At 41.7% G+C, this 71,265-nt stretch overlaps 2 protein-coding genes and 1 pseudogene across 6 annotated transcripts; 1 reads left to right on the plus strand and 2 right to left on the minus strand.

Annotated features, from left to right (window-relative positions):
- Positions 1 to 2,257: 2,257 nt before the first annotated feature.
- NDUFB1 (NADH:ubiquinone oxidoreductase subunit B1) lies at positions 2,258 to 9,073 on the minus strand. 4 transcript variants are annotated; one of them, XM_047861964.1, is made up of 4 exons: positions 8,902 to 8,996; positions 6,089 to 6,150; positions 3,298 to 3,442; positions 2,258 to 2,367 (listed from the first exon to the last, which is right to left on the minus strand). In XM_047861964.1, exons 3-4 carry the CDS (start codon positions 3,435 to 3,437, stop codon positions 2,331 to 2,333), a joined length of 177 nt encoding a protein of 58 aa, XP_047717920.1. In that variant the 5' UTR covers positions 3,438 to 3,442; positions 6,089 to 6,150; positions 8,902 to 8,996; the 3' UTR covers positions 2,258 to 2,330. The 4 variants fall into 4 exon arrangements, with proteins under 4 accessions (XP_047717920.1, XP_047717921.1, XP_047717919.1 ...); XM_047861965.1 differs by having other exon boundaries at positions 8,821 to 8,956; XM_047861963.1 differs by lacking the exon at positions 6,089 to 6,150 and having other exon boundaries at positions 8,902 to 9,073.
- On the minus strand, positions 4,330 to 4,459 carry LOC125169123 (uncharacterized; annotated as a pseudogene).
- A 172-nt stretch (positions 9,074 to 9,245) lies between the features above and the next one.
- CPSF2 (cleavage and polyadenylation specific factor 2) lies at positions 9,246 to 42,258 on the plus strand. 2 transcript variants are annotated; one of them, XM_047863574.1, is made up of 16 exons: positions 9,246 to 9,389; positions 13,547 to 13,608; positions 17,563 to 17,742; positions 18,948 to 19,107; positions 19,187 to 19,292; positions 20,577 to 20,706; positions 22,391 to 22,506; positions 24,170 to 24,357; positions 25,030 to 25,320; positions 30,906 to 31,006; positions 32,426 to 32,626; positions 34,771 to 34,923; positions 36,329 to 36,554; positions 37,698 to 37,997; positions 39,400 to 39,534; positions 39,924 to 42,258. In XM_047863574.1, exons 3-16 carry the CDS (start codon positions 17,594 to 17,596, stop codon positions 40,014 to 40,016), a joined length of 2,349 nt encoding a protein of 782 aa, XP_047719530.1. In that variant the 5' UTR covers positions 9,246 to 9,389; positions 13,547 to 13,608; positions 17,563 to 17,593; the 3' UTR covers positions 40,017 to 42,258. The 2 variants fall into 2 exon arrangements, with proteins under 2 accessions (XP_047719530.1, XP_047719529.1); XM_047863573.1 differs by lacking the exon at positions 9,246 to 9,389 and adding an exon at positions 10,106 to 10,157.
- Positions 42,259 to 71,265: the final 29,007 nt, after the last annotated feature.

Below are 71,265 nucleotides of genomic sequence, written 5' to 3' on the forward strand. Positions count from 1 at the left end.
GTCTTAGTCTTTGTATCAAGGGTTGGTACAGAGCAGTGAATAAATGCATGAATTCTTTTTGACTGATTGGCACAGGAAAGTATTACGATAATTCAGTGGGAGAGAGAAGTTACTGAGCTAATCAGGAGGATTGCTGGTGTGACAGCAGACCAGACTCACTACTAGTAGACTTCTTATGCCACCTTGGGCCACTCAGATTTTCTCTAATCTACTTTATTGGAGTTTTATGTCAACAAGTGAGATTGCACAGATATTTCTATCTTCTTGAACACCGTATATTCTAAATTTAATCTGGTGTTCATTTTGTTGTTACTGAAGTCCAAATAGCTTAACGGAATTTTAACCATTTCACATTTTAAAATTGAAGGTGTGTCAGATTCACTGTCCAGAGTCATTGATAATTAGGGAGTATCATTTCATTGTAATATTACTTCTCCTAAATCCAGTATTATCTAAAACAAAATGTTTTCTGAGAAGAGGTAGTTGAATACAACAGATGACATGTATACATCCATGGAACCATCCGAAGCAAAGTTTCCTCAAAGTTTCCTTGTGCCCCCTTGTAATTCATATTATTTTTTTTTAATGTTTATTTTTTGAAGGAGATGGAGAGAGCAGGGCAAGGGCAGAGAGAGGAGACAGAGAATCCCAAGCAGGCTTCATATCATCAGCACAGGGCCCGACACACAGGGCTTGAACTCACGAATTGTGAGATCATGACCTGAGCCAAAACCAAGAGTCAGACACTCAATGGACCAAGCCACTCAGGTGCTGCCCCTCCCTGGTCATTCTTACCTCTAACCCTTTTCTGGACTTTGTGCCTCCAGGCAATCAGTGATCTGCTTTGTTACTATAGTTTACAGTTTCTAACATTTCATATAAGTGGAACCGTAAAGCGTATGCTTTTTGTCTGGCTTCTTTCATCCTGGATAATTAATTTGAAATTCATTAATGTTGAAGCATTAGATCATTCCTTTTTAAAAATTATTTATTTATTAATGTTTATTTACCTTAGAGCATGAGTGGGGTAGGGTCGGGGGGCGGGGAGGCAGTGGGGCAGAGGCAGAGAGGGAGACACAGAATCCGAGGCAGGCTCCAGGGTCTGAGCTGTCAGTACAGAGCCCAACATGGGGCTTGAACTCATGAGCCGTGAGTTCAGGACCTGAGCCGAAGTCAGTGGCCCAACCAACTTAAGCCACCGAGGCACTCTAGATCATTCCTTTTTTTAATGCCAAGTAGTGTTCCATTGTATGGGTTTAACACAGCGTATTGACTTGATTGACATTTGGGTTATCTTTAATATTGGACTATGCATATTCATGGAAGTCTTTGTGTGAAAGTAGGCTCTCCTTTATGGAGGAGTATCTCAGAGCAGAATGGCTGGGGCATATGGTAGGTGTTTTTCTCATTTGAAACCACACAACTGGATTTCCAAAGTGCTACAACTGGCAACTCCAGGTTACGCTCCTGCCAGCAGTGTGTGAGGTCCAGTTCCTTGCCAACACTGGTAAATACATCAATCTTTTAACTTGAACCATTCAAATAGGTGTGTCACGGTACCATTGTGGCTTAAATTTGCATTTCCCTAATGACTGCTGATGTTGGGAGTCTTTTCATGTACTTTGCCATCCTCTTATCTTTTTTGGTAAAGTGTCTATTAAAAATCTTTTGCTCATTTAAAAAAATTGGGCTGGGAGTGTCTGGCTGGCTCAGTTAGTGGGGCGTGCAACTCTTGATCTGGGGGTCGTTGAGTTTGAGCTTCACACTGGGTGTAGAGAACTTAAAAAAAATAAGTGAATTGTTTTAAAAAACTGGGTTGTCTTATTATTAAGGTAGAAGGGTTCTTTACATATTCTAGATAATAAGTTGTTGTACATTACGTTTCTCCCAATTTATGGCTGCTTTTCATTTTTGGAACAGTATTTTTTGAAGAGCAAAAGTTTTTAAAACTAGTTCATGCTTTATGTGTTGTATTTAAGAAGTCTTTGCCGAACTCAAGGTCACCAAAATTTTCAGCTAGTGTCATCCTTCTAAAGCACATAATTTGAAAACATTTTGCTGAAAAATACCTGAGGAAAAAATTGCTATACGTTTTAATAGTGCTATGGTCTAAAATGGAGAAAAGAAAATGAGACGCTGATTGTAAATTTAACATCAATGTGCATAATCAAGTGCTCAATAATTATTTTTAAGCTATGTGTGCCTATTACTTGAAATGTGGAAGATTACTCCAACATAAAAAGAATCACACTTTAAATTAAATAATGAATGTGTTTTTATTTCTCTCCCAATTTTTAAAATGTGAACATTCTGTATTTCAGTCACAGCCTTTACTTCCAGGTGACTTCTTCATTGGGTCTCAATTCCCTGTGTGGAAATTAGGAAGGAAAGGAAAAGGTATAAATTAAACTTTCATGGGGGAGAAAAAGAAGAGTGTGAGTTCAATATCTTATATTCTATTAAATTGACCCATTAAAGTTTTTATGTAGACTCAACAGAGCCATTCTGTTCTCTCATGATTTTAAACTTTTACCAGCCCTTCAATTTCATTTTTGTAGATTTAGGAACCGTAATTTCTTAGTCTGTATGAAAGCTTTTATCCTCTGTTCACTTGAGGTTTTCTAAACCCTTTCTAATTCATGTATGTGATCGTTCTTGAAATCCCTAACCACAGACCCCCTCTACATAGGGACTGTGAATGCTGCTCAAGCCTCTGGTCCCCGGAGCTTCTTCCCACCTAGGTGACACCCAGTGGCAGGCACCCTGCCTTGCTAACTACCTCTCTGCTGCCAAAAAAGCCATCTCCAGAGACACAACGGGACCAGGCAGCAGTCAGTTGCCTTCTGATCACTTGGCCACCGTGTCTAGAGCTCTCCAGCAGTGTTGCTGCAAACACAGCACCGAGCCACTATTGGTGTCATATATTTCAGCTACATTCTGGTTTATGTAAAATGCTGTCTGATAATGTATGTGAAAGCCACATTAAAGTAGGCTTTGGTGAGCTAGTTTAAAACTTCGTTTCTATATTACAAATGTACCCTGAATGCCAAAAAAAAAAAAAAAAATTCAAACATTGGAAATACCCTGTTCATAAACTGAAGATCTGTTATTCGAAAGGTAATCACTCAGTTTTATCCAAAGATTAAACGACAAATAATACTACAAAATGATAGCATTTGAATATAAGTTCTTGGGGGAAAATTTACCCTTTCTGCTTATTTTTGGCACACACGGTATTAAAAAGAGTATTACCAAAAGCTGGCCAATTGTTGGTTTAAAACAAACGTACAAACTAACCTTTTAAACAACAAACTCTTGTTCCGGAAGGCAGTTAGCTTTTCATCGTTCTTTTTGTCTAGATAACATCCAAGGACAAATCCCACAGGCACAAGTATATGTACCCAGTGGTCACGAACAATCTGAATTACGTTCATCATGAATGCTAAAAAAAACCAAACAACAACAAAAAAGAAGAATGAGCAGAAATATAACTGCCTTTGAAATATCTTGAAAAATTGCATTTTGGGGCACATGGGTGGCTCAGCCGGTTAAGCTTCTGACTCCATTTCAGCTCAGGTCATGATCTCACTGTTGGTGTGGTCGAGCCCCATTTTGGGCTCTGTGCGGACAGCTCAGGGCCTGCTTGCATCCTCTCCCTCTCTCTCTGCCCCTCTCCCACTCGTGCACACAACCTCTGTCTCTCTCCCAAAATAAATACATTAAAAAAAATTTTTTTTAATTGCATCTGAAACAGAGAGCTAATCCTGAATTTAGTAAATGTTAAAAGCATAATAAGCCTCTTCAAATTTGCTCAGCATCAGAATGCAGTATACAACTTAAAATCTACTCGACGATTATATAGGTGACAATGGTTAATATAAAAATTGCATTGCACTATGCGGTGCCTGGGTGGTTCAGTCGGTTAAAGGTCCGACTTCGGCTCAGGTCATAATCTCACAGTTCATGAATTCAAGTCCTGAGTCGGGGTCTGTGGGGACAGCTCAGAGCCTGGAACCTGCTTTGGATTCTCTGTCTCCCTCTCTCTTTCTACCCCTTGCCCGCTCACACTCTGTCTCTCTCTCTCAAAAATAAACTTAAAAAAAAAAGTTTAAAAATTGCATTGCACTAAAATCAACTTATTAACTTTTTTTCTAGTTCCACTAGTGATCTGATATGGTACCGTGCAGAGAAATGGAGAGTATAAAAAATTCCACCTGTAAAAGCTGAGTATTTGCATCCTCCTACTGTTAACTTAAAACTTTTACACATGTGTAAAATCTTTTTAAGACCAAAAAAAATCTTTTAGGACCTCTTACAATACTAAAATATAATTATACTATTATGCCAAAAACCAAATTCTTTAGATAAAGCTATAAATATTGAAGACTAATTTTTGACTTAGCAGTAATTGTGACTCGGATAAACCCCATTAGCTGCGATACTGCTACAGCACAAAGCTGAAACTAATTTTTGAAGGTAAATGAAGATATGAGAGAAATTAAAAAAAATAACCACATTCAACAATGCCATGCTAGGGGCGCCTGGGTGGTTCAGCTGGTTGTGTGTCCAACTGCGGCTTGGATCATGATCTTGCCATTCCTAAATTTGAGCCCTGCATCGGGCTCTATGCTGACAGCTCAGAGCCTGGAGCCTGCTTTGGATTCTGTCTCCCTCTGTCTCTGCCGCTCCCCCACTCTCTCTAAAATGAATAAACATTTAAAAAAATGTCATGGTAGATCTCAATATCAATCAGTGATTTTATAAAAGATATGGGCAGGAGGGAATTTACTTTCAGAGAACGACTACTAGGTACCGGAGCCATCATATAGTCTTATATGTAACATGAAATAACTATTATTATCCTAAGTTTACAGATTAGAAAACACCTTAACCTAAAATTGAGTACAGAGCTGGAATTCAAACTCAGGTTTGCTCCAAAGCTCTGTATTCTATTAGATCACAATGCCTCTCTTCCTGAATTGATATTCCTGATCTCTTCCTGAACTGACATTCATGGCACTTAAAGGATTTTAAGTTCTAAGAGTTCCTAAAAGGTAGAAGAGGAAGAATAGAACTAGAAGCTACTAAATGGAAAATAAATTTGCATTAATTCCATAAAAACATAGTTGCATTGTCAGTTTTCTGTAAAAATGTGTACCTAAAGATGAACTCAAAATACACCTGCCTATATATGAATCTAAAATGAATAAATAGGGGCGCCTGGGTGGCGCAGTCGGTTAAGCGTCCGACTTCAGCCAGGTCACGATCTCGCGGTCCGTGAGTTCGAGCCCCGCGTCGGGCTCTGGGCTGATGGCTCAGAGCCTGGAGCCTGTTTCTGATTCTGTGTCTCCCTCTCTCTCTGCCCCTCCCCCGTTCATGCTCTGTCTCTATCTGTCCCAAAAATAAATAAACGTTGAAAATAAAATTTAAAAAAAAAATAAAATGAATAAATAATATACAATGGCTGAGAAGGCATAGGACAATACCCTAGTAAGAGAACACATTACTGCCAACAAAAGTACTTAGCACGAAACTGCTAGGATTAGGTAGACTGGATCCTGCCTCTCCTCCTAGGACACCGTTTCTCATACTTACACATTCTATTACTATGTTTCTCAAACTTAATCACTATCTAAAGGCACTGGGCTAGAAAATGGCCATGAAGTAAAAAGCTGCACAATTACTATATACTCTATTTAATAAGGTGTAATATTACATATAGCAGGTTCTAGTCTGAATATCACCAATCTGGAAAATTATGTAAAGTAAATGAGGTATTTAAAATATATATAGTTTAGGCATTAAAGTTTTAGTCTATTGTCTACAGCTGTTATTCTCAAACTTGCCTGCACATCAAAAGCACCTGGGGAGCCCTGGGGCTCCTGGGTGGTTCAGTCGGTTAAGTGTCCGACTTTGGTTCCAATCATGATCTCATGGTTTTTGGGTTCGAGCCCTGCGTCGGGGTCTGTGCTGACAGCTCGGAGCCTGGAGCCTGCTTCGGATTCTGTGTCTCCCTCTCTCTCTCTCTGCCTCTCCCCAGCTCATGCTCTCTCAAAAATAAACATTAAAAAAAAAAATTAAAAACCACCTGGAAGTCTTTATCAAAAATAGAGACTCCTTGGTCCTCCTTCTGGGTGGGGTTGGAAAAACCTGTAAAGAATTGATTTAGTTAGCTAATTTGATGCAAATAGTTCTTGGGTAACCTCATCTTATTTTCTAGAAGATGGTGGCTCTCTTAGCATTGTGCCTTAAGTAACATTATTTGCATTTAGATACAAAGAACTTTTTGTGAATCTGACCAAGTGTCCACCAAATTATAGCCCCTTGTTTTATAAACTTGAGCCAATCAAATATGGGAATACATGCCTTAATCAATGTAACTTTGAAAGCAGGAAAATGCAGAATACCAGACAAGATAGGCCTCTGTAGAAATCAAGCTCTCATGTATTGTCACCTGTTGCTACAGATTCCTCAAATTTCTTAATAGGGGTCAAGCCTAACAGCACAGCAGAGTCAGATAGTGTTTGCATTTAATTTTTTTTTTTATTTTTGGGACAGAGAGAGACAGAGCATGAACGGGGGAGGGGCAGAGAGAGAGGGAGACACAGAATCGGAAACAGGCTCCAGGCTCCAGGCTCCGAGCCATCAGCCCAGAGCCCGACGCGGGGCTCGAACTCACGGACCGCGAGATCGTGACCTGGCTGAAGTCGGACGCTTAACCAACTGCGCCACCCAGGCGCCCCTTTAATTTTTTTTTTAATGTTCATTTTATTTTTGAGACGGAGAGAGACAGAGCATGAGTGGGGGAGGGGCATAGAGAGGGAGACACAGCATCTGAAGCAGGCTCCAGGCTCTGAGCTGTCAGCACAGAGCCCAACTGGGGCTCAAACTCGTCAACCGAGAGATCATGACCTGCGTTGAAGTCAGACACTCAACCCACTGAGCCACTCAGGCACCCTGAGATAGTGTTTGCATTTTAAAAAATGCCTGATGACTCAGTCTGAGCCTGTTTTAAATAAGCCCATGGCCACCCGTGGGCTATAAGCCATTATTGTTGGCATTCTTCCAACAGGGCAGGTAGGTATTTTGTCTGGCTCTACTCTGAGAATCTGAGAAGATTCTGAGACAAGCCTCTGAGGCCCTGGCTCCATATAGGCTCTCACATATATTCCACAGGTGAAGACTGGTCGATGGAAGGATTCTGTATGTTCAAAATACAGAACTGGGTCCAGCCACCATGATTCTATTGCTAGGAGGTAAATGACAAATCTTAGTCCCACAAGCATTTCATATTACACTTGTATCATCTATCTAATGGACTTTGGGAGCAGTGGCACTGAACATAATTTGTCCTCTGTATTTCACTGTGAGTGGATGACCAGGGAGGACAAAGATTTATGGACCTAAGAGTGAGCTAGAATGATTCCTGGAAGAATGGCTAGAAGGTGGAGTATAGACGGGCTCTGGTCATGGCCCCAAGACCACAGAGGGCTTTCAGTGATGGACAAACAGCAGTGAGGTCCTGGGACAGACTCCAATGAAACAAGCCTAGGTTTGGATGAAGAGTGACATCCACATGGGTGACCAAGAGAACACTGCACTTAGTACTGTCTTCTTTCCACGGAAGACTCATGAAAAATTCTGCTTTTACTTTAGAACTGGGACTTGCTATGGTATTCCTAAGAAAAACGAATTGTTTTTTCTCTTACAGACTCAAGGAACCATTAACTTATCACCTGTCCTCTGTTACCAATGTTCCAAATTTTTTACCCTACCTCTAGAAAGAGCAGACTCATATAGCACTGTCAGATACGGTTCTTACTGCTTTTCACCATCACTAACCTCATGTAATCTTCACAACACTATGCGTGTCTGCACTAATGTCCCCGATGTAGGAGGCACATTTTTTTCATGAGGAAATCCAGGGACAATCAACTTGTATAATGTGACAAATGCAGTTAAGTGGTAGAGCTGGGATTAATACTCAGGCAGCGTGGCTCCTTGGTTCAAGCTACTTGTGCTTTATTGTCCGTTAAGGTAACTCTAGAGGTAAACATTTAGACCGACCTCACTCAGGATTATCTTATTTTTCTTAACATTACTTTTTCTTCAACCCAATTTTTCTCGCGTAACTTCCAAAAAGAAAACTGAATCTGGTATGCATTTTTGTAAGCCAATTTACGTTGTAAAAACATAAATGAATAGATATTTCAAAAATGAAATCCTAATCTCTAATAGGTCCCCACAGCACTTTAGATCGACATTTTTTTGAACCATATATATGATCGATGAAAAGCAGTGCGGGATGCGTGGAGAAACTGAACTGCTTGAGATCTGGAAACGTCTTAATGACATATCCACCCTGGAAACCAAGCACAAATGCAGTATTACATTTTTTAAGTGATATGTGTGTGTGTGTGTGTGTGTGTGTGTGTGTGTGTGTGTGTGTGTACGCGCGCGCAATGGCCGGCTCAAGAAGGTTTGCGATTTGGAAGAGAACGAGGTTTCCAATCTAGAGCAACGAGGAGACAGAACGCTGAAACCTGGACGAATATGTGATGCTGGCAGAGAAGCAGCGGCTTCCCTCCTTGAGCGTGGAGTGCGACCCCGGCCTGTAACCTCTGCGGCCCGGCCAAGGGCGGTCACCGGGTTATCCCTTAAAGACGTTTCCCAATAATGACAGCCTCCCACTACCCTTTCCAAAAGCCGCCAGGCGCAAAACGGAAGCCCAGCCGTCCCCGGGAAGAAACCCCCATTTCCCTTCCCCGTCTCCACCGCTCGCAAGCCCCGAGCCCCCTCCCCCCCCCCGCCTACACGTACCGCCGCCGAGGGCTTTCCTAGAGGTGGACCTTCCCTGCCTACACAACGGGGCACCTCGGCGCTCCTGGACCCGTGACCCACCTGCGGCCTTGGTGCCAAAAAGGACCCCACGACCCAGGGCAGAGGCGAGCCCAGCCTCCGGCGCCGGCGGAAGCTGCGGCCTTGGGACCTGCCATCCGCCACGCCCGCTCGAAGAGAGGGGTGGCGGTGGGAAACCAAACCGCTTCTTCCTTTTCATGTTTGACTCTTCTTGTATTTATTTTAGCTTTTCACACATTATAAATTTTCTAAAACTACAACTTCGGTGCAAGATGGCGGGACTTGTTGGGGTAAAGCGCCATCTCCTTCCCACAGCTTCGTCTCTACCCCTCGAAGATGGTATCGCCCTGGGCCTTCCCCGCCTCAGCGGCTCGCCTCCAGTTTCAAAATGGCGGCCGCCATCGGGGGGCCTTCTGCTGGCTGATCGTCACGGGTGCTGCTGAGCGAGCATCAGCTTTTCTCGCTCTTGAACCTGGATTCGACTAGGGGTTGGGAAGGGCAGTGGACGGCGTTGGGGGAGGACTGACGAGGCAAGTGAGGGCGGAGGAAAGGAGTGAGCCCTTTGGTGGGGGAGGGGGCGCCCTCGGCCCTCAGGGGAGACCCTGGCTCCAACTCCGGCCGGGTCTCTGCTGGGGACGTGCTCCTGGGGTTTCGGTTGCGACTGTCCTGGCCGGACCTGGCAGAAGTGCTCAGCGAGGGAAAGAGAAGTGATTTCTCCGGGGGTCTAGAGCTCCCGGTCTTTGTGGCAGTCCGTACGATTCACTCCTATTTGCCCCCCCCTTTTTTTTTTTTTTGCTGTTTTCCTCTGCCCTGTTTCTCGGCGTTGGAGGAGTTAATCTGACGCCAGCTTTGGCCTCGTGGTTACCGTGTTCTTGGACTCCTCGCTGGGGGTCTTCCCGTGGCCTCGGGTTCAAAGGCCACGAGACTGCTAAGCACTGGGCACGAAGTAGGCGTCCTTTTTAGTTAATCGACTCCGGGGACCTTTTAAGATGTTAACCATGCTTTATTAAAATTGTCTTGGCCTTCCGCGCCTCGCGCCCCCCAGCCTCCCCACCCTCCCAGCCCTCGCTTTGCCCTCGAGCGCTTCCACCGTCACTGTTTTACTAGCTCTTAAGTAACTGGAGGTCACACCGGCCTTAACACTGGCAAGTGTGGCCTCCTGCCACCTGCCGAACCTGAGTTATCAATTACCCATCCCCAATTTTTTTATTTTGCAACCCTTGTGATTTTTTTTTTTTTTTTTTTTAGGAAGGCGCTTCTCTTTCTGAACTAACCAGGAAGAGGCTTTTTTGTACCACGTGAGTTCAAAGGCCAACCCAGATTCCTTCGTTTTCCCTTGGATTTTGTGTAGTTCCTTTTGGTTGTCATCAACATGCAAGGTCGTTATTGAGAGAGCAAGTAACTGTAATTGGTAATTGGGATGAATGAGTCCGTCAGACTCAAGGAAGCAATTTATGACCTGGTTAGGGTACTGTGGTTAGGTTAAGATTTGAGTGCTGTGCTTGATACTGGCGATACAAAGATGATCAGTTTTGCTCTTCGCCTATACATTCAACGTCCATTCAACAAACATTCTTAGTGCTGTTTGTGCTAAATGAAAATAAACCGCCCGAGGCCACCAAACAGGCTTCACAAAGGAATAACTATTTGAGCTGGGTCATGAAGGGTCACAAGGAATTTACTAGGCTCCGGAGGAGATCATTCCTGGATGCAGAGATTTGAGAAGTTTTGGCGCGCTGAGGGAGAGTGGGAAGATAAATGTGCCGGAACATGCAGTGCAAGGGTGGTTGGCGAAGGAAGAGCGAGATTGAGAGCCACTTGTGAAGGACCTTGATTTCCAGCTAAGGAGTTCTGGCGTAGTTAGAGGGGAGCCAGTGCACATACTTTGCACAAGGAAAGGGCGTGAGTGTGTGTGTGTGTATACACACACACACACACACACACACAGGGTGGTCTCTGACAGCTGTATAGAGAATCAACTTGGAATAGGAAAACTAGGTAAGAGGAAATTGCAGTCATTCAGGTAAGGTAATGTGTGCCTCAATTGAAGTAGGATAGTAATGCGTGTGAAAGAAACAATTTTTTTTTTAATTTTTTTTTTCAACGTTTATTTATTTTTGGGACAGAGAGAGACAGAGCATGAACGGGGGAGGGGCAGAGAGAGAGGGAGACACAGAATCGGAAACAGGCTCCAGGCTCTGAGCCATCAGCCCAGAGCCCGAGGCGGGGCTTGAACTCACATACCGTGAGATCGTGACCTGGCTGAAGTCGGACGCTTAACCGACTGCGCCACCCAGGCGCCCCATAATTTTTTTTTAACTTTATTTATTTTGAGAGAGGGAGAGAGCTTGTGGGGGGGCGGGGGCAGAGGGAGATAGAATCCCAAGTAGGCTCCATGCTATTTACTCAGAGCCCAATATGGGGCTTGATCTCACGAATTGTGAGATGGTGACCTGAGCCGAAATCAAGAGTTGGACGCTTCACCGACTGAGCCACCTAGGTGCCTGGAGAGACCTTTCTGAATAGGATTCAACTGGTGGCAGCAATTTGGTGGAGGGAGGGTGACTCCAGAGGTTTTGGGCCAAGGGACTAAATGGTTGGTGATACCATTAAAGTCAAGCCTAAGATGGGGCGCCTGGGTGGCTAGGTCGGTTAAGCTCCAACTTCAGCCTAGGTCATGATCTCGCAGTTGGTGAGTTTGAGTCCTGCATCAGGCTCTGTGCTGACGGCTCAGAGCCTGGAGTCTGCCTCAGATTCTCTGTCTCCCTCTTTCTGCCCCTCCCCTGCTTGTGCACTTTCTGTCTCTCTCTCAAAGATAAACAAACATTAAAAAAAAAAAAAAAGCCTAAGACATGTACATCAGAATAGAATGGTGCCAGCCTGCACCTTAAGGAGTGGCAGAGCACGGTGCTCTACAGACGAAAGCATGGGTTTTAGAGTCTAGACCTAGTGCTGTTACTGCAGCCGCGAGCTACATGTGGCTGTTGAGCACTTGAAATTGTGGTTAGATTGATTTGAAATATGCTGTAAATATAAAATACATACTGAATTTCAAAGACTTGGTAAGAAAAACGATGTAGAATATCTCAATAACTTATTAATAATGATTACCTGCTGAAATGATAATATTTTGAATATATTGGGTTAAATAAAATACATTAAAAGTAATTTCACCCAAAACTTTTCAACGTGGCTGTGAATAAAATTTTTAATTACATTTATGGCTTGCATTATATTTTTATTGGGCAGAGCCGATGCAGTCTAGACTAATGATAGAGGAATTTGTGAGGAGGTGGGATTTGAACTGGGTCTTGACACAGTGGTGAGCTGGCGCCCTCCACTGCCGGTTAAGGCATTCAGGTTTTTGTTTTTTCAAGCAGTAAGAAGCCTTCCAAGGTTTCTGAGCAAAGGGTAATTAACCTGGCAGTAATGTTTAGGTTGAGATGAAAGGGAGGAAAGGCTGGAGGCAGAGAAACCGAGAAACCCAAATGTGAGGTAATGAGGCCCTGCTTTAAGGTACTGGTGGTAGGGATGGAAAGGGATTTGAAATACATTTGAAAGCATTTTGAGGCTAAGAAAAATAATCAGGAGTTGGTAACAGACTGTTCAAAAAAAGTAAAGGAAGGAATCAAACATGTAGAATTTCAAGCCTTGGTTACTTAGATAAGAACTAATGAATTCATGTCATATAGTCACAAAGTACATTTGAGACCAAAGGCATTTAGTCTCAAAATAGAACCAGCAAAGTCGAAAGGAGGAAGTAGTTTGCTAAATACTCTTCCTTTTCATCTCCTTGCTCTCTGTAGCTTACCTAATCAATCATCCATACCAACTGATTTTCCTAAAATACAGAATTTCCTGTATTGTGTCCTCTTACTTGATAATGGATCTTAAAATGTTTCTCTGTTGCCTGAAGAACTAGATCCAGAGTCCAAGGCCTTTATCTGGCCCTTTTCTGTTCATTAGAATTTTTCTTTCATTTTTTTGCTTATATGAAAGTGTGCCCAGCTGCTTTTTCCACTAACACTCTGTACATTTTTTGTGCCTTTGGTCATGTTATTCCCCTGTTTGAAATACCTTTTGTTTTTGTCTCTTGGGGCCTGCCCATCCTTAACGAGGAATTTAAGATCTCACCTCTTTTATGATTCTCATTAACATAAGCTAATGTCAGTTTTTAAAATCTTATTTCCTAAACTGCATATTTTAGCCCCTGATTGTGACCGATTTGGTACAATATTTTTGACTTTGATTATCTCTGTTTTATGTAAGCTTCAGCTTCCAAAAATTAGGACAGGTTTTCTTTTTTTTTTTTTTATTAAATTTTTTTTTTCAACGTTTTTATTTATTTTTGGGACAGAGAGACAGAGCATGAACGGGGGAGGGGCAGAGAGAGAGGGAGACACAGAGTCGGAAACAGGCTCCAGGCTCCGAGCCATCAGCCCAGAGCCCGACGCGGGGCTCGAACTCCCGGACCGCGAGATCGTGACCTGGCTGAAGTCGGACGCTTAACCGACTGCGCCACCCAGGCGCACTGACAGGTTTTCTTTTTAAAAACAGGATCATTTCTTATGCTACTTGCTGCTGCTCATGTGTTCACCTTAGGGCATGACATAGAAGGTAAACACCATAATTAAAAACAGAAGTAAATCTGTTATACCACATTTAGCAGACTCTCTTTATTTTTTAGATTTATGAAGAACTCTTCCCGTGAATTCATGGTGTTTCATCCTATATACGACTGAGATATCAGTAAGTGATGAATGTCTCTAGTAAAGATCTAGCCACAGTATAAGCAATTGTATTAAAAATACCTTTTCACCTGTTGAAACCTGGGTCTATCTGCAAAAAGCTTTCACATGAACTCATTCACTTCTGTCTGCAAGCTACTTTATTTCCACTTTGTAATCTAAATAAAGTGGAAGTGAAGGTGGATTTGAGTAGAAAAAGAGTTTCTCTTAGGCCACTAATATACTTGTGGTACAGGAAGCTTTTTGGCAGGGAGAACTTTTTTATTTCCTTCCCAAAATTGTATTTATAAATGTTTTTCATCAAATGGAGAATAAATGTCTTTGTACTTCTCATGCCTTACAAATAGGAATATGCTAAGTCCACAGATTTTTAATTTTAACTTGTTTGTTTCATCAGTTCTTTATGGAACAACCGCTATGTGTTTAAGACATGTGCTAATAATATATAGTAAGGACACAAAAAAGGATCGAGCCTCAAAGAGCTCTCCCAAGCAAGGGGAAATGCATAAGAATAGATAACTGTTGATGGTGTAGCCAGTTCACTAAGCTCATTTAACACTAGCCATACTTCATTCATTTAAGCTTTTGTTGACCCCCCACCCCCCATGTGTTAGGCACCGTGGACACATTGGAGGATAACTGTGACCAGAACTGACAAGGTCTGTTTTTTCATGGAATTCACAGTCTAGTGCGGGGATGAAGAGGAAAGACAGGGATGGGCAAAGCAAGTAAATAAGTAACTAGCAGGCATAGAGAGCAGTAAGCATTTTGAGGGAAGTAGAGTGATGTCACAGGGTATAACTGAGTTGGGGAAGGACTTTAGGGGTGTTAAAAAACCATCTCAGAATAAATTTGAGACTGGGAAAACGTACAAACTAGTTAGAGGTCTTAGTGACAGTGGAGACAGAAGGGAAGTTTGAGAAATAGAATGGAGGTAAAAATGCAGCACTTAGTGATAGATCGGATGTGGGATACGAAGTAAAGGAAGGACTCAAGGATGAGGCCATCAGAGATCAGGTGATATTTATGGCTGTGGAACTGGTGAGATTACCTGGAAGAAAAAAAGTCCTGCTGAAGCACACTGCCACATTTGAGGTGGAAGAAAATAAATAGCAAAGGAGATTGGGGAGTGGCCAGTTACATACAAGGAAAACTAGGGTGGAGGTGACACAGAAGCAGAGGGAGGAGAGCATCTCAGGGAGGCTGGAGCACTTATTTTTATCGAATGCTGCTACAGTTTCTGTCAGCGGAAGCCCGAGAAATGCCATTGGCTTAAATTGCGTAGAGGTTTGCCAGTGACCTTGATGAACACACTAGTAGTGGGCTGGTAGACAAAGATGCCAGGTTTGGTAGTCTGAATGGGAGGCAAGAAAGTGGAGACACATGTGGACGAATCCTCTGAGAACTTTTGCGATGAAAGGGGAACCTAGAAATGATGGACTACTTGCGGGGATAGGATTAAGAGAGGGCTCTTTTAAATCGGGAAATTCTAGAGGATCTGCGTGTGCTAATAGGAGTGGCACATCGGTGATACATGGTTTGATGTGGGGAAAAGAGGGAATGGCTGAAGAAGTTCGGTCCTCTAGAAGGTAAACGAGAATGGCAGCCAGACTACTCATAGGGAGCAGGGCTATCGAGTTCATGTAATGGGAGACACAACAGTGTACGTGCAGATACATTAATAGATTTGGTATTGGAAAACGAATTCTTGTCTGATGACTTCTATTTTCTAATTGAAGAATGAAGTGGGATCATGAACTGATAGTAGGGCGGAGGGGGCAGTGCATGATGCTTGAGCAGAGAAGGGGCGATGTCAAATGGCAGTCTCAGAGGTGGTCAGCCAGCTAAGAAAACTCAGGTTGGTGGGTAGTGCTTAGTGCCTCCTTGGGACCTTTGACCATGAATTGAAAGAGCAGGTAGCACAGTTGTGGGATTGACCCCCAACCCCTCCCCTCCCCCCCGGCAACATATAGTTCCTGGAATAGGCAGAGCAAATGATTGGAGTCGGTCGGGGTTGGGGTTTTGCCAGGTTGGTACCAAGAAGGACTAGAGCAGTGAGATACGTGATGGTATTTGCAAGATACTCATGATGGGTCGTGGATTGATGGTAGGGATGTGAATGGAGACTGGAGGGGGTGAAACCATGGTTGGTGGATGATGAGGGATTCGGTGAGGCCGAAGGATTTCTGCAGTGGGATTGCTGAGTGAGCGAAGCAGTAGTGAGAGAGGGAGATGCTGGAAGGTCAGATTTTGGAAATGGTGCAGCTCACGGGTGAAGAGGTCTAGGGCATACCTGTAGTGGTGGGTGGCTGACGTGAAACAGGGTTATGGGAGTGGAGAAAGGCAGGCACCAGATTCAGTAGTGAAGTTACTAAGAAGACCAAGTCAGGAATGAAAGTCGTCCGTGAATGAGGTCAGGTTAACGGATGTCAGCAGCGAGGAGGAGAGAGGGAAGGCTCATAGCCCGCTGGGAGGCGTGAGGCTCCGTGGGACTGGAGTATTTGAAGGAGGAAGGAGGAGACCTGGTTTGAGCTGCAGCGAGGAGCAAGGAACGCATACTTCCTGCTTTCGAGGCACAGCGGGTGCAAGAAGAAGAAGAAAACCCTGTGAGGAGGTGGCAGGAGAACCAGTTTCTGTGAAGATTACCAGGTGAAGAGGACCTTCAGAGAAGAGGTGCGGTTACAGATGAGCGTGAGCGGCATCGTCCCAGAGAACGTACTGGAAGGACCTGGGAGGGATAGAAAGTAGGGGATTGGATCTGACAGGCAGATGTGCACGTCAGTGATCATGGATAGCCCAGGAGTCTTGGATCTTTGGCTGAGACTGACGAGAGGAAAGATGACATGAGGTGGGATTAGCCTCCTGACAGCCTGTCAAGGTGACAGTCAGTTTACCTTAGTGTGTTGATAGGACCTTGGGCAGCTGGTAAGAGGCCATCAGGTATGCGTGACCTCTCCTAACTTGCACAGTTGGCCAGGGAAGACTAACGTAGTGTGAGGAGCTAAGATCTGAAATGTTGCCGTGGAGCTGTACTCTGCTAATCAGTGTTTCTGTCACATGTGTTTAATAGCACGCAGTTCTAGGTCTGAAATCCCAATAGATGTGTTCATGTTACACCTTGAAATTCATACGGTAGGCATCTCGACGTAAATTCCATCGAATATATGTTGAGCACTTACTGTGTGTCAGGTTCTCTCAGGAATTGCAAGCTTAAGATTCTACATCTGTCTTTTGTAGTTGCTTACTCTCCAGTGCAAGTGTTCTTAACATTAAACTCCCTAAAAAGTACGTGGATTTCTTTGAGTATGTGTGCCTTGTTTGTTTGTTCCCTGACGACTGAGGGGAGAAGAAAGAGTGCAAAACTTTTATCAGATCCTCAAGCATGCCTGTTTATTTAAGGACCACTGGTCTAATAGGAGAGAAAGACATGGAAACTAATTGTAATGCAGTGAAATCATTGCCATCACAGAGCAAAATAAAGGAAGCACAAAGTCACCTTGGAGGATGAGTTCGTTAATTCATTATACATTCATTTATTGGGGAACTTGGTGTTCTCTAGTCTGTGTAATTTACACATTATTTGAAATCTTTCAACATCGTTTTTATGTGAATTATTAATACTCATGTTTATAGACTGGCATACATAAGTGAGGAGAGGTTAATTAATTGCTTAGACCCACATAGTAGTAGCTTCAGATCTGAAACTGGTTCTAAAGTTCACTGCTTTTCATTAAGCCACACTGAGGAGCCGCTGAAGGACTCGTTGTCAACAAGAGTGTGTAACGTCATGTTTGTGCTTTCAAATTTAGCAGTGATGGAAGTAGGTCTTTAATGTGTTTGCTTTCTCTCTTTATGGAATTTTTAATCACTTAGAAACTTGATACAATGTTAATTTGTCTATTACGTGTGTTAGACTATGATGTGTATTTAATTATATTTTTATTTCTTTTAAAAGAACTTTTTGGATTGTTGTTTTTGGACCAAAAATGACATCTATTATCAAATTAACTACCCTCTCGGGGGTTCAGGAAGAGTCTGCTCTTTGCTATCTTCTGCAAGTTGACGAGTTTAGGTTTCTCCTGGACTGTGGCTGGGATGAGCACTTTTCTATGGATATTATAGACTCCCTGAGGAAGTAAGTTACTTCTCCTATTTTTAGACTTCAGTTAAATCAGCTTCTCTTTTCTACACCATGATACCATTTTGATGTGACCCAGTGTATGTTCTCTTTGCTCTGATTTAGAGTAAAAGACCTGATTTTGCATGCCAAAGAGCCAAAAAGCGACTGTTTTCATTTTTAAAGTTTTGATTGTATTATGAGCTATGTTTATTGAGATTCAGTAAAATGTTAATTGTTACTTGGCTAATGGGTCCCCGTAGAGATCTTTGCACCCTAATTTTAGAGAAGATTAGGTTTAGAAGAATTTGAAGAGGAAAAAACCTTCCATGTGGAAGGTCTGCCGTCAGATCACATTTGCTTACTTTCTATGTGTTTTGAGGCTCTACACTGAGAATTGGTGCCCAGAATACTGACCATGTGATATAAAACAATATTGATCCATCAAAGAAAAATTCAGTTATGTTTTCAGTTATATTAATTATGGAAGGAAAGGGGACTGAAATATTTGGAAACTAGAACTTGTAGCAAAACATTGTTTTTTCCTAATTTTCTCTGTCAGTGAGAGTGTGTGCTTTATTGATTAATTGAAGTTTCACTGTAGAGAATGTGCTATCAGGCACCATGCTAAAAAGCAGAGGCAAAAATCCATAATAAACGTGTGGCCATTTCTGAATGAACAATTTCTGAAATTTCAAGTTGAGTTCTTCAACCTAAATTAATGGCATATAAGATAACCAATCAAAATCAGCTTCTGTGTGGTGTGTCTACTGGTTCTCTTTTTCCTTTTTAATTTTTTTTTAGTGTTTATTTATTGTTTTTTGAGAGACAGAGAAACAGAGTGTGAACGGGGGAGGGAGAGAGGGAGACACAGAATCCCAAGCAGGCTCCAGGCTCTGAGCTGTCAGCACAGAGCCCGATGCGGGGCTCGAACTCAGGAACCGTGAGATCATGACCTGAGCTGAAGTCGGACACTTAACCGACTGAGCCACCCAGGTGCCCCTCTTTTTCCTTTTTTTGAAAAAGATGTGTATAGACATCACCTGTTTCTGTGCAACATATTCCATACTTGTGATATCTATGCAACATGGGGGTAGTAATAACTGAAATTGATTGGTGTCGTAACTTTAGCTCTTAGTTTTCCTCTTTGACCCCAGCATAGTCTTTACTCTTCAAAACAAGTCTGGAGAAATGGAGAGAGTGTTTTGATCCTGTTCTTGTAGGCATGTTCACCAGATTGATGCAGTGCTGTTGTCCCATCCTGATCCTCTCCATCTTGGTGCCCTCCCGTCTGCTGTCGGGAAGCTGGGGCTGAATTGTGCGATCTATGCGACCATTCCTGTTTATAAAATGGGACAGATGTTCATGTATGATCTTTACCAGGTAAGGGAAGCGGTCAAAAAAAGCTTTTTATACTCCTGCAGTGATCATTTTTAACCTTTTATTTGTGTTTTTCTTTTAGTCTCGACACAACACAGAGGACTTTACGCTCTTTACATTAGATGATGTGGATGCAGCCTTTGATAAAATACAGCAGTTAAAATTCTCTCAGATTGTGAATTTGAAAGGTAAAAGAATGTCTGCAGTAGTAATTGGACTAACAGGGTTTAAGCTGCTGACAAGTCCAGGGAGAATTTGTAGTAAATATCCTAGGGCCTGTGGTCTGAAAAAGCAAAGGTTAGCGTCTGATTAGTTCTGATATGGACGCTGAACTTCTCCCAAGTCGTTTGGATTTTAAAATAGTCCAGGCTAAATAGCAACAAAACGTTAATAGCTCAAGCCTTTTCACATGCAGCCGGGGAAAACTTAGTGTTTCCTGTGTATGGTGCACAAAGGTGATGTGGCCGCATCCTCCTCCTAGGACTTCACAGTGGGGTTGAGGGGCTAAAGCCGCTCTGGTGACTGGAGGTGGTGTTCAGGCCTTTAAGGCGATGCAGTCCCTTGGCGGCATAGTAGCAGATAACTGAATTCTAGAATCGGATATTAAGAAGTTTATTATGTAATTAGGTCAGGAAGTCCTCTCTTAAGTACACATTTCTCCTCTGTGGAGAGATAGGTATTAAAGATTGTCATAAATATGAAGCCTGGCAATGAAATTGAAAAAATGGCATAACAGTGGACTCTGGTGATTTAGTCAAGAAATAACAATGGTCACAACAGTTTTGCTTGTGCTTAATTTTTCTGTAGGATAGATTTTTTTACCATAATGAGATTTGAATGGTTACTCTGTGAGTTTAGAGGTTAGCAGAAGGAGAAACATTTGATGATTGTGTGTACAGTGTAAATATTCAAATGTATTTGGAGTGCCTGGGTGACTTACTTGGTTAAGTGTCTGAATCTTGATTTCGGCTCAGGTCATGATCTCACAGTTCGTGAGATCGAGCCCCTCATTGGGTTCTGCACTGACAGTGCAGAGCCTGTGTGGGAGTCTGTCTCTGTCTCTGTCTCTCTCTCCACCCTCCCTCTCCCCCCCCCCCCCCGCCTCTTCCTCACTCTTAACTTGCTCTCTCTCTCTCAAAATAAATAAGTAAAAACAAAAAATATTCAAATGTATTCATTCATACTAAGTAATAGTGTATTGGCTTTTAAACTTGATTTCTATATACTACTTTTTATAAGCACCAATAGGTCTGCAAGAATTCATAACAATATGACAAGAGCGTTTGTCTATAGTGAAGGAGTGGAGTAGCTGGGGGACAGGAGAGCGAGACTTGCATTTTCATTGTATGCCTTGTTACTTTGGAATGTTGTATCACTGTATATATTAGCTATTAAAAATAGTTTACAAGTAAATAAGCTTTCTTTAGGATTGTAAAAGAAATCTGAGTATTGTCATTATCTTTTTGACACAGGTAAAGGACATGGCTTGTCTATCACACCTCTGCCAGCTGGTCATATGATAGGTGGAACAATATGGAAAATAGTCAAAGATGGAGAAGAAGAAATTGTCTATGCAGTTGACTTTAACCACAAGAGGGAGATGTAGGTATATCAAGACAAAAGCTAATGGAGATACAGTTGGTGGTGTTTCATTCTTTGGGGGGAAACTTAAAAAGTTATTTTTTTTAACCAGAAATCTAGAACTATTTAAAAGCCTCAAGTAGTGAACGTTTTCAAACTTAATTATTTTCACTGTAAGGAAAAACTTTGGTATAAGAGATAAAATATATTTTACAAATTTACACGTAAGTATCCACTCTATAAAACAGGTATCTCCCTGGAGATGTTGGAAAGGAGATTAATTTTTGTACATAAAATTATATCTTATATGCTACTTCACCTGCTATTTAAAGGAACTTTGTGGATGGGTGTTTTTTTTTTTTTAATAAAGTTAGTAATTATCATATAACTACATTTGAAGTCAGACTCCCTTTAAAAGGGAACATAGTAGTTGTAAGTTTAAATATTTCATTTTGTATTCACAACATTACAATAAAATCGTTTTGTAGAGGCTTCTTTTGTAATTTCTGTACATTAAGTTTATAGTTATTTTGTATTAGATTACAAAAGCCTCAAGATCTTCTGGATCTTCTATTTAGACATATATAAGTAATGAATTTTAGGCTTTTGTAGTCACAGATTAATGAGTAAAGGATGGATTTTTGAGTAATGGTATTCAGACATTTTGGGGGGAAGTTTGTGTCTTTTTTTTTTTTTTTTTTACTGCTTATCAAATATATTTTAGATGGATTAGAATTAAATAGAAAATGAAACAATATTCATGAGTCTAATCTCTGATTTGGAAAAGCGTTTGTAAGTGTAAATTTACCAGACCAGGTTACAACAGAAAACTTTGATAAATTTGGTTATATACAGATTCAAAATGTCTGAAATAATTAAGACCAATAAAATAGAGAAAATATTTGCAGCAAGTTGGCTAAAGACATTTATATGTAGAAGACCAGATATTAACCAATCAAAAAGATGCCGGTGACAAAATGGACAAAAGTTATAATGTAAAATTAAAATGATAATTCTTTTTAAAATTACATACCATTAAAATGACTCTTAAATGGTAATATTCTTCCAGGAAATATTGTGTGAGTTGCTCATTCTTTCTGGTTGAACTTTTCTGGAAAAGGGAGAGCTTTCTAGAAAAGGTTAAATCTTTCTGCAAGCCAGTTAGCAAAATTGTATATTGTAGTAAATACATCTCTAGGAATGTGTCCTAAAGAAACCATCAGAAATGCAATTGAAACTTTTTGCCAAAATGTTCTTTGAGATTATTTATAATGACAACAAAAGTAACCTAAATAATAAAGGGAAGTGATCAAATAAAACACACAGTAGGAAGTTCTTACAGTTGTTAGAAAAATAGATTTAGAAACCAACGTCATGGGAGAAAACCAGGGTATAGAACTGAATATATAGACACTTTTAAAAAATACGTTCACACGTATATGCGTAGAAAACTGTGTTTATATGCTTAGAGAAGGATATATGCCAGAATAATGTATCGATTTCTCTGAGTGGTGGTACGCTGGAAGATCTTAATTTTCCTTTTTTAAGAATTTTTTTTAATATATTAGATTTCTTATCAATGAGCATGTGTACTTTTATAGTTAGAGGAAAATCTTATAAAAGAAAGTTGCTTTTTTTTAGGTGAGATAAGCTACTGTTTATTTGAGGTGATATAAAATATTTCTCTTCTTCAACTTTGTTATAGCCATTTAAATGGATGTTCCCTGGAAATGCTAAGCAGACCCTCCCTGCTTATCACAGATTCATTTAATGCTACGTATGTGCAGCCTCGGAGGAAACAGAGAGATGAACAGCTTCTGAGTATGTATTACCTAATGTCCTCTGTGGAAGTGCGTGGTAGTGTGAAATACTGTTTTTTCTATTTTGTTTAACACTTTTCTTGTCATATGAGCTTGGTTAACTCTAGTATTTTTGGAAAAATATTATGTGATCTTATCATTATTTTGTACAAAAAGATGCTTTAGTTCCTTTGAATTTAGCTTTTGTGAGATAGGTATAAAGATTGACCTCTCCCTGCCCTTCAGCACATAGCTAGCTCTATTTGGCACTCACTGGTATGTGTCTGGGGGAATGCCAGAATGTATAAAGAGCTCACAGAAATCATTTAGAAAAACATTTACACTCTAAAAAAATGAACCAAGGAGATACACAAGGGTGGAAATAGTCCACTGATTTTGGTGTTGGGTGTCTTATATTCTAGTAGTCTTGGTTCTAAAGAGGAGCCTCTGGACCATCCCTGGTTGCTTCTGATTTGGCTCTAGCTGCTTTGCCTTTTATTCTTTTTTTATAAGCTGCATGAGATTTCAACAAGAAAAATGGATTCTGCTTTTACACATTTGAAACAACTGTTTTCATCTCTCTATTTAAAAAGCATAACTTGTGGGGGCACCTGGGTGGCTCAGTCGATTGGGCATCTGACTCTTGACCTCTGCTCAGGTCTTGATCTCAGGGTTGTGAGTTCAGGCCCCATGTTGGGCTCCATGCCCTACTTAAAAACATAATCTGTGTCCTATGTTTTAGTCACCTATTCAATTCTTATGTCTTTTTGTTTGTTTTTGCTAGAGTTTGTTTTTACCAAATATCTCAAAGTGGATTTCCATGCTCTAGATTAACGTCTAAACATAAAGTATAAATGTGTGCATGTGTGTGTATACATTTGGGAATCATTTATAACAAAGTTATAAATAATTGACCCTGGTGTAGTGTACGAATGTCATTTTCTTTCTTTTTAAAAAATTTTTTTTAAGTTTATTTATTTTGAGAGAGAGAGAGAGAGAGCACACAAGCATGGGAGAGGCAGAGAGAGAGAATCCCAAGCAGGATCTGTACCACCAGTGCAGAGCCTGACATGGGGCTCGAACTCACGAACCGAGAGATCATGACCTGAGGCAAAGTCTGACTCTTTTTCTTTTTAAATTTTTTTTTTTAAACGTTTATTTAGTTTTGAGACAGAGACAGAGCATGAATGGGGGGAGGATCAGAGAGAGAGGGAGACACAGAATTTGAAACAGGTTCCAGTCTCTGAGCTGTCAGCACAGAGCCCGATGCAGGGCTCGAAGTCACGGACTGCAAGATCATGACCTAAGTCGTATGCTTAACCAACTGAGCCACCCATGCGCCCCCAAAGTCTGACTGTTAACTGACTGAGCCACTCAGGCACCCCTTGAATGTCATTGTTCATGTGTACTCTCGGTGGAGAGGGTTGGGGACCACTGATTTACAGTTTTTTCAGTGAAAAAAAGTAGAGTTAATGGCAATGTCCTTCACTCCTATGAGGATACATTCACAGGATGTACAAAAAAGTAGTTGTAATAACGTGAATGGAATTTTAATTTTGCACTTGGCCTGAGTGCTCATTTATAACTTATAGTCTTTATACTAAAAACGTGGAGATGAAGTCATCTTCAATTTTGTAGCCAGGTATTGTTATGCTTGATACAGAATGTATATTCTTGTTTTCTAGCAAATGTCCTGGAAACGCTTCGAGGTGATGGAAATGTGTTAATAGCAGTGGACACTGCAGGCAGAGTTTTGGAACTTGCTCAACTCCTTGATCAGATCTGGAGAACTAAAGATGCAGGGCTAGGTGTCTACTCACTGGCACTCCTGAATAATGTCAGCTACAATGTGGTGGAGTTTTCGAAGTCCCAGGTTTGTTTCCATCTTGTCCTTCGTAATAAAGAAGGTTGCTACAGAAATTGGGCTTATGGAAAGCAATGTTTTAGTTGTCCTTTGGATTTTATTTTTCTGTGAAAGAGGTTGATGATGATGGTGGTGATAATGGTACTAAAAGCTAAAAAAGAACCACTTGTACTGTGTGTTCATGTGGAATATTTCATGTAATCCTCATGTACCCTGTGAAGTAGCTTCTGTTTTTGTCCCCATCTTACAGATTGGGTAAGTTGTTTCTCCTCTAATGCATGGTATCACATTCTGCGAAATGGGGACACATACCTCCTAGGATATAAATGGTAGAATCCATTTTTCCCTTCTTTCTGAATGAACTCTTTCCCTTGAACTAGAAATTTTGGGTAAGAGATTTATTTAGAACTTGTACTCTGCTTTCTCAGTAAGATTTAAGGTGACGTGTAACTGAGATATAATGCAGAATTGGATTTTTAGGGATGAACTGTGGGGTGGGAGGATGTCGTCGTGGGGGACAGAGCAGAAAATAAGCTGCTCATCAAAATGGTTCAAGTTTAAGCAACCACTAGTGGGAAAGACTTAAAAAAAGGCAGAACGTGAACTCTTCGGCTTTGTAGAAGACACTGAAGTTACAGTCTAGTATTCTCTACTTCTTGTCATCCTTTCCCCCCATACCAGGTAGAATGGATGAGTGACAAATTGATGAGATGTTTTGAAGACAAAAGAAATAATCCATTTCAGTTCCGCCACCTGTCTCTGTGCCACGGTCTTTCTGACCTGGCCCGGGTACCGAGCCCTAAAGTGGTGCTTGCCAGCCAGCCCGACCTGGAATGTGGATTTTCAAGGGATCTCTTTATTCAGTGGTGTCAGGACCCTAAAAACTCAATCATTCTAACCTACAGAACTACTCCTGGGACTTTAGCACGTTTCCTAATTGATAATCCTTCCGAAAAAATTACAGAAATAGAGGTAAGCGTTTGTATGTGAACTTTTGTCGTAAAACCGTTTGGGGGACATGTTATGCACGATGCTTATAAAAATCAGTGACCAGAAATTAAGCTTGAAGTTGTTTCCAGATTTTTATGAGTTGAGAGCCTTTCCCAGCACAAACTTCAGAGCTCCTTAATTGGAAATTGTCATTCTTTAACCCTTCCGTGGTATCCTCTGGAACCATGCCCAGAAGGTAGCACATACGCTGTGTTTTTAAGCTCTCTGTGAAAAAAGTTCCGTCCGCATCCTTTCCCTAATTGAAATTGAACTCTGGCTGTTTCCTAACATGCTCCTTTGCCTGTGGGCCTCCCAAGTAGGTACTGTTTGTTTCTCTTTCACGCCTTATGCGCTTTGGGTGGGGTAGGTGTCCTTTTTCCTCGAAGCTTTCAAGCCATTTCTCTCCCCTCTGGGTTATGCCATCAGACTTGACAGTATACTGACCCCTTCTGATATTTCCTGATCTCTTGGTCATTCTCTGTTACTCATTGGTGGCTTTAACCTGGGCCACAGTCTTCCTGTCCACTCACTCAAGACTGCCTTCTTGATGACTCTAGCTTCCGTATGTGTGATCTGTCCAAGTCCTTGGCCCTCTCAGTTCCTTGATACCTCGTTTCTTAATGATCTTTTCCTCCAATCCACCTTAGCCATCCCTTCCCACAACCATGCTGTCTACTCTTGTGGTCATACCCTTTACCTTGTTACGGGTTATCTTTAAAGATCTCTACCTCAAGCATCCCACTCTGATCTTACAGCTGACTTGCTCTAATACTCCATGCCAGCAATTTTTTGGTCCCATTGGGACTTTCAGTTTGTGAACCTTGCCACTTTGACTATCCAATGCTCCAGCTTCTAGTTAATGGTCCATTGTTACTTTATAAACACCTTTAACTCTGTTAGCCTCCTGTTTATTGTAACCACCTGGCAAAGCTGTGACTCTGGTTAAACCATTTGCTTGACCATGCCTCTACCCAGGCAACCTTATGTTTGTTACTAGTGTTAATGCACCACTGGGTGGATAGGTCTCCCTTCACATTCATGACCTCACATGTCAGACCAACACTTAACCACCAGCCCAACATGTTGCAGGATATTCCTTGTCCTACTCCAGTAAGATAGCTACGCACCTTCTTTCTCCCCAAATATCCCACAGCCCATCTCAGCCCTCACTCATAGCACAGGAACTTGTTTCAAACTTAGCTAAGAAGTAGAAGCAGACAAGAGTCCCTTATCTTCTCCCCACTAAATAGCCTAACTTGTTTCTGTATCTGCACTTGCTGCTTTGTCTCCTGTTATGGGAGCAAGACAATTGGCCGAATGACCAAAGGCTATTTTGCTTCATAACCAACTCATCAAATCTATCAGTTTTCCAAAACTAGTATCATTAGCTATAAAGTTTATAGCAGCTGATACTGAATGGGTTGATAACTGCCAAAGCTGTGCCGTGTTTTAGATGACACTTTATTTTTCCTTCCTAGTAGCCATTTTAAGGAATGTTTAGTTTGATAAAAGCTGAGTGATAAGGGTACCTTAGTCTTTAACTCTACTTAAGAAAGTACAAAAATAGTAACGAAAATCTCATATACATTCACTATCAATATGGAATCGGTGAGGAAGGAGTCAGAACAAGCAAATCAAAGTACACACTGTCCTTTGGGTTATTTAATAGCTTAGAAACACAAAGGTTTTTAAAAAAAAAGTTTAAAAGGGCTCAGAAATACTTGAAATAGTTTCTTCAGATAAGAAATACTGAATCTGAAAATAATAATTACTAGAAATTCAATTAAGGCTGATATGCCATTTGAGGAATTAATAAAAATATTAAAAGCGGTTTGAGTTTGGAAAACGTAGAAGGGGGCATTTGGAGCTGTAACGTGAAATGTTAGGTTTTTGACTTTTTAGTAAGTGGTACTACTGCTCAGGCTTCTTTCGTTTCTCCCCTTGTAGGACTATTTCTTCTCTCTCTGTTTCCTGTTAGTTTTCCCCTCTACTTGGTCATATCCGAAACACTTACTGTTCTTCCTGCCCCCAGTCCCACACTTGGTCTTATCTGAGTCTTCCCCATCTCAGCATAATAGCGGCACTTTCCACATATTGACTCTTGCCAGAAAAGTACAGATTTTTTAAATGTCCATTGGTGTACAACATAATGTTAAGGGTGTACGTGTTCTCTCGCCTGTACCCAGACCAAGAAATATCACCAGTACCCTAGACATTCCCTTCCCGATCCTTCCTGTCCCCTCCCCAGGGTAACCACTATCTTGACTTCTGATGCATAGATGGGTATATTATAAACATTCAGATGTTTTTGAATAATTTAATTCATTTTAGTAACTTCATAATAATGCAGGCGTATATATGTACTGTGATTATTGAATCCAGCGGTTCTCAAAAGTATGGTGTGAGGACTCCTGGGAGGGGGGCCTGAGATCCTTTCAGGGAGTCCCCAAGGTCAAAGCCACTTCTCATAGTAATGGTAAGATGCTATTTGCCTTTTCACTGTACCTACATTTAATGTTGCCGAGTGAAAATGGTGGCGGGAAAGGTGCTGGTACCGTAGCATAAACTCAGGCAGTGGCGCCAGACGGCAGCAGTCACCGCATTTCACATTGCCACACGCCCAAAGTTCCAAAGACGAGTCCGTTTCACTTAAGAATGGCCTCGATGAGGGGCGCCTGGGTGGCTCAGTCGGTTAAGCGGCCAACTTCAGCTCAGGTCATGATCTCGAGGTCTGTGAGGTCGAGCCCCATGTCAGGCTCTGTGCTGACAGCCCAGAGCCTGGAACCTGTTTCAGATTCTGTGTCTCCCTCTCTCTGACCCTCCCCCATTCATGCTCTGTCTCTCTCTGTCTCAAAAATAAATAAATGTTAAAAAAAAAAAATTTAAAAAAAAAAAGAATGGCCTCGATGAAGCAGTAAAAGTAATGAATTTTATTAAATCCTTTCAGTAAAAGGTTTTTAAAACTCTGGGTGGCAGGCTGGGAAGTGTGCATAAAGCAGGTATGCCGCACGCTGATACGTGATGTTTGTCTCGAAGAAAGCCAGTTGGGGAACTGAGTTGTGAGTTACACTGGCCGCTTTCTTCTTGGAACGCCATTTTTTCCTTGAAATAATGACACAGCTCTTCAGACTTGGGTATCCAGCAGAGATGAGCGAGGTGAGCTTGTCACTCTGAGGAAAATAATTGGCAGCATTTGTTGCCTAAATCCAATAAAATTCAAACTTTCAAGTGAAAATTAGAATTTTGGAAAGCTGTGCTCATCACCAGGAGATGGACAATGTAAACTTAGAAGGCTTTGCTGATGGGGTTGGTAGTGATATTTGCAAACGTGATGTTTAAAATATTGTCAAGGTTTATAAGATTCGTGTAACTTGGTGAACCTGTATTTTGCAAATAACCAAAGCTTGTAGGTACAAAATAGCACACAAATAAAAGATCCATTCAAAGTGCAAGATGAATCAATCACTTTTAATATGTAACACTATAAAAAGTTATCGGTATCTTTCAGATTCCACATTACGCCTAATTTTTAAGAAACAACCAGCGTTTTGGGGTGCCTGGGTGGCTCAGTTTGTTAAGCATCTTACTTCAGCTCAGGTCATGATCTCGTGGTTTGTGAGTTCCAGCCCCGATTCAGGCTTTGTGCTGACAGCTCAGAGCCTGGAGCCTGCTTCGGATTCTGTGTCTCCCTCTGTCTCTGCCCCTCCCCTATTAGTGCTCTGTCTTTTTCTCTCAAAAATAAACATTAAAAAAAATTTTTTTAAAACCTTTTTTTAAAAAAAATTTTTATTTATTTTTTGAGAGAGATAGAGGGTGCATGCACGAGTTGGGGAGGGGCAGAGAGAGAGGGAGAGAGAGAATCCCAGGCAGGCTCCATGCTGTCAGTGCAGAGCATGTTGGCATGGGGTTTGATCCCGTGAACCAGGAGATTGTGACTTGAGCCAAAATCAAGAGGCGGATGCTAACCGACTGAGCCACCCAGATGCAGTGTTAGAGTTTTAACGTAACATCAAAGAATACTCATGGAAACACTATTTAAATATATTTCCCTTTTCCAACTATACATCTGTGTGAGGCTGCATTTTCTTCATATGCTTTAACCAAAACAACATATTGCAAGAGAATGAATTCAGCAGATGTGAGCATCCAGCTGTCTTATATTGGGCTACAAAATAGACTTGTAAAAATGTAAAATAATGCCATGCTTTTTACTAATTTTTTAGTGCGGCGGGGGTGGGTGGGGGGTCTTTGGAAAGTGTAATTATCTCTTGTAAAAATATGCTGTTAATGTGTAATGATTTTATTACTTTTTAGTGAAAAGATGAATTTTTAAAAATTTTCTCACTTTTCATTTCTGATTTGGTAGACATTAATAAATGTAATCTACCAAAAACCAAAAAACAACAGCAAAATATCTTTGGGGTTCTCAGTAATTTTTAAGAGTCTGAGGCAAATCCTGAGATCAAAAAGTTTGAGAGACCTATGGATGTAATCATCCTATGCTGATGGATTTTAAAGTTGAGTCTGGTTTTTTACCATTCCAAACATTGCTGCAATGTGCTTTTTTTCTCACGCTTGTGATTGTTTCAGTAAGATAAATTCCTAGAAGTGTTATGTCAAATGACAAACACATTTTTATGTTTAGACATTGGCAGATTGCCTTCTAACATAGTTTATCTAACTTTTCCTGTAATAGTGGGTGAAGGTGCCCTTTTCCCACATAGTAATTAGCACTAATAGATTTAAGGTCTAATAGGTTTAAAAATGGTAGTGTACATTTCTTAAAATTTTGCATTTTTCAGAAATCATTAGTGAAATTAGACATCTTTTCATAGCTATTTTTCTTATTTTGTCAATTGCTTATATATGGATTTGTCCTTTTTTTGACATGTTGATCATCTTAACTGATTTGGAAGAGCTGTTAGGAAAAAGCTTCTGATAGTCATGTAGTGCTGCAAATAATTTTCTCAGTTCCTTATAATTTTATGAGATTTTAAAGTCAGTGAGGTTTTTTTTTTTTCCACGTTGCTGTATTTATTTTTTCCTTTATGGCTATTGGGTTTTATGTCTTGTGTAGGCCTATATCAGAATTATAAAAATATTATCTATATTTTTTTTCCTGATTGGTGATTTAAGAAAATTTTTTTTTTTTTACATTTATTTTTGAGAGACAGAGATAGAGCACAACTAAGGGGGGGCAGAGAGAGAAGGAGACACAGAATCCGAAGCAGGCTCCAGGCTCTGAGCTGTCAGCACAGAGCCTGACGCGGGGCTCGAACCCACAAACCACGAGATCATGACCTGAGCTGAAGTCAGACACTCAACCGACTGAGCCACCCAGGCGTCCCCCCTGATTGGTGATTTTTAACTAGTTTAAATTAAACCCATCCTAGAAATGTAACAGCTCAATTTTAGTACTAATCTGAATAGGATCTGTCATCGCATGTAATGGAAACTTGAATGGTTTCAAATGTAAGGTGATAAATTTACAGATATACTGTGTCTCACACCCCACTGCCTGAACCCCCTGATAACGGTATTTCCTTTTGTTTGCTATTTTTCTTTAGTTAAGGAAGCGTGTGAAGCTTGAAGGGAAAGAACTTGAGGAATACTTGGAAAAAGAGAAACTAAAGAAAGAAGCTGCGAAAAAACTTGAGCAGTCAAAAGAGTGAGTTGTTTTCAAACAGATTAAAAGCTTATGGTTAATTGTATATAACTTAAGAACTTATTTCTAAGATAAATTTTAATTGAAAATATTTAAATTTTATGTCAACTTTGTTACTTTTGTTACATCTTTAAATGGTGCTAGAATGCTGGGTGCTTTCAATGCTAATATTTTGTTTTGTTTTTAAAAAAATCGAGGTACCAGGGTGGCTCTTGATTTCACCTCAGGTCATGATCTCATGGTTGTGAGTTGGAGCCCCGTGTCAGGCTCCACGCTGACCCTGCCAAGCCTGCTTGGGAGTCTCTCTCTTTCCCTCCCTCACCTCACCCCCCCCCCCCACCCCATGCTCGCACCCTCTCTCTCAAAAAACACAGTTAAAAAAGAAAAAATCAGTTTTAGTTTTTAAAGAGCTTTTTTTTTTTTTTAAATTTGAGAAAGAGAGCAAGCATGAGCAGGGGAGGGGCAGAGGAAGAGAGAGAATCTTAAGCAGTGTTCCACACTCAGCCTGGAGCCCAATTCAAGGCTCAGTCTCATGACCCTGGGATCATGACCTGCGCCAAACTCAAGAGTCGGATACTCAACCAACTGAGCTACCCAGGTGCCCCTAAAGAGATTTTTTAAATGACTTATGTTGCTCACATATTTCTTTTTAATTTTTTTTTAATGTTTCTTTTATTTTTGAGAGAAAGAGAGCGTGAGGGGGAGAGGGACAGAGAGAGAGGGAGACACAGAATCAGAAGCAGGCTCCAGGCTCCGAGCCGTCAGCACAGAGCCCGACGCAGGGCCCGAACTCATGAACCGTGAGATCATGATCTGAGCTGAAGTCAGATGCTCAACCGACTGAGCCACACAGGCGCCCCGTATTGCTCACATATTTCTAATTTCTTGTTCCTCCCTTGTATAGACATATTACCCCATGGTACATCTTTCCTTCTCCCTGATTTTTGTTTCATGGACTGCTGCATATCTGCAGGCAATAAGTTCCATCAGATTTTTCTGGGGTTTTTTTTTTTTTTTTTGGTCTGTCAAATTTCTTTTTATTTTATATTTATATTTGAATGATACTTTTACTGGGAATGTGAATTAGCAATTTACAGACTTCATTCCATTGTTTCTGGCAGGCAGTTTCAGACAATGCTGTCATTGTTCCCTTTGTTCCTCTGTATTGTGTGTGTGTGTTTTTCTCCGTTGATTATGATCTACCTTAGTGTGACTATGTTATTTAAAAAAATTTTTTTAATTGCATGTAGTTGATGCTTTCAGTGCTAGTATTAATGAGTATTTATTAACTGGCAGTTAATGTTTTACAAACTATCAATCCAATAATATTATCATTGAATTAATTGAATAATAATTTTCTAAACATTAATTCAAAATCTTTTGGGGACTTTATGACCTTTCTCTGTTCCACAATCCTCTTAGGGCAGACATAGATTCTAGTGATGAGAGTGACGTTGAGGAAGATATTGACCAGCCCTCAGCTCATAAAACCAAGCATGACCTGATGATGAAAGGTGAAGGTAGTCGTAAAGGAAGTTTCTTCAAACAGGCTAAAAAGTCTTATCCTATGTTTCCTGCCCCAGAAGAAAGAATTAAATGGGATGAATATGGAGAAATTATCAAGTACGTGAATAAGTTTTTTTTTCCTTCTAGATTAGACTGTTTGGTGTATAACTCTCTGTATCATTAGAACTCGATAAATTTGGCCTTTCTGGTCATATCATGTGCTTTGATAGTTTCTGAGTACTCCACAGAGGATTTGTATAGTTTGAAACATAAAAATAGAAAGGATGAGGAACATCTAGAGAATAAATATATATGTATTTTAAAGTTTGAGAGAGTGAAAGAGAGCATGCACACGTGAGCATGAGAGTGCATGCAAGTGGGGGAGGGACAGAGAGAGAGAATCCCGAGGGATCTCAGCACAGAGCCCGACAGGGCGCTTGAACTCATGAACTGTGAGATCATGACCTGAGCTGAAATCAAGAGTCAGGTGCTTAACCAACTGAGCTACCCAGTTGCCCCTAGAGAATTAATATTAAAGGCAAACTGTCAGGTTTATTACTTAGGTATGTGAAAGGTTCAAAAAGATGACCAAAATCCCTCCCCCACCCCTTAAAAAGAAAGGGTAAGGGACATGCATTGGAGAAAGACATAGGATAGGGAGAATTTTTGATAGATTGTGATGTGTGAAGTTTGGGAAATGGGTTACATCTCAAGCAGTGTTGTACACATTTTAGTTCCAAGAGGGATGTGAGATAGCATGGGTGGAATCATGGGAAGTCTACCAAATTTACAGCCACTACTGGAAGACAACTGAAATTACGTGTTCAAATCCAAGTTTGAAAACACTGCTATCCTGTGTAAAGGTCCCTCATAGTTCCCATTGCTCTGCAGGCAAATGTCAAATGCCTTAGCATGACGCATGGTGTCTTTCATAATCTGGTTTCTCCCGACTTTTCTGTTATGTTTCTGTATATTTCTGTCATGCCATTGAGCATTCTCTGCTGTCGTGGTACCAGCCTTCTCCGTTTCCTTCTGCTCGGCTTCTCCACGTCGTGCTCCTGCACATGCTCCTCCCTCAGCTTTGTTCCATCTTCCCGTCCCAGGTCTCCAGGCGGTTGAATCTGGCCTTACAAATTTCTGGAAGCCTTTCCTGTTTCTTCCTTGCCACCCCAGTACAGTCTAGGTCCCTCCCTGGTGCCTTCTTTGTACTTCCCGTAATGCTCTCTTAAGCATATAGTGGATTCTAGGTCATTCTTGGACTTACTTAGGAAAATTCCCCTGTCTACTTGGCCCTCTAAAATAGTGGAGAGGAAAAATAACAATCTAAATAACACTGGTGAGTTTGTTTACCATTCTACTTATTCTACTTAATTAGTGTCCAATATTCAGTTTTCAATTTCCTTATCTGAAAAGTGGGGGTAAGAATGAAATGGGATTGTGTTTTTAAGGCATTTAGCGTAGAATCTGACTTGTGACTCATGACTCCTAGTGAGCGTGCTCTAAGTGGTTGCTACTACTATTGTTATTATGTGGATTATAGGTGGAGAAGTTGGACTCCAGGGTCTGAGAAGCTCCTATAATAGTCTAGGTGTTGGGTAACAGGGGCCTGGATTCTCAGGAGTGGGAGCAGATTTGGGGGGTGGGGCGTAGACAATTTCAGGGGGTGAGAGAGAACATTTTTAAGTTTGTTTTTAAATTTTAACATACAACTCTCTCTGATACTGGAAGTAAACATGGGAAGATAGATGCATTCGTGCTTTGTTGAAATAAAGGCAAAGGCTTTTGAGGGAGCTCATGATTTTGTATCTCAGTCTTCTTGGTAATGTGCCAGTGGGGAGTCATCTTTGGGCAGGGATAGAATAACTGGGGCTCTTAAGGAAATCAAAAGAGGCCTGAGATTTAGAAGAAGTGGGACTTGGGAAGAGAAACCACAGAAACAGAAAAAGGATGATCGAAATAAATACAAGGCCAGGTTGTAATAGTACTTTTGATAACCATGAAGCTCTCCTAATGGTCTATCTAGGACTCTTTACTAGCCCAACAGCACGCTCTGAAGAGCATTCCTCAGTGGTCAGGAAAAACACAATAGATGCAGTCATTTGGTAATTGATACTACAAAGTTGCATTAGCTTTGGAATAATTGTGTATTTAAATCTTGAGATATGTGAGGAGCCTAAAACTTAATGCCATTTACTAAGTACATATATTATCTAATATTAGCTTGCTTGTTAGTGCTCTAATTAGAGACTTATATAATTTAGACCAGAGGATTTCTTAGTGCCAGAACTTCAAGCAACTGAAGAAGAGAAAAGCAAATTGGAATCTGGCTTGACAAATGGAGATGAACCCATGGATCAGGATCTATCTGATGTTCCCACTAAGTGTATTTCTACAACAGAGTCTATTGAAATAAAGTAAGTGCTTTTTGTCGCGTTTTGAAACTAGGTTACAAGATAAAATTTCAAGAACTTGAATTATATAATTTATGTTGTTTCAAATGTGAAATTTCTGAATATCCTCTTGTAAGTTGTTGCTTTTAAAATTTAATTTCTTTTTCCCTGCAAAGGTCTGTGAAGCATGGTGGCATTTTGTTTTCATTAATGGTATTTGAAAGCCAATGCAATTGAATTGGTATTGAGGTAGGGGTTTAACATTAAACTCTACATTTATATGAAGAAACATTCTGAACTTTTTAGTAAGTCTAGTAGCACATGTTTAATTTTTCTAAGTGTTTGTTTTGTAAAATATACTCCTTGACTTAAACATTTCTAGTGTCCTAATGTCTGAAAAATGTTATTATAATCTGAAGTGGTTAATATACCTTTTTCCTTTTCTATTTGGTACAGTTAGTAACACCAGTAATTCATCATTTTGGATTTTTCTTTAAGTCTTTAGATAGCAAAGCAGTTTATTTGTCCAGTGATATTTAGCATATATTATGGGCTATGGTTGTTATCTAAATAATGCATGTTAACAGTGTCACAAAATTCTCTGCAGAATGGCTGTATCAGTTTATACTTTCACTAGCAGAGCAGAAGGCTTCTTTCAACCCTGTTTCCTTACCAACATTGGGCATTGTTGAACTCTTTAACATTTTCTAGCCCAATAGGTATAGAGTAATAACATATCACTACTGTTTAAGTTTGTCTTACAGTGATTATTAGTTTGATTATCTTCTTCAAATGCTTGGGGCCTTTTTTGTTTTCTTGTCTATGAAGTCCCATGTTTATGGCCTTCATGTCTTTTTCTCTAGGGGTTGTTGCCCTTATGTTACTCATGTGCAGGGGTTCGTTGTACATTTTGGATGTTACCCCTGCTTGGTTTCAGACAATGCAGATAGCCTCTCCCATTCTGTTATCTGTTTATATGAGTGGTCCAGGGTCTACCTTGTTTAAAAAAAAAATCTTTAATTTTGATGTAATGAAATAATAAAATAAAATATTTTCATTATGGTGTTTGGAATTGTATATAATGAAGTCCCTCCCTGTCCCTGGTCATAAACATTATTCTTACATTTTATTCTATTGAATTTAAATCTTCACATTTTTCTTTTATGGCTTCAACTCACCTGCTGTTTGTGGCATTAGGTCAGCAATCGGTTTTATTTTTCTTTATATAGTGAGCCACTTTTTCTAATAATACCTACTGAAAAATCCATAACCCTTCCCCCTCACATACATATTAACACTGTAACATGTGTATTCCTCAAATCCTCATTTTATGTATTGTGTACATTTCTTTCCTGATTATAAAAGCCATTAATAACTTGGGTTTAAAATTATCAGAAAAACAAGCTCGGATAATTCTGTCTAATTACAGAGCTAGGGTTACTTACATAGACTATGAAGGACGCTCTGATGGAGATTCCATTAAAAAGATCATTAATCAGATGAAACCACGACAGTTGATCATTGTCCACGGACCACCAGAGGCCAGTCAAGATCTTGCTGAGTGCTGCCGTGCATTTGGTGGGAAAGATATTAAGGTGTACATGCCAAAGCTACACGAAACAGTTGATGCCACTAGTGAAACTCACATCTACCAGGTAAGTGTGCTGGCACCCGAGCCATGTGAAATAAATACATTATTGTTGCAGATTAGGACAGGTACATTAGGAGTACAGGGGTGAGTGAGATAGACGTGGTCCCCTGTCTTAGGAGGTCTTCTAGTCTTTAAGGTGTTAGGGGCTTATAACAAGGAAAGAGCATTTATCACATTGTTATGCCTCTGATAGAGAAAGTACAGGATGTTGTGAATAAAGAGGGAGACACTGCCCCAGATTTGGAGGTTTAGAAAAGATTTTCCAGAGGAAGTGATAACTAAGCTGAATCCTAACATGTTTTGATGGGTTGTCAGGGTAATGTAGAGAAGGGAAAGAGAGAAAGGGTATTCCAGGCAGAGGGAGCATTTGCAAAAGTATAGAGGTGACGGGAATGGGGAGTATTCAAGAATTCAGAAGTTTTATAAAAATTCACTGATGTCAAGGTTCTATTCGTACTTGAAAAAAATGGAAGCAGATACAGAAAAACAGAAACAAAAACAAAAAACGAGAATAGCACAGAGGAGAGATTAGCTTTTTTCTGGTAGCAGCAGTTGGTGTCAGTTAAAGCAGGGATGATGTCTAGATTTAGTTGGAAAAAATGGATTGGAATTCACCAGGCAGAAAAGTTACTCTGGACAAAACAAGAGGAAGCAGCAGTCCAAGAATATGGATGTGTGAGGTTTGTGGTAATGGAGGAAACAGAAGTAATTCAGTGTTCTTGAAGCAGCAGCAAGGGCTGATGGGTGAGACTTGTCAGTGGTTCTCAACCTTGGCCACACATGAGAACCATCTAGGGAGCTTTGGGGGTGTTAGGGGGACTCAGTGCTCTGGTTTTAGTCTCATCAGTTATGTTAGAATCACTGGAGGCGGGACCCTGGCATTAACACGTATTTTAAGAAATTGCCATGTGGTCCTAGTGTGCAGTCAAGGGCCTAGTGTGTCTACTTTGGAAAGTAGACAGGGGTCTTAATGATCTCATGGGTCACTAGGTCCTTACCAGTCACGGTGAAGATCAGGTGAGTGAAAGATTTTTGAATCTTAACACACATTACCAGAGTCAGGAAATAATTATAACAGGTTATATTTTGTTGTTAATTTATACTCTGAGAATTTTATGTGTCTCCCTCCCCTTTGCATGATGTGTAGGTGAGATTGAAAGACTCACTTGTCAGCTCCCTTCAGTTTTGTAAGGCAAAAGATGCTGAATTAGCTTGGATAGATGGAGTCTTAGACATGAGAGTTTCCAAAGTGGACACAGGAGTTATCTTAGAAGAAGGAGAACTGAAGGATGATGGAGAAGACTCGGAAATGCCGGTGGACGCTCCTTCGGACTCCAGCGTTCTGGCACAACAGAAGGCCATGAAGAGCCTGTTTGGGGATGATGAAAAAGAAACGGGTGAAGAAAGTGAGATCATTCCGACTTTGGAGCCCTTACCCCCCCATGAGGTAACAAGCACGTCCTGCTTCGGCCCCTTCCTTCATTTGTCTCCCTTTGGATTGCGCTTTTATGTTTTTAACTCTTTACAAGATGTGTCCAATGTAGGCTGATTTTGGAATTTTAAAAATAAGATGACTCAAGATATGGTTATGTGTTTGCACGCCTGAGCGTGTGTGTGTGTGTGTGTGTGTGTGTGTGTGTGTCCTAGACGGCAAGGGCTTGATAACAATTTAAAGGAAATGTTTAACAAATACTGTAAGATCCATGATTGCTTTGTGACTGATTTTTTTCAGTATTTAAATTTTGTTTTGTTTTTTTTTTAAACGTTTATTTTTTATTTTGAGAGAGAGGGAGAGAGAGAATCCCAAGCAGGCTCCACGCTCAGGGCAGAGCCAGACGTGGGGCTCGATCCCATGACCGTGAGACCTCAACCTGAACCTGATGCTTCACCAGCTGGGCCACACAGGCGCCCCTCAGTATTTAAATTTTGGTTGTGAGGATTACGTCACATACCTGCTTCCGGTCAGGAGAGCTGTAGTTTTCTAAGACGGTGGAACTCCTATACTCCTATTTTTGTGTGTTGTCAATTCCGCTGAAATCTCTTTTGGTTTCGATGTAGTTAGAAATCTTTTATTAAGTATGGCTATAATTTTAATCTAGTGTTTACGTGTTCTCAAGAAATAATCCAGTTAGCAGAGATCTCAGGTAATTAACTTACAGCGGTGTGAAAACTGTGTAGTAAGAGGCCCGTGTTCCTGCAGGGGCCTCTTTAGCCTTTCTGTGCAATAAGGAATAGAACACAGCCTCTGTTGTTGGACTCCCTTCTAGTAATGCTCTTGAGATTGGGGCAAGAACTCGAATCTTTTTACTGTGCTAACGCTAGTGCTCATCAGGGCAATTTCCAAGTAGCAGCGTTAGGTTGAACCGCTTGTTTTTCTGAGTCCAAAGCCCCTGGCATACACTGCATTCGCCTCAAGGGAGAAGGGAAGGTGAGACTGGGGTCAGGGGAGAACTCTCCTCTGCACTAAATGAAGGAGGAGGATCTGGCAAATGAATTTTTTGGTTCAGTTCTGCCTCCTGGCACTCTCCTTGACCCCCTCAGGCAAGCGGGTGAGTGACGAACATAACTTTACCAGATGTCTCTCTGTTACTGTGAGGCATGACTAATAAAATCGATTGGGAAACATTCAGAAAATGTGAAGGGCTTTGTGATGTTAAGTAAAATAATGAGGGAAAATTCAGAATAACAACTTGGAATGGGACTTACAGCCTTGATACGATCTGTCAAAGGTCTTCAGGGAAAAATAGAAAATATCTTAGAGATCATGTGTTAAATCTCACTTTATTCGGTACCACTGTGTGTCTGGTGGTTTTTTTGAGGTTATTCTTTTCCCTTTAACCTTATCTAAGGTTCCTGGACACCAGTCAGTTTTTATGAACGAACCAAGACTGTCAGACTTCAAACAAGTTCTTTTACGGGAGGGGATTCAAGCTGAATTTGTAGGGGGCGTACTTGTTTGCAACAATCAAGTAGCAGTCCGCAGGGTAAGTGTGTTTTTAATAAGGGATGAATTGAAGAAACGCTGCCTTCTGATGTGTTGCCCTTTTGAATTCTGTAATTCTTGATTGGTAATTTCACAAACTGGAGATCCATAATTTATATTCATTATGAATGATGACCTTGAAGGCTTATAAAAGTGGCTCTCAAAGAAATGATACATAGTTTCATTGTAAATTTTTATTTGAATCCTCTGACATTTACATGTCTATGTAAAATTCATGACTTGAATGTTAGATCCATATTCTGTGAATCAGAGCAACCCATTTCCAGACCAAGCATCAAATAATCTAATTAATATATTTTGGTTATTATATCTGCATATTAATGAATAGGAAATGTACTAAAGGTTTTTTTTTTTTTTTTAACTTTCTAGACGGAAACTGGCCGCATTGGATTAGAAGGCTGCCTTTGTCAAGATTTTTATAGGATAAGAGACCTTTTATATGAACAGTATGCCATTGTGTAAAGAACGTGATGTCAAGAAGTGTCTGTTTGACCTTTCTAAGAGAAAAGGGTTCTTATTCTAAGCTTTTGCTTTTTTGTTTTGTAACATACAAAAAAGAAATGCCAGAAAAATTTAACATGCATTAGATTTTTTAAAAATGTAAATAGAGTTCGTTTTGCTAATGGTCAAATGAGCATTCTACCTTTTGACTTTCAGAATGATAGAGATTCTAACAAGTGTGCAGGCCGGAGAGTTGAAGATGATTGGTTTCCTCTATAGACCCCTTATTCTAGAAGGGCTTTTTACTTGACTAAAACAATGCAACTTAGCAAACCAGCTCATGGCCTTAGAGAAACATGTTTGCATGAGCTGTTGCAAACAGTTTCTTACGTTTTCTGGAATGAAAAGTGAGAATTATTTAGAAAAGATGTGTGCTGTATAAAAAAACTGATGAAACGGTTTTTTGAGGCCTATGTGTTTAAAAAACAAAAAACAAAGAGTGTACGCTCAGACTTTTCTTTGGAATTCTGATATGCAGTTGGGGCATATCTCCTTATCCCTGCCTATATTTCCTGGGTATTCACTCTAGTCTGAGCTGGTACACATTTGGGTCAGGAATCAATTTTTATTTCTCCCATTTCCTGTTTCATCAAGATTTTGTTGTTCGGTATGAATTATAACAGCATCATTTGAATATATATAATGCAAAAGAAATCCTTGATGTATGCATTTAGATACATCTTAGCTCTCAGCTAGGTTACTTTATCGGAAACTGTTGAGTGCTCTGTTTTTAAGGAAACAAATGCTGAACCACCTATTTTTATAAGGTAATAGTATAATTTAATCAAAAGGTGTAAATGTTTTCATCTCTTAGGCTTGCTCTTTCCTAGGGTTGCTGAAGCAGTGGCTGGATTTTATAACCTTGCTATGAAAATAATACTGAAGTTGGATAAGGTCATCCTTTCTCGTGTTCCTGTCTTTCTTCGGGCTAGCAGCCCTCACGTAGTATAAACCACTTGTGTTTAAGAGTAAAAGCTGAATATATGCAATTCTCATTGAACTTAAAAATGAAAATCGTGTTGCCCGATTGTAACGTGTTGATGCTTTTTCAGTGCGTAACTTGATCATGGCAGTCCTTGATCTTTACTTCCTAAGTCTTTAAGCCCTCCTCTTCATACTTAGCGTTTTTAGAAGGATCATTCTTGTTTAACTTATATGGATCTATGTATAGTACCACCCAGTGATACCAGACTAGAATTAAAATTTCATTCAAAGCTTACAAAGAATTTACTGTGGATTATAGTGCTAACGCAAAGTTATAGTTTTCTGATCCTGAAAACCAGATATGCAGAACAACATTACTGAAGATGACGGTGAAGAGTATGTTTTCTTTGTAGAGCTTTGAAAAATGTTCACTTAAGTTCTTGTTACTGAAGAGAGTAAGCCTAGAATCCTAGTTATATTCCAGGGGAAAAAAAGTCTGCATTCGTTACATGGCTTGAAGCATCTGGTTATACATATTACATTGCATTCCCGATATTGAAAAATTGTTTCTTGCTTTAGCCTTTTTATTGCCCTTTGAAAAGGAATTAAATTTTAAAGTACTGCTTGAAGATGGCTTTGCTAACTAATGTCATTGCAAGAGCAAGACTTTGACCTGTTTCTAGATGACAGTATTACTAAACTTTCTAAAGTGAAGACATTTGTTCAGCCTTGCTTACTTAAGAAAAGTATAAATTTTAAAAAGGACTATAGATAAATCATGAACGCAGAGAAATTTTTCAGATCTTTGTTTAAAGGCAAAATAAATACAAGTGGACCATCAGCTTATATGTATAGATAATTTGGTTAAAAGAAATTTTATTGTAGCATTTGTTACAGTGAGATTATAAATGTCAAGTTTCATTACAGTTTTTTTTTGTTTTGTTTTCATGAACCAGTAGGTGTTCTGAAACAGAAGTGCAGAGGTCAATTTTCTAACGAGGGCCTTTAAAAAAAAATTGAGCTCTAATTCACGTACCGTAAAATATACTCTTTTAAAGTATATAATTAATTGGCATTTAGTATATTTAGTGTTGTACAACCATTACCACTAGCTCATTCCAGAACATTCTCCTCTCCCTCAAAAGAAACTCTATATCCATTCCTTAGCAGTCACTTCCCGTTTTTTCCTTCACCCTAGTCCTAGGCAACCATCAATCTCTTTCCTGCCTCTATGGATTTGCCTATTCTGAATATTTCATAAAAATGGTATCATACAAAATGTGGCCTTTTGTGTCTGACTTCTTTCACTTAGCATATTTTCAAGATTCATTGATACTGTAGCATGTGTCAGCATTTTTTATATGGTTGAATAATATTCCATTGTGTGGGTACACCACATTTTGTTGATCCATTCACGAATTGGTGGACATTTGGGTGGTTTCTACTTTTTGGCTATTATAAATAATGCTGCTATAAGTGTTCCTATACAAGTTTTTTTGTGTGGAGATGTGTTTTCAGTTTTGGGGGGTAGATACCTAAAAGTAGAATCGCTAGATAAATGATAGGTAACTCTTTTGAGAAACTGTCAGTTTTCCAAACTGTATTTCCAAACGATTTTCCAAAGTGCCTATACTATTTAACATTCCTACCAGCAGGGTGTGAGGATTCCAATTCTTTTACATCCTCAGCAACACTTGTTACTCACCTTATTTTTTGTTTTAATCGTTCTAGGGTGTGTGAAGAGGTATCTCATTGTGGTTTCGATTTGCATTTCTTTAATGACTAATGATGTTGACTATCTTTTCTGTACTTATTGGCCATTTGTATGTCTTCTCTAGAGAAATGTCTGTTCAGATTCTTTGTCTAGTTTTTAGTTGAGTTATTTCTTTTTTATTGTTGAGTTATAAGTTTTTAAATATAGTTTGGATACGAAATCCTTATCGGATTTGTGATTTGCAAACATTTGCTCCTATTCTCTTTTTCACTTTCTTGATTGTGTCCTTTTGAAGCACAAAATTTTTTATTTAATTTTGATGAGTTGTGATTTATGTTTTTGTTTTTGTTTTTTTTCCTTTTGGTTCCATGTACTGTTGGTGTCATATCTTAGAAACTGTCATTTCATCCAAGGTCACAAAGATTGATACTTATTATTTTCCTAAGCATTTCATAGTTTAAACTCTTAAATTGACATCTTTGATTCATTTTCAGCTAATTTTTATACGTTGTGTGAGGTAGGGGTTCAATTTCATTCTTTTGCACATGGCTATCCAGTTGTCCCAGCATCAATTGTTGAAAAGACCAATTCCTCATCAAGTTATCACCATTGTTGAAAATCAGTTGCTCGTAAATGTATGAGTTTGTTCTGGGACTCTGAATTCTATCTCACTGATCTGTATATATCCTTATACTGGTACCACATTGTCTGAATTTTTATAGCTTTGTATTAAGTTTTGAGATTGGCAAGTGTGAGTCCTCCAACTTTGTTCTCTTTCAAGGTTGTTTTGGCTTTTCTGGTGCTCTTGCGTGTCAGTGTGAATTTAGAATCAGCTTATCAATGTCTGCAGAAAAGCCATAGGGAGAGAAAAAGTAGTTGAAATTTATAACTTAAAATCTTAACTGTTATGGCTGAGAGAGACTGTGGAATTCATCTAGTTCAATTCACTTATTTTAGTATTGAATGAATGGGCCTCGGGAAGGGAAGGGAAGGGATTTGCTTGAGAGCCTCATAGCAGGCCAGAGAGGGAGTGGGACCCAGCCTTACAGAGTCTATTCATTCAGTACTAAATGAATGGATCTAGAACCCATTCAACACTAAAATAAGTGTGTTGAATTAGACGAATTCCACAGTCCCAACCATAACACTATGAGATGTCAAGCTGTAAATTTCAACTACTTTTTTTCTTCTGCATTGCTGTGTTTCAGTTCCTTTGTGTATGTTCACTTTGCTTTGGGTTAATATGTTCAGTTGATCTGCTCTGAGAACAGCGCCCAGCACCTGCTAACCTAGGACAGTAGCATGCTGAGGGAGAGCTTCATTTTCATTCTATATGATGGCCAGTAAAGGGGAGGGGGTGTTACCTTCTATACTGTTCTTTGGTTGTAAGTTTCTGGTGGCTTATCTCAGGGTTATCGTCCTTCAAATATTGATGAACCGATGACCACTTATGGCTAGCAATCCAGTGACTGAGAGGTTAATTGTCTTGGTGGTGGTTGTTCCTGGCCAACCCCAAGCCCCCTCTTTTAGCCATTCGGTAACTACAGAATGAATGTGTAAGTGCAGATGGGGTGGGAGTGAGAAGGAACGTTCAGATCTGCCTCCCTGAGCATGGATGGAGGAGGGTGTGTTTCTTCTTCTTTTGATTGTCTCTCACTTTTGACCACCTCAGTTGTGTCTATGAGAAAATACCAAAATGACCAATATAAATAAACCTAGGACTTTGCTGGAAGCGAGGGTAGCTTTGCTTTTGTCCTTTTCCTCCTCCTCCCCCCACCCCCAACCCCTCTCTTTCTTGGTGCTTTTCGTTTGTTGCTCAAGACTATTTCATTTTAATTCTTGAAGTCAAAATATGATGTCAAGGAGCAAAATAGAAGTTTGGAGGGTTTTAACTTTCTCTTCATAGTAGTTGAATAGAACCAAAAGTATATATGCTTTTTTCATGAAATTGTTCATGGATTCCATGGGTCCTGCTCAAATTTTTGATTCTGCTTGATAATCTCCAGTGGAGAATATATGAAGGATTCATGAAGACCTAACATCATTTTCTGAGGTTTTGTTGATGGTAATGTCCAATATCCAATTCATCGTATTCCCTTTTTTCCCTGTAACAATTTTTTTAAGGCACTGCTAAATTGTGTTTGCCACTAGTGAAGCCCTTTGAACAGATCTCTGTGGGAAGCTGTTCGTATTCCAAGGGTGCTGCTGCTGGTCTTGTGTTTAATATTTTGGGGGCTCTCATTTCTCTTTGGATTCATTTACCAAGCTTATGAGAAATGTAAATTATTTTAGAAACAACTTGCAGTCTTGGCCCAAATGACATTACCACTTGACTCTAAATGATGGAAAAAAAAAAAAAATGCCTTGTATAGACAGACATTTGCTACCATAGATTTTTTTTTTTATATTAAACAGTCATTTAACCCCAAACTCTAATTAAAACTAGTAGAATATATCAGAAATCATAAAGATACTCTAATTTCCAATGTAAGTCATGGTTCAGGTTAAATTTCATATTTAAATATCAGAGGACATAAGTCTTTAATGAGACTGTGTAAATCCTTTATCAGTTATGAGAAAAAATTACTTATCCTAAATGTACAGGATTCAAATTCTCAAGGTTTTTCAGTATCTCATATATGTGATTTTTTTTTTCAAGGAGATAAACTATTACAGGAAGAAAGAAGCATGTTTCATGAGGAAAGGGGATTCAGAGTATTCTGAGTTTTTAACTATCGAGTAGAATTTCATATCTACATTATTGCCCATTAAAAAAAGCTTCTTTCACATTTATTTCAGCCATTTTTTAAAAGTAGTTTTTACCTGAGATAATGAAAGCATTAAACAGAGATATCTCTAGTAGTATAAAAACCAGTGTAATACATCTCTAATAGCTGAAAGATCACTTGTATATATTTTATTTCACTTATTTTGGAATAATTTTATTTTATTTATTTTTTTTTTAATTTTTTTTTTTTCAACGTTTATTTATTTTTGGGACAGAGAGAGACAGAGCATGAACGGGGAAGGGGCAGAGAGAGAGGGAGACACAGAATCGGAAACAGGCTCCAGGCTCTGAGCCATCAGCCCAGAGCCCGACGCGGGGCTCGAACTCCCAGACCGCGAGATCGTGACCTGGCTGAAGTCGGACGCTTAACCGACTGCGCCACCCAGGCGCCCCTGGAATAATTTTAAACTGATGGAAAAGTTACAAGAATGATTTAAAAGATCCCACATATCCCTCTTCTAGATTCTCCCATTAACATTTTGCCGTATTTACCTTATTCTATTTATATATACATATTAATTTTTTAATTGTTATTATACTAAGTTGCAGTTACGATGTCTCATTAGCCGTAACTACAGTACTTCTGTCAGCACCAGGACAGCAATATTGATAAAGTTCTACCATTTAATCCACAAACCCCATTCAAATGTTACCAGTTACGCTAAAAATGTCCTTCTCGTGATCCTTTCCTTTTCGCCCCAGGGTCCAGTCCATGATGATGCATGGGTTCAGTTAGGTTTTCCCTCCAGGTTTCCTCAGTTTGGAGTACTTCGTCAGTTTTTCCTTTTTTAACAAAATTGTTTTAGGACCTTGAAATTTTTTGAAGAGTGATGGCCAGTTACTTTGTAGGATAAACCTCACATTGGGTTTGTCTGGTGTCTCGTGATTAGAATCGGATTCCAAATTTTTGGCAGGGATACCAGAGAGGCGATTCTGTGTTCTCTTTGTAATATCAGGAGGCGCTTCATGTCAATTTTTGCCGTTACCAGGGATGTTAGGTGTTTGTTTTTTTTTTTTTTCAATATATGAAATTTATTGTCAGATTGGTTTCCATACAACACCCAGTGCTCATCCCAAAAGGTGCCCTCCTCAATACCCATCACCCACCCTCCCCTCCCTCCCACCCCCCATCAACCCTCAGTTCTCAGTTTTTAAGAGTCTCTTACGCTTTGGCTCTCTCCCACTCTAACCTCTTTTTTTTTTTTTTTTTCCTTCCCCTCCTCCATGGGTTTCTGTTAAGTTTCTCAGGATCCACATAAGAGTGAAAACATATGGTATCTGTCTTTCTCTGTATGGCTTATTTCACTTAGCATCACACTCTCCAGTTCCATCCACGTTGCTACAAAGGGCCATATTTTGTTCTTTCTCATTGCTATGTAGTACTCCATTGTGTATATAAACCACAATTTCTTTATCCATTCATCAGTTGATGGACATTTAGGCTCTTTGCATAATTTGGCTATTGTTGAGAGTGCTGCTATAAACATTGGGGTACAAGTGCCCCTATGCATCAGTACTCCTGTATCCCTTGGGTAAATTCCTAGCAGTGCTATTGCTGGGTCATAGAGTAGGTCTATTTTTAATTTTCTGAGGAACCTCCACACTGCTTTCCAGAGTGGCTGCACCAGTTTGCATTCCCACCAACAGTGCAAGAGGGTTCCCGTTTCTCCACATCCTCGCCAGCATCTATAGTCTCCTGATTTGTTCATTTTGGCCACTCTGACTGGCGTGAGGTGATATCTGAGTGTGGTTTTGATTTGTATTTCCCTGATAAGGAGCGACATTGAGCATCTTTTCATGTGCCTGTTGGCCATCCGGATGTCTTCTTTAGAAAAGTGTCTATTCATGTTTTCTGCCCATTTCTTCACTGGGTCATTTGTTTTTCGGGTGTGGAGTTTGGTGAGCTCTTTATAGATTTTGGATACTAGCCCTTTGTCCAATATGTCATTTGCAAATATCTTTTCCCATTCCGTTGGTTGCCTTTTAGTTTTGTTGGTTGTTTCCTTTGCTGTGCAGAAGCTTTTTATCTTCATAAGGTCCCAGTAATTCATTTTTGCTTTTAATTCCCTTGCCTTTGGGGATGTGTCGAGTAAGAGATTGCTACGGCTGAGGTCAGAGAGGTCTTTTCCTGCTTTCTCCTCTAGGGTTTTGATGGTTTCCTGTCTCACATTCAGGTCCTTTATCCATTTTTGAGTTTATTTTTGTGGATGGTGTGAGAAAGTGGTCTAGTTTCAACCTTCTGCATGTTGCTGTCCAGTTCTCCCAGCACCATTTGTTAAAGAGACTGTCTTTTTTCCATTGGATGTTCTTTCCTGCTTTGTCAAAGATTAGTTGGCCATACGTTTGTGGGTCTAGTTCTGGGGTTTCTATTCTATTCCATTGGTCTATGTGTCTGTTTTTGTGCCATGGGATGTTAGTTTTTAATAGTTGGTTATGTGTGCAAGGTTTTTTCACTGTGAAGTTAATAAGTATTTGTACTTAATTAGTTAATGAGGAATTAGTGTCTTGTGGGGAGACACTTTGAGACTATATCAATACCTGTTTTGTATAAATTTTTATCCTCTGGTTTTAGCATCCATTGATGCCTCTTGGCTGAATCAGGCCTTGCCAAATGGCGGCTTTCTAATCAGACTCCTGCATCTTCATGAAATTGGCATTCTGGTATAAGCACCTGATCTTCTCCCCTGTTTATGTATTTACTTAGCATCCATTCATTCGTCTCTTTATTTATTATATTAGTATGGAACATGGATTCTGTTTTGTAATTTACAAACTATCTTGATTTATTCTGATCCTCTAGTTGCCCTAAATTTGGCTGGTGGGAGCACGTTCAAGCTGGCTCTTGTGTTCTTTGACACAGTCTCAGGTTTTGTGTGTGTGTGTGTGTGTGTGTGTGTGTGTGTGAGAGAGAGAGAGAGAGAGAGAGAGAGAGAAACATTAAATTTGCCATCGTAACCACTTTTCAGTGTGCCGTTCAGTAGTGTTAAGTATATTCACATTGTTGTGCAACAGATCTCTAGAACTTTTTCATCTTGCAGCACTGCATCTCCGTTCCCGCTAAGCACTAACTCCACCCCTCCCCCAGCCCTCGATAACCACCTTTCTACTTTGTTTTTGTGATTTTGACTGCTTTAGAGTGTGAGTGGAATCATAAAATATTTGTCTTTTTTGGTATTAGCTAATTTCACTTAGCATAGTGAACATAGTGTCATCAGGGTTCATCCATGCTATAGCATGTGACAGGATTCCCTTCCTCCCTCGCTCCCTTCCTTCCTTTTACTTTTTAAGGCTGCACACTTCATTGTATGGATATACCACATTTTCTCCATCCCCTCATCCGTCAGCGGGCGTTTGGGTTGCTCCTGCCACTTTGCTGCTGTGACTCGTGGCTGTGATGAGCATGCGCGTGCAAATATCGCTTCGAGATCCTGCTTTCAGTTCTTTCTGATAACGTGTCCAGTGGGATTGCTGGGCCATATGGTGATTCTATTTTTAAGTTTTTGAGGAACTTCCAGTTGTTTTCCATAATGGCTCCATAATTGTTTTCCCTGTGGTTCTTTGAAGGACTTCCTATCTTGTATTATTCCTACCCCATCCTGTGATCGGCTGTTTCTCCAGAGTCCTGTTTTAGTTTAGTGGAGAATCGTATTTAGGAACAAGGCTGGGTGCTAACTTGTGCTCATTGCCACTCACTGTGCTGTCATTGCTACTAGGTCCCCTGAGCAGAGAGTAGGGAAAATGTACATCTGTGTTTTTTTCCCCATCCGCCCATCTGTATGTATTCTACTCTTCCACAAGGTCTGTTCTGGTTTCCCCCTTTCCATATTTATACCTCCTTTACCCTGTAGTAAAAAATGGGGATCCCATAATCCTCACTAGATTCACTGCCCCTTGGGATTAGCCAATCTCCTGACCACAGGGCTGGCTGCCTTTCTCCGAGCCACCCCACCCCCTGCTCCCGTGCACAGGGCTGCTGCGCCTTGAGTTTCCTCCCTTCCAAGCCTGTGGTGGCTCCTGCTGATTGAACCCCATGGTAGGGATTTTAAAGAAGGCACCTTTGGCCCAGATGGCACTGCCACTGCAGATCTTGCCCTCCAGTTCCCACGGTGGTCTAGTGACAGGGAAAGAAACACAGATAAAGTTTTCTACTTTGAATAGCACTGTTTAGTTCGGCTGTTTTGTCTTTGTTGTTCTGCTACAATATTTTCCGCATTACTTTCTACGCTGGTTAAGTCAGAGTGATGACTGCTGTGGCGTGGGGCCAGTGGAGGAGAGTGAGGAAGAAGAAAGTCGGGCCGCAGTCTTGAGGGGGACAATGGATGTGGCGGGGAGGGTACCACACGGTAGCGAATCCAAATGCCCTCAGAGCTAAAACACGTTAGCAGTTAAAGATCTTCATTTCTGTGTTCATATTGTTTTATACCTGTCCTTGCAAAAAAAAACCTGCCTGTCAGTTCGTCATTTGGATCATCCGCCCCCTTAACTCTTAAGCTTTAGGAGTGTCAGGACCAAGTTCACTATACTGAGTGCTGAGGTGTTCTTTTATTAAAGTCAGTTATTTTTCAATCTTCACAATCCGTAGTAGGAGGAATAATATCGTGCCCCTGGACAAATGATTCCTTAGTAAGCTCAGGAGGAGTCCAGTTATGTAACAAACGTGGGAGCCTGTATAATAATTATTAGAACTTATTCCTACCTGTGGGAAGATGGAGTCTATGGCCATAATTATTTCCATTTTAGAGATCTAGTTCCCCTAATGGGAAAAATTGCTCAAGAGGTTTTTTTGTTTTGCTTTTGTTTACAAAAAAAACAAGCAATAGTAGCTAGCTGACACTATTTTCTATGTACCAGATACCTTGCCGAGTGAGTACCTTCCATGCATTGTCCCATTTAATCATGATGATTACGGGTGCAGTGGCCCTGTTACGACCCCATTTTACAGATAAGGAAACTGAAGCCATAGTCCTCCAGTCTCGCACATAACAGGCATTATAGTATGTGCTGGTTTTGATCTATTATCGGAGTTCTTGGTTCTGAGCAAAAGGAACTCTCTGGCTACCTTAGGAAAACAGTCTGTTGGGACAAAAACCCCAGATAGCCCTAGGGTCCAGGCAACAGACCCAACAGTCTTTCAAGGCACCACTAAGGGAATGAGTCAGCTACAATTTGGGCCCCTCACCACACAAAGTCATGAGGGAAATCCATTGCTGGCCTGGCTTTGGTTACATTCAGACTCTATGGCTAGACAGGGGCACCCTGGTTGTCAGTCTTAACCGAGTGAGACACGGGGGGAGACTTCTCCACAAGAGTCTAAGGGCTGTTAACCACAAGGTAGAAGAATGGATCGTGGTAGGCAAAACACAAATCCCCACCCTGTGGAAGGGGTAGTTAAGTGCACAGGCTCCAAAGTCAAGGGCTTCAAATGCCTATGGCACAACTTCCTCTGTGGATTGGGCCAGTCGGTTTATATTGTAACAAACTATACAGGCATACCCCGTTTTATCGTGCTTCACTTAATTGCACTTTGCCGTTAACTGTGTTTTTACAAATGAAAGGTTTGTGGCAACCCTACATCAAGCTAGTCTCTCGGGGCCATTTTCCCAATAGAATCTGCTCACTTTGTGTCTGTGTCACATGTCAGTAATCCTAGCAATATTTCTAACTTTTCTGTTCAGTTTGTTATGGTCATCTGTGATCAGTGATCTTGGATGTTACCATTGTGATTCTTTTGGGGCACCATGAATGGCATCCATATAAGAGTGCACACGTAATATACGTTACACGTTTTGTGTGTTTTGACCGCCTCACCAGTTGGCCATTCCCCCATCTCTTTCTGTGTGCTTGGGCTTCCTTATTCCCTGAGAGACAACAATTTTGAAATTAGGCCAATTAATAACCCTACGGTGGCCTCTAAGTGTTCCAGGGAAAGGAAGAGTCCATTGATGTGCCAAACTTCATTGTTGTCTTTTTGTAAGAAATTGCCACAGCCACCTTTAGCATCCCCCAACCCCGATAAGTCAGCAGCCAGCAACACTGAGGCAAGACCTTGCACCAGCAAAAAGATGACAGCTTGCTGAAAGCTCAGATGATGGTTAGTATTTTTTTCAGCAATAACGTGTTTTTTAATTAAGGTATGTACGTTGTTTTTTTAGACATAATGCTCTTGCACACTTAATAGACTTCAGTATGGTGTAAACGTAACTTTTATGTGCACTGGGAAACCAAAATATTCATCTGACTTCCTCTCTTGCAATATTCGCTTTATTGTAGTTGTCTACATGCAAACCTGCAGTGTCTCTGAGCCCAAATGGGAATGATCCTGTTTCTAAGGGTTGTAGGAGGATTAAGTGATATGAACCAGGCAAAGCACTCAGAGTGCCTGGCACATAGTAAGCACCTTAATATGTTTTAACAATTTTTAATGTCGCTTTCACATATATTGCCTTGTTTACTCTTTTATTACAACCCTAAATGTTCGCATCACCTCTGTTTTTACAAATACAGAAACCGGCTCTGGGGGAGGGGGTCCTAAATGGCTTATTCAAAGCCACCTACCTGATCAGTAGTGAATTGGGTTCTTTTACCATGTCACTTGAACTACAAAAAGGTTCTCTAATATTTATCCTTTCGGCTTCTAGATGAGAATCCTTTAAAGTAACTTCTAATGTTGGGGTGCCTGGGTGGCTCAGGTAACCTTCCAACTCTTAATTCCGGCTCAAGTCATGATCTCACGGTTTGTGAGACTGAGCCCCACATTGGGCTCTGCCCTCACAGTGTGAAGCCTGTTTGGGTTTCTCTTTCTCTCTCTCAATAAATCAACAGCAACAAAAATAACTTCTGATGTTTTACAGTTTCCTGTAAACAACAGTGTGGTTTATACCATAGGACCTAATGTAGAGCTAAGACATTTTTAGACATTTACTAAGGTTAATTTAAATACGGCAACCTTTCTGGTTTGGTCAAAGTGATAATGCATTAATCTAGAGATACTGAATCTTTTCTTGTCTTTATTGTCAACTTTATGCTATTCCCCATGGAATTACAGAAAACAGGCATTCCCTTGGTCAAAAATGAGCATGAGAAACTTGGAACATATTTATCCAGGAATGCTTATATATTGATTCCGAAAAGTCACCTAATACTTATAAGAGGGAGATATGGGGGTTGGGTTGGGATTTTGTCAAGTGGGTTTCTAACCCTTCCAAAGCTATTTGCAAAGGGTCATTGATGGATATGTGCCAGTCCGAATTAGCAGACTCTGTCCTCACCTTACCTTGACGTTTTGTAAATTTCCTGGTTGAGGATATTGGCAGCAGGTTAAGAAACTTTGCAAATGACCTGCTGCCTGAAGTACTAGCTCTTGTATGAGAAAACAGAGAATAGGTACCAGCGGGATCTTGACAATTTGGACCATGGGCAAAATCTAACAAAATGGACTTTCACCTGTGTTTGTAAACCAGGTGCATAAATATATAAGGGAGAGAAAAAGCCTAGAATTCTAGGTTTAAAAAAAAAAGGCATTTTATTAGACTCTAAATTGGGTATAAAGATGGCTGCCAAAAAGGGTAATGGCTTAGGGCCATATTACTAATAGACTAATGGACTCTCCAATTGCTAATAGACTGTTCAAAATAAAGATGGTGATGTCCTGCTACATTCTACTGGTAAGAGCTTGCTTAGAGGCCTTCATTCAGCACCCCCCACTACACTTTTAACTCTCTTCTGTAATAAGGAATAAATGCATATTATAGAAAGCTTAGAGGGTATAGAAAAGCACAGAGGGAAAAAAATCTTTTACAAAATATAGTACTCTTATTAGTTTGGCCTCTTTCCATCTTTTTAAAGATGAAATGTTTATATAATTGATATGTATACAAGTTTTCACTGTGCCTTTAGAGAAAACTTCCCCTTTTATAAATATCTTTTTAATGGCTATAGATAGTCCGTCATATGGCTGTATCATTATTTGTTTAGCTCTTCCCAACTGTTGGATGGTTTCCAATTTTTCTCTGTAATCTGGAGTGCAGACAGATTAATTCATAAAACCGTGCATCATGGTGATATTAACACTAGCATATAGTGGCAAAGAGCTACGATTACAAAATACCACTTTTTAAGGACAGTAATCTCTTGAGTTAGGACCCTAGTAGAGTAATCAGCTTGTTGAATAGCCTGGGAACCATAGCAAATAGGAACTAAGGGTATAGGTTGGAACCTGCAATAGCACTTATTACTGGGAAAATACAAAGCAACAAGCATCCAAGAAGCTGACCGTCAGGTAAGATGCCACTCTTCAGGTTCCCAAAAGTGACCCAGCTTTATGTACTCATGCAGTAAAGCCTCTTTGGAAAAGAGGAGTTAAGTCTTCAACATTCAACCACTAAATGAGAGCGTCAGTACCCACTACCAACCCCTAAACAGAACAGATCCAAGTTGTTTCCAGTGCTCACATCTTATATGAGAATTTTGGGTGAATTGTATGTATATTTTTGTCTGGCTGTTGTTTTTTTTTTAACATACAGTGCAATATTGGTTTCAGGAGTAGAATTTAGTGATTCATCACTTACATAAAACACCCAGTGCTCATCACAAGAGCCCTCCTTAATGCCCATCACCCGCTTAGCCCATCTCTCTGCCCACCTGCCCTCCATCAACCCTCAGTGTGTTCTCTACAGTTAAGAGTCTGTTTTCTGGTTTGCCTCTCTTCCCTCTCCCCACCCCATGTTCATCTGTTTTGTTTCTTAAATTCCACATATGAGTGAAATCATATAGTATTTGTCTTTCTCTGACTTACTTCACTTAGCACAATACTTTTTTTCTTTTTAAATTTTCTCTCTCCAATCTTGTGACATCACATTTGACCCTGACCAACCCAAGGGAGCCAGAACAAATTTTTTAAAAAGGTTTGTTAGAGCCATCATTCTCCTCATGACCTCATTACTAGTAATTATTAAAATACGTTTCACAGTGGGTAAAAACAACCATTGTGGCAACTGTGCAGAACTCATCCACGGACATCATCCTCCAGCAGCCATCCCAAGGTGAGTTCTTCATTCCATGACCTCAGCTTCCTAAAAAGTGAGACCAATACCAGCATATTTAGCCCTCATGTGCTCCGAAAGGATTAATTTCTAAATTTTTTTTTCCAACGTTTATTTATTTTTGGGACAGAGAGAGACAGAGCATGAACGGGGGAGGGGCAGAGAGAGAGGGAGACACAGAATCGGAAACAGGCTCCAGGCTCTGAGCCATCAGCCCAGAGCCCGACGCGGGGCTCGAACTCCCGGACCGCGAGATCGTGACCTGGCTGAAGTCGAACGCTTAACCAACTGCGCCACCCAGGCGCCCCTGAAAGGATTAATTTCTATTGGCAATCCTATGGAAGTTGATGAAGGGCAACAGAAACAAACTGTAGTGATAAGAGTATGCTATGCACTGCTTAGCACACTAGGGAGAGAGGATCTGTGTTTCTGTTTAGTTGCTGACCCAGACTAAAGAGGATTCGTAGCGAACACTTCCTGTTTATCACACACTTACGTGCCTTGAGTTACTTGTATTAAATCCTCACAGCCGACTATGCCGACCTAACAAGTAAGTCATCCCCGCTCTGTAGGTGAGAAAGTGAAGCCTCCCCTAAGTCTCTCCGGGTGTCAATTGCTAGTGAATAAGAACCGTATCCAGGATATGCATCCAGATTGGAGTATTCAAAGTATTCCCCTCTTGGACAGATTTGAGACTTCAACAAGAGTGACTACCATTGGAGACCTATCCTGATGCAGCCACAAATAGGTGTTCGGGAAAGAGGAAGGAACCAGCTGCATGGATTGAATAGAGAACATTCACGGATGTCAAGATGTTCACGAAACAAGTGTTATTTCCTATCTTTCAGAGAAGGAAATCTCCATGCTTCTCTGTCTGTTGTTGAAACTCCAGGATCTGTATATTCCCAGGGCTTCTACTTGCCCTCCTCCCCACCACTTCAAAATAGAAACAGTGGTCATCTTAGTGCGTAATTGGGACTCACGTGATGTTTTCCCTGTTGTAAATGCTTTCACAGCAACATGCTGCTTCACCTGTCCCACTTCGGGAGCACATTTCTGCTGTTGATAGAGCCTCTCCAGACAGATTCGACATTTTGAGATCTCCACCTTTGAGATAAAGTAGGGAAAGGACTAGTGTCAAATGCAAATTCAGAAACTAAGGAACACCTACAACCTCAGCAAGCTGAGATGCACAAAATGATAGGTCTTTGGAGTTGCTAACCCTAACTTCCATTCTAACACTCTGACTGTGAAGGCACCAATAGCAAAGGAAGATAGGGACCCCGACACACGGACTCACTATACCACAGGCACTGGGCTAGGCACTTTATTAGGACATTTTTTGCATTGTAAACCTGGTTGACATTGAACATTTCGTGGGTAGGGAGTAGTAGCTGATCACAGTGTAGACACACTAGAATAGGTAACACCTATTTTCTTTTTAATGTTTGATTATTTTTGAGAGAGAGGGAGCGAGCGTGAGCAGGGGAGGGGCAGAGAGAGGGAGATACAGAATCCAAAGCAGGCTCCAGGCTCCGAACTGTCAGCAGAGAGCCCAATGTGGGGCTAGAACCCACAAACTGTGAGATCATGATCCGAGCTGAAGTCGGACGCTTAGCCGACGGAGCCACCCAGGCACCCCTAAACACCTATTTAAAAAAATTTTTTTGATTGATAGGTTGATACATACTGACTGGAAAGATGTTTGTGTTATACTAAAATGACAAAAAATAAATTTCAGAGTAATATAGAAGGTATGGTGCCATTTTGGTGAAGCTGTATATGCAAATGGCTAAGGGAAGATTCTAACTCAGGTTTGCATTAAAGATGAAAATTTTCCCAGTGTTCAGTTAATGAATTTTACTAAGGCTTTTATTTCTGCCTCAACGAGTAATTAGTCTGAAGCGGGGGGGGGGGGGGGGGGCACCTGGCTGGCTCTGTCAGTGGAGTGCATGACTCTCCATCTCAGGGTTATAAGTTCGAGCCCCACTTTGGGTGTCGAGATTAACTAAAAATAAAATCTTTAATTAAAAAAAATTAGGTGGGAAACCGTGATGGATGTTACCTGTAAAGTCTCACCTCCTCTCTTCTCAGCAACCCTTGGTGCAGTGTGCAACAGAGCTTCAGAGGGGCGAGACAGGTTGTGGCAGGAGGGAGAAGGAGCAGGGAGGCAGAGAAAGCTGCGTGGAAGCATCCACCTCCAGAGCATCAGCGCCCTTGGCTTTCATTGCTCCCCCACTGCCTACCCTCGCCACAACTGGACCCCTGTCTTTGAAGGCTTCACAGTGTAGTCACTGTCCATCTCATTTCCGACACAGGATCCATCACTCTTTAAAAAACTATAAAGTCTGGTGGCGCCTGGTTGGCTCAGTCTGTTGAGCATCCGACTTCGGCTCAGGTCACGATCATGGTTCTCAGCTGTCACCGCAGAGCTGGCTTCAGATCCTCTGTTTCCACCCCCTCCCCACCCCACCCCACCCCCCCTGCCCGATTCTCCCTTGCTCACACTCTCTCAAAAATAAATAAACATTAAAAAAAATAATAAAGTCTGGACAAGTTCTGATGTTAAATATGGCTTTGACTGGAATGTTTAAGAACATGTACACCTGGTTCAGCACAACCATTTGGGTCTTATCCCCCCTTTGGCTGCCCCAAGACGAATGACAGGTATGATGAGTGAGAACAGAGGAGTGTCTCAGTGTAGAAGGAACACTGGAGATTTGGAAGGCTTGAAACTGCCACTTTCTATGGGACCTTGGCCAAGTCTCTAGTCCTCCCTGATCCTCATTTATCTGTGAAATGGTCCTGGGGTGGGGTTATGAGACCCTGTTCTACATTATGATTCTATCATCCATGTCCAATATTTTGTGGCACTTAGGGTATGACATTCCATTTTTTTTTTTAGATCCCAAACACTGTGGGGGATAGGTAATAAAAGCAAGACCTGGCAAATGAATGCCTTTCTGGGTCCCTATAGCTCTCATCCTCCACACGGCCCTCCCCTTCCTCATTACCATTATAACCCAGTGGATAGAAAACAAATATTACATCAATTCAGCTCACTGCTCTCAGCAAAAGGGAAAACTACTCACGTAATTTTAGCATTTGCAACCAACATCCCTTAGTTAGGTGGATTTACTATAGATCTCAAACCTGAACTGGGGAAAATCTTGCTTGTACAAATGGCTGTCCGCCCCCCCCCCCCCGCCCCGCTTCGTATTGAAACCACATTTTGTTCATAATAAGTTGGTTTTATTAGTCATTTTCAATAGTGGTAAGCTTAAAGGCTTCAACCTCACCTCTAATCTTTAAATGGGTAATTAGTTGGAGTTATTAAAAACTCACCATCCTACAGAGTTTTGAAAATTCATGCAGGGCTTCAGAAAACCATAATTCCCTTTTCTTCTGCAAAATAACCTAAGCAAATGAGTTATTCCTTAGAAATAAGAAAAGTCCTATAAAGAGTGATGGAAGTGATAAATCTTTAATGCTCTGGGTAATCTAACTCCCTATTCTCAGCCTCAAGTAGGGGATAGAATCTAAAGAAGACACATTAAAATTTGAGGGAAATGAAATATATTAATTCACCTATAACTATCTATAGAAAAGTGAGTGTCCCAAAGAATGAAAAGAGAAATATAAAAGAGCAGATTTTTTTTTTGTTGTTAATTGTGAGGAACAAGAAAGGACGCCATTGGGAGAAATTACTTTCTAAAGCAAGTGAAAGACGCTTTGATTAGAAAAATAACCCTAATGGGGTGCCTGGGTGGCTCTGTCGGTTAAGCATCCGACTTAGACTCAGGTCACTATCTCCCTATTTGTGAGTTTGAGCCCCGCATCGGGCTCTGTGCAGACAGCTCAGAGCCTGGAGCCTGCTTCGGATTCTGGGTCTCCCTCTCTCTCTGCCGCTCCCTCAATCATGCTCTGTCTCTCTCTCAAAAATAAACAAACATTAAAAAATTTAAAAAAGAAAAGAAAGAAAAATAACCCAAAGACCAATTCATACCTTACATAATGTTATGGAATTGCTCCTATCCACTCTGGAACAATCTGTGGCTTCTGGAATAATCTGTGATCAGAAAACTTAGAAATGCAAATGAGTAAAGCCTATAACATACACTGTGTCTTCTCTTAGTCTACTAAATATTAACCCTCCAGTCCCCCCAAAAATGGGTCTAGTGTAAATCACTAGCAAATCATTCTTTTACTGAAGGGTGACTATATGCAGTGCTGGACTGGTCACTCTGGGGGAGAAAAGAAATAATTCATTTAAGAATTCATTTAAGAATAATTCATTATTCATTTAAGAACGTCCTATACGTCTGGGGCAGCTGGGTGGCTGAGTGGGTTGAGCCTCCGACTTTGGCTCAGGTCATGATCTCACGGAGAGTGATTTCGAGCCCCCCAGCTTCAGATTCTCTGTCTCCTTCTCTCTGTGTCCCTCCCCTACTCGCACTCTCTCTCTCAAAAATAAACATACAAAGAACATCATATATGTTTAAGAACATAGACACGGCAGTCTCTTAAATAGATCAGAACACCGTTGATTAGACAGATGCCCAGGAGCAGGGGGGTGGATGGAAAGAGGGACATGAGCGAGCATCACTGAGCGCCTCCTACCGGCCAGGTGACCAGGGTAGCGCCAACCCTGGAAGGAGAAACGGAGCCTAGGGCCCAGACGGCTTTCCTTCGCCCCCCAGGAGATCTGAAGGAAAGACACGAGGAGGCCGACCGTTGACTGACGGTGTCCCCAAGAACACATTCTTCTAAATGAAAGGTGCTGCTTTGCAGGGAGGGAGGGAGAGGAGCTAGCGGTGTGAGGCACAGTGAGGTGAGGACAAGCTGGCATTCGCGACAGACAGCATGATTTAGAGCCAAACGGGAGGCGGACTGGTATCAGTGCCACCACTCAAAGGCCTGCCAATGGATCCACAGGCCTACCTGGCCGTGCTATTGGGTGGGATCGAATAGGACAGACGGACAAGCCCCTTGAAAATCAAAAGGCCACGCACCTGTGCCAACCAAAGGATTTTTTTTTTTTTTTAACCAAATGATTCTTAGTCAACTGTGCTGGCAAATCTAGACTGGGGAATTCTTTAAAGACTTTTTTTTTATGCTTATTTATTTTTGAGAGAAACAGAGAGAGAGAGAGAGAGAGAGAGAGAGAGAGAGAGAGAGAGAGAACACAGTGGGGGGAGGGCAGGGAGAGAGAGAGGGAGACAGAGGATCCGAAGCAGGCTCCATGCTGACAGCAGAGAGCCCGATATGGGGCTCAAAGTCACCAACAGTGAGTTCATGACCTGAGCCAAAGTTGGTCACAACTGACTGAGCTACCCAGGGGCCCCTCTCTGGGGAATTGTTGCCAGAAGTGTTGCCAAATCAGAGGCTTTCCTTTTTCCTTTTTTAGTTTTTCAAAATACAACACGAAATTCCTTTAAAATTTTTTTCTTTTCCTATAAGAGAAACGCTAAGCTGGCCCCGTGGGGAGCACAGCAAATGGAGTTTGGGTTCCTAAAGGTTTCCGACTGTTAGAGAGAATGAATCATTGGATGGAGGTAGGCTTTAAGTTAGATTAGGATTTGCTGATGCTTGATCTGGAAAATTCTTCGGACGCTGAATCCCAAGAGAGAGAACGTCATTGGTTACTCCTGTGAAGGCAGGGGCCATGCAGGACATGGGGAGCTGGGTTGGGCCTGTCTTCCCTGGTCCCTCCGCCCCACCCTGCTCTTCTGGTTTCATCTCTGAAGGACATTGGGGGAAGCCGGGCTTTTATGTCAAGCTAGGACATTTTCTCTCTAGGTTCAATCTCCAAAGGAAAAGGACAATGCTAGTTGAACTGGCCCCTCTCACCCCTCCCACCTCTTAAAATCAACACAATCTTCTAAAGATCTAGAGAAGGAATTCACAACTTCATGCTTCTCATGACACTGTTAAGGGGCTTACCTTGCCCTGGTCCATCTCGAATGTTCCAACTACTGCCTTCCAAGTCACGAAAAGAACAAACATGCAGAGAGGCTGGCCTGGGTATGGGGAAGGCCTCTAACACTAGAAGCCTGATGGATTCATCGTCCTGAAACGGCAGACGGGTACAGGTTTGAGTCCCCTTTACACTAACGCATAAACTCTAGGCTTTCAATTCTGCTCCTGCTATGCCTGTAGGTACCCCAGTTCATATATGCAACGCTACATGGAAAACAATTTCCCCTTTTTCCAGTGAAAGGAGTGAAAATACTCCCTCAAACAAAACCAAGCAACTAACCAGCCAAAAGCCAATGTTTTTGGCCAACTTGAATACATAAATTTGTAGAGAAATAGTCAAAGGTTTGTAGTATTTTTTATTTTTATTTTTTTAATGTTTGTTTTTGAGAGAGAGAGAGAGAGAGAGACAGAGTGCAACCTGGGGAAGGGCAGAGAGAGAGGGAGTCACAGAATCCGAAGCAGGTCCCAGGCTCTGAGCTGTCAACACAGAGCCCGACATGAGGCTCGAACTCACGAACTGTGAGATCAAGATCTGAGCTGAAGTCGGACGCTTAACTGAATGAGCCACCCAGGATCCCCAGTTTGTAATATTTTTTAAATGTTCACACCTATATCTAAAGTAGCATATTATGAAAAAGGTGATACTAATTTAGAAATTTGCTCTTTTTCCACTCGGGTTTCATGGAACCATTTTATTCAGGTTCTGCTGGGAGTCCCTGGACATCGGTGTCTCTGTTCTCTCTCCTCTGAATCTTCTGGGAGCTCACTGCCTCAGCCGGCACCGGTAAGAGACCCAGGCTCTTTTGAGACCGTGCATGACACGGTCATCGGAGACTCGGGGAGCAATTCCTCTTGTGGATACATATTCATGACGTCCACATGGTAAGTACTGGCTGCATTGCTCTTTTTGGGCTTAAAATAACACACGCTGGTTAGAGTTCTGGAGGTCAGAGGCTCCACAAGCTGTCACTGCCTTAAAATCAAAGTGTCGGCAAGTCTGCTTTCCTTCCAGAGGCTGCTGCCTTCCCGGGCCCGCGGTCCCCGGCTACGCTGCGTCACTGCAGTCTCTGCTTCCGTTGTCACCTCTCCCCTGACCTCCGACCTCCCTCTTACGAGGACCCTTGTGATGACCTGGGTCCACCTGGACGATCCAGGATCATCTCCCCTACTCGGAATCCTCCATCACCCCTGTGACATCCCTTTTGCCACGTAAGGTCCCATGTTCACCGGCTCCGGGGACCAGGACAGGGACATCTTGGGGGACCGTTGTTCTCATGACAGAGACGGAGTGTAGGGGCTGCGGTACCTCAGCAGAGGCTCTCTGGTTGAGCTCATTCCCCAGCGTGATGTTGAATTGGATCTGAAGGCCCAAGGTGGGTGGAGACAAGTGTTCCGATTGCCACAGCTTCGTGGAGACTGGGCAGGTGCCCAGCCCTGTTAAGTGACAAGCGTTACTTCTTAGTGGCCTTTAAAGTTGTGTGTTTTGTTTTCTTTTTAAAGCAACATCACACACAATTATAAGACCCTTCCCCTTAAAGGCTATTAAATCTGTGTTAAATGTCTTTGGCTCCAGGACACCTGGGTGGCTCAGTCGGTTAAGCGTCTGATTTTGGCTCAGGTCACGATCTCACGGTTCATGGGTTCGAGCCCACCTCGGGCTCTGTGCTCACCGCTCAGAGCCTAGAGCCTGCTTCAGATGCTGTGTCTCCTTCTCTCTCTGCCCGTCCCCTGTGCACACTGTGTCTCTTTCTTTCAAAAATAAACATTAAAAAAATTTGAATCTCTTTCACTCTTTTGTTTCTGTCAGGTGATCTTTATAAGCATCCCAAATTAGCATCAACTGATTATTTTTTCAGGCTGATGTATCTTCTCAAAACGGTATTTTAGCGTTCGGAATAACAACAGCTAGAATAGATTTTCCTATAACGCGCTACATTTTGTAAAGGCCTGGTTACAAGGCAACTTTTTTTAGTGAGGGAGAATTTGGAGGGAATCCCGTCATATATGATTGTATGTATATAATATACCTCAGTCACCAGAGGAACTTATACTTTCCATCATATTTACTCTACAAACACAAGTCCCACAGTTATTATGTGATAGGTCAAGAGATCATGGATGATGATTTATATGTCCACAATGAAAAGTATTAACATGCTCCCCACTCCCCCACAAGAAAGGATCCTTTGGCTTCCAGGCCTAGGAGTTGTGTGCCAATTTTGATGGGGATAGAACTGCAGATTTTTTTACTGTTTATTTTTGAGAGAGAGAGAGAGAGTGAGCAGGGGAGGGGCAGAGAGAGGGGGAGACACAGAAACTGAAGCAGGCTCCAGGCTCTGAGCGGTCAGCACAGAGACTGACATGGGGCTCAAACCCATGGACACAGCTGCGAGATCATGACCTGAGCCGAAGTTGGATGCTCAACCGACTGAGCCACCCAGGAGCCCCATAGAACTGCATACTTTTTTAAGGGTAAAGAAAACAAAGACTCAGTTATTTGCAAGGGCAGAGAATGCATGCATTCTGCATGCAAGAAAAAAAGGTAAGATCCTGAAATGGGAGGAATTGAGACAAAGGAGAAAAGCCATTGGGCTGGGTAGGTTTTCTTTCCCTTTCTTCTTTTTCATTCATTCATTCATTTGAGAGACAGAGCGAGAGGGAGATATTGAATCCAAAGCAGGCTCCAGGCTCTGAGCTGTCAGCACAGAGCCTGACCCGGGGCTCAAACCCAGGAACGGGAGATCATGACTGGAGCTGAAGTCAGACGCTCAACCGACTGAGCCATCCATGCGCCCCACCCTTTCCTTTCTTTCAAGTTTTGGGAATTCATGGAAACAAAAGGAAAAGAGTGATAGATACAACTTGCATCATTCAGGACAAGTAAGGGAGACAGGGAATCCCTTTTTGGGATTTTTCAAGAGAATAAAGATTTAAACAGCTCTCCAGTTGGTTCTGGGGTTTCTTTTGAACGTGATTGCGTGCCTAGATGGCCCCTACACAGAAGCCCAGGTTTGTGTGTTTGTACCTGTAATATTAAGAAACCTGAATTCGTAGAGTGCCTCACGATATTTCAAGTGCATTGTTTTTCAGCATCTCCTTGACGATCTGCCCCAGAGGTGGCTTCCTCAGTCATTAATGGGGCTCAGGGCAGGGACCGCTCAGCCGGTAAGTGCGAAGGTTAAGATGAAGGGGTTGTCCACCCTCCTCGTCCTGCCCTCCAGCCCTGCCTTTCGAGCATTCCTTCCTTACCATGCCTGCCGCACAGTGACCAGCCCTCCTGTCGGCCATCTGAGGTCACTGTGGTGGGAGGTTCCTAAGGGGTGCCAGCAAATGTCTGCTGCACCGTTAACTGCCACTGGTCTTGATCTCTGTGCAGCTCCGTCTGCAAGGCTGGCCCTTCCACTTCCTCTCCTTACACCCCTCCAGGGAGGAGGGGCACAGAGTAGAAGACAACGCAGGGTTTGCTGTCAGGACAGGTGTCTGAAATCCCTTGTCCTCATTTTCCATGTGACCTTGAGTGCATAACCTACAACAAGGTCATGATTTCCTATTCTGTAAAATGGGGTTATATATTTCATCCATTCCAAGAAGCCCACATGCAAATCAGGATGAGTCTTTTTTATTAATATAATTTATTGTCTAATTGGCTTCCATACAACACCCAGGGCTCCTCCCAACAAGTGCCTTCCGCGATGCCCGTCACCCATTTTCCCCTCTCCCCGACCCCCGCATCCACCCTCAATTTGTTCTCTATATTTAAGAGTCTCTTATGGTTTGCCTCCCTCCCTCTCTCTTTGTAACTATTTTTCCCCCTTTCTCTCCCCCATGGTCTTCTGTTAAGTTTCTCAGGATCCACGTAAGAGTGAAAACATATGGTATCTCTTTCTCTGACTTATTTCACTCAGCATAATACCTTCCAGTTCCATCCACATTGTTGCAAATGGCATGATCTCATTCTTTCTCGTTGCCAAGTAGTATTCCATTGTATATATAAATCACATCTTCTTTATCCGTTCACCAGTTGATGGACATTTAGGCTCTTTCCATAATTTGGCTGTTGTCAAAAGCGCTGCTATAAACATTGGGATACACGTGCCTAAATCAGGATGAGTCTTAAAATGGTTCTCATGTCAAAGTTCCACCAGTATATTACCCGCCCCTCCCCCACCCCCCCCCGCCACTTTCTTAGCAGAATAGAGAGCCTTAGAGTTGATGCAAATGGTAGTGTGTTTAGGTTCTAGACTACTGTGTGGACTGGCAATCACATGTGTGAGGCAGAGAAACGATTCATCTGTTGTTCAGTCCTCTCTGTCTTGGTAATCAGGTAAAGGCCAGGACCTCCTTGAAGTCAGTTTTTTAAAAGTTTCTTATGTATTTATTTTGAGAGAGAGGGTGCGCAAGCAGGGGAGGGGCAGAGAGAGAGAGAGGGAGTGAGAGAGAATCCCGAGCACTGTCAGTGCAGAGCCCGATGCGGGGCTCGTTCCCTCGAACTGAGAGATCGTGACCTGAACCGAGATCGAGAGTTGGACGCCCAGCCCACCAAGCCACCCGGGCACCCCTGAAGTCAGTTTTGAGTCGTGGAACCAACCTAAGTACCTGCGCCCACCACAATCTCTCCCCCAAACCTCGAGGCCCCTGCATCGTGCAGGAGTTGACGTCTCGCCAATGGGATCATCCCGCGGCCGGCCCGGTACTGGCCCCTGGTTACTGGGTCTTGAGGAAACGTGCTGTTGGAGGTGGGGTGAGGATCCTGGAGTCAGACCAGGTCTGCGTGTGACACGGGGACAGAGGGCTTGGGGGAGCCCCCACAGCCTGACCCCACGGGTACCGGGGAGGAAGCACTGTGGCCTGGGTTCCAGGCTCCAGCAGCCAACAGCTGAGTTGTCGGTCAGGCAGGGCTGGCACGGGACACCGGAGAACCTCCGTTTCTAACTAGACAGACTAGGCAGTCCGAAGCTCGGACTTCCTGCCCTCCTCGGTGTGGACGACTCTTCCCCCGAAGGGGTGACAGAGGCGGGCGCCAGCTCAGCAGTTCCAGCCTCAGTGACGCCGTGGCCAAGGCTTGCTCTGGCCTAAGAGCCACTCTGGCTACTCCGAGGCGGAAGTGGGGCATATTAGCCCGTGGGCCCCGAAGCCCGACTACGAGGTCAGCCTAGGACCTTTTCCGCCCCTCAGTTTCTCCATCTGTAAATTGGGGCTTATGACATTACCGCCTTTGTATCATTGTGAGGATTCAGTGAATTTATAATTGTAAAACACAAAGAACAATGTCTGGTGAATAAGTGTTCAGTAAATGCTAGCTATACGTATCATTCAAAGCATCTAATTCTGATTTTATCTGTTTTATGGGATTATATAATTTACGCTTAGAAGTCAGTTTAGTTACACGTGTTCCGTGTCTCTGGGAGGAAACTCTTGTCCTGTAACAGTCACGTAGGTCATCCACGTCTACGTTTTGTTCGTGCCTTCCTTCCACATTGAATCCTGTCACCCCACAGGTGACAGTTTGGTCTCTTTCTGTGCTGTTGCCTTCCAACCCGGCAGGAATCCCAAACGGGTCTTTGCTCCCACACCCACCCCCTGCCATTTGAATGGTGGCGTCCGAAGGAGGAGAGGTAGGCGGGTCCAGCACGCTCTTCTCACGGGTGAGGAAAGGAGGCCCAGAAAGGGGAGGTGGCTCCCCCAGGCCACACGGGGAGCGATGACAGGAGTACTCAGATCTCCTCACTCCCAGAACTGGTCAGCCGTCCTGGGGGAGGCACAGGGGGAGGCTGTGACGGTGGCTGCCCTCACAGCCTCTTCCCACAGTCAGTGCTCGCTCTCAGCTAAAGGTGGCCCCCGTCCTTTGCAGATGGCCATTACAGATGAGCCACCGGTTGGATGGCTGCCGGAAGCCTGCTCCCTCCTGCTCTAATTCCCTGCAAATAATCTTCCCAGGCTGGCCTTGGCCTACTTCCCCGGGGCTGGACGGCACAGGAGGGAAGCCACTTGGCTTAACAGCAGAGTGGCCAGGGGCTGTCACCAGCACAAACCGCCTGGAAGGGTGGGGGCTGGTGGTCCTGTTTCACGGGCCAGCAAGGCCCAGGCTGCGTGGCCCTGGGGGGTGGGTGCTGACATGTCACCATGAAGCTCTGACTGTGGGAAGCTCAGGCCCAGGCTGTGAGACGTTAATTATTTCTGAGCCTGCCTTCCTGGGGCCGAGCTCCTGAACGAGCAGGCATCGCTGTGGCCCCCGAGGGGAAGGTCTGTTTAGTTTTCCCCAGACGACAGGCGGCACGAGCCTGCTTTTCACCACCTCGAAGCCTGGCTTGCGAACCAGCCCGTGGAACCTGCTTCAGCTTGGCTCCCATGCAAACTGGTTCAGGCCAGCCTGGGGCGGTGGGGGTGCCCCAGGGCTGCACTTGGTGGCTGGACCGCCTGCAACAGAAGAGCTGACTCCTTGCGGCAGGGGCTCGAGGAGACGTCCATTCGTTCAACAAACACGGATAAAGCACCTACTGTGTGCCGGGCACTGTAGCAAGAGGCTCACGAGGGCTAGTTCTCACGGCACTAGGAAGTAGGTTCTATTATTGGCCTCAGTTCCTCAGTTTACAGATGGGAAAACTGAGGCACAGAGAAATGAAGTTACTGGCCAAGGTCACACAGGGAGCAGGTTGGCAGGCCAGGGACTTGAACCCATATCACGTCTTCAACACCCTCATGTTCTTTTTTTTCATGTTATTTTTGAGAGACAGAGCATAAGTGGGGGAAGGGCAGAGAGAGAGAGAGAGAGAGAGAGAGAGAGAGAGAGAGAGAGAGAGACAGAACCCAAAGCAGGCTCCAGGCTCTGTGCTGTCAGCACAACACTCCCCCTCCCCTGCTCATGTGCATGTGTTCTCTCTCAAAATAAAGCAAATAAACTTAAAAAAATAATTTCCATATGAGCAGGAACTTTGTCTTGTCACCACTGTATCCCCAGCACCTATTTAAATTTTTTTAAGTTTATTTATTTATTTAGAGAGTGTGAGGGAGGGGAAGAGAGAGAGAGAGAGAGAGAGAATGAATGAATGAATCCCAAGCAGGCTCTTCACTGTCGGCCTGGAGCCCGACAGCAGGCTTGATCTCATGACCCTGGGATCATGACCTGAGCTGCAATCAAGAGTCAGAAGCTTAACCGACCAAGCCCCCAGGTGCCCCTGTGTCCCCGGCATTTACAATAGCACCTAGAATGTAGCAGGTGCTCAACACGTATTTATCGTACAATGATTGTGGGAAGTTAAAGATGGCCACGAATCCTTTGTTAATTATCCCACTGAAAGGGGAGTGTAATGGCCCACACTCCAAATCCAGGTTTGCCTTATGGGCTTGCTGGACCCACCAACAGAATGTGGCAGGGTGGCTCCTGAGACCTCTGAAGCTCAGTCATTCGGAGCTCCTACTCCTAGCTGGCTCCTTCTCAGAACCTTGGTTTCTTGCTTTGAGGAGCCCAAGGTGTTCCAACCAACACCCCCAGCTAAGCAACCTCTAGCCAGGACAGAGAGCCAATTCAGACTTCCGGCCCAGATGAGCATTCTGATGACCACAGATCCAGGCAATATATGGTTGCAAATGCAGGAGAGACCCCATGTGAGAACCACCCAGCTGAGCCCAGTCAATCCTGTGAACCAGGAGAATGTGGGAGGTGGTTCTGATGTGACATGGGAGGGAAATTGTTAACGGCAGTTGTCTCAGGACAGTGACATCTGGGTGACCTTTACTCTGTTTACATTTTAATGAATTGTTCCAATTCTGTACAATTAATATCTATTATTTATATAATTACATATAATAAGCAAGATATTGAGGGTGGGATGGGAGAAAAATAATAAACTCAAGGTTCATCTACAACACAGTGGGTGGCTTTGAAGGCTATTGTGGCAATTCTCTTAAGGTGGGGGGATTAAAAGGGCTTACAAATTTTCATCACCATGGCACAAGAACAGACACTCAGATCAATGGAACAGAATGGACCCACAAACATATGGCCAACTAATCTTTGACAAAGCAGGAAGGAATATCCAATGGAAAAAGGCAGTCTCTTCAGCAAATGGTGCTGGGAATACTGGACAGCGACATGCAGAAGAATGAACCTGGACCACTTTCTTACCCCATACACAAAAATAAACTCAAAATGGATGAAAAACCTAAATGTAAGACAGGAAGCCATCAAAATCCTTGAGGAGAAGGCAGGCAAAAACCTCTTTGACCTTGGTCTCAGAAACTTCTTACTCAACACATCTCTGGAGGCAAGGGAAACAAAAGCCAAAATGAACTACTGGGACGTCATCAAAATAAAAAGCTTCTGCACAGCAAAGGAAACGATCAGAAAAACTAAAAGGCAACTGACAGAATGGGAGAAGATATCTGCAAATGACATATCAGATAAAGGGTTAGTATCCAACATCTATAAAGAACTTATCAAACTCAACACCCAAAAAACAAATAATCCAGTGAAGAAATGGGCAAAGGACATGAATAGACACTTCTCCAAAGAAGACATCCAGATGGCCAACTGACACATGAAAAAAAGGCTAAAAATCACTTATCCTCAGGGAAATACAAATCAAAACCATAATGAGATACCACCTCACCCCTGTCAGAATGGCTAACATTAACAACTCAGGCAACAACAGATGTTGGCGAGGATGCAGAGAAAGACAATCTCTTTTGCATTGTTGGTGGGAATGTAAGCTGGTGCAGCCACTCTGGAAAACAGTATGGAGGTTCCTCACAAAATGAAAAATAGAACTACCCTATGACCCAGCAATTGCACTACGAGGTATTTATCCAAGGGATACAGGTATGCTGTTTCGAAGGGACACATGCACCCCCATGTTTATAGCAGCACTATCAACAATAGCAAAGCATGGAAAGAGCCCAAATGTCCATCGATGGATGAATGGATAAAGAAAATGTGGTATATATACAATGGAGTATTGCTTGGCAATCAAAAAGAATGAAATCTTGCCATTTGCATCTACGTGGATGGAACTGGAGGGTATTATGCTGAGCGAAATTAGTCAGTCAGAGAAAGACAAATATCATATGACTTCACTCATATGAGGACTTTAAGAGACAAAACAGATGAACATAAGGGAAGGGAAACAAAAATAATATAAAAACAGGGAGGGGGACAAAACAGAAGAGACTCATAAAGATGGAGAACAAATTGAGGGTTACTGGAGGGGTTGTGGGAGGGGGGATGAGCTAAATGGGTAAAGGGCTCTAAGGAATCTACTCCTGAAATCATTGTTGCACTATATGCTAACTAATTTGGATGTAAATTAAAAAAAAAAACAAAAACAAGTTAATAAAAAAAAAAAACAGGCAAGGGAGCTTTGGTCAAATGAGATATATTTTGTTATGTAACTCTACCTGTAAAACACAGAACATTTTTAATAAATTCCTATTTTGACACAAAAAAAATTTTTCATCACCAGGCTACTATTTAGATCCTGGCTCAGGTGACGTTAAGGAACTTGCTTAACGTTGCAAGGCTAGCATATCAGTCAGGGCTCCTATTTGCAACAGAAACTAACTCTAGGTGACTTAAACAGAAAATAAATTTATTAAAAGGTCATTGGACATCGGGATGCCTGGGTGGCTCAGTCAGTTAAGTGTCCAACTTCAGCTTGGGTCATGATCTCGTGGTTTGTGAGTGCGAGCCCCATTTTGGGCTCTCTGCTGTTAGCACAGAGCCTGCTTCAGATCTTTTGTCCCTCTCTCTCTCTGCCCCTCCCCTGCTTGTGTGCTCTCTCTCTTTCTCTCTCTTCCAAAAACAAATAAACAACCACAAAACCAAAAAATAAAAATAAAAAAATAAAAGGTCATTGAGCATCTATTCATGATTAAAAAAAAAACAACAAAAACACCACTCCGTGAACTAGAGATAAATGGGAACTTCCTCACCAAAACAAAAAAGCAGCCACAAAAGCTTATAGCTACCATCATATTTAATGGTGAGACATTCCACACCTTTCCCCAAAGACTGGGAGAAAGGCAGGGATGTCTGCTCTCACCACTCCTACTCAATGTTCTAGTCAGTGCAATAAAGCCAGAAAAAGCATTAAGAGTCATAATGATAAGGAAGAAATAAAATTGTAGACAACATGCTTGTCTACAGAGAAAAGGTCAAAGAATTTACAAAGATACCATTATCTAGCAAGTGACGTTAGCAGGAATGGAGGTTACAAGGTCAATGAACTAAATAAAATTCATTCGTTCATTTAATTGTGTCTTTATATGCTGGCTATATACAAATGGAAATGGAAACTTTTAAAAACGTACTAATCACAGAAGCACCACAATCATGAAGTTCTTTGGGATGATTAACGTGCAAGATGTGTAAGCTAAAAACTACAAAAATATTTTTGAGAGAAATCGAAGAAGAGTTAAAGAAATGGCATACTGGGTTCACGAAACAAAACACTCAATATTGTCATGATGCCAATTCTCCCTTAATTGATCCCCAGATTCAACATAATCCTAATCAAAATCCCAGCAGGCTTCTTTTAAAAGCTGGTTTTAATATTTACATAGGAACCCCCCCTCAAAAATAAATACACTTAAAAATTTTTTTTAAATATAAAAAAAGGGGGGGTCACCTGGGTGGCTCAGTCAGTTGAGAATCCAACTTTGGCTCAGGTCATTATCTCACAGTTCATGAGTTTGAACCCCGCCCACGTTGGGCTCTGTGCTGACAGCTCAGAGCCTGGAGTCTGCTTCAGATTCTGTGTCTCCTTCTCT

The sequence above is a fragment of the Prionailurus viverrinus genome, chromosome B3, assembly GCF_022837055.1.
Source record: "Prionailurus viverrinus isolate Anna chromosome B3, UM_Priviv_1.0, whole genome shotgun sequence".
In the NCBI taxonomy this organism is placed as follows: Eukaryota; Metazoa; Chordata; class Mammalia; order Carnivora; family Felidae; genus Prionailurus; species Prionailurus viverrinus.

Bases quoted from the DNA above. Each gene is read 5' to 3' on its own strand.
- NDUFB1 (XM_047861962.1), bottom strand. From the start codon at position 9,058: ATGAAAAGGAAGAAGCGGTTTGGTTTCCCACCGCCACCCCTCTCTTCG. The intron at 3,443-8,820 runs GTACGTGTAGGC...GGTTTTTTTTAG, and splicing joins TAGGAAAGCCCTCGGCGGCG to CATTCATGATGAACGTAATT. The intron at 2,368-3,297 runs GTTAGTTTGTAC...ATTTCCACACAG, and splicing joins AAGAGTTTGTTGTTTAAAAG to GGAATTGAGACCCAATGAAG.
- CPSF2 (XM_047863574.1), top strand. From the start codon at position 17,594: ATGACATCTATTATCAAATTAACTACCCTCTCGGGGGTTCAGGAAGAG. The intron at 31,007-32,425 runs GTGAGTTGTTTT...CAATCCTCTTAG, and splicing joins AAACTTGAGCAGTCAAAAGA to GGCAGACATAGATTCTAGTG. The intron at 32,627-34,770 runs GTACGTGAATAA...TATATAATTTAG, and splicing joins GAATATGGAGAAATTATCAA to ACCAGAGGATTTCTTAGTGC.